This window comes from Engystomops pustulosus, chromosome 5, assembly GCF_040894005.1.
Source record: "Engystomops pustulosus chromosome 5, aEngPut4.maternal, whole genome shotgun sequence".
NCBI lineage: Eukaryota > Metazoa > Chordata > Amphibia > Anura > Leptodactylidae > Engystomops > Engystomops pustulosus.
Window position 1 is genome coordinate 185,095,251 of NC_092415.1, and position 60,948 is coordinate 185,156,198.

Consider the following 60,948-nt stretch of genomic DNA (forward strand, 5'->3'; position numbering starts at 1 on the left):
ACTACAAGAAGCCGCTGCCGCCCTGCAGGAGCGTGTGTGAACGGGCACGGGCGGGCTGTGCACCCCTCATGCGGCAATACGGCTTTGCCTGGCCCGACCGGATGCGATGCGATCGGCTGCCGGTGCAGGGGAACTCGGACATGCTGTGTATGGACGATAACAGGACCGATCTGACCACCGTGGCCCCCAGTCTTCCAGAGCGCTCACCAAAAGCGCCAACACATGGGCACAACAAGGGCAAAGCACGTGTGGACCCCTCCAGGACTAAGCCAAGACCCCCTGCTGGCTGTGAGCCTGGGTGCCAGTGCAGAGCACCCATGGTACTAGTCTCCAATGAAAGGCACCCACTATACAACCGTGTGAGGACTGGACAGATCCCTAACTGTGCCATGCCATGCCACAACCCCTTCTTCACCCCAGAGGAGAGGACCTTCACCAACTTCTGGATAGGACTTTGGTCAGTACTTTGTTTTGCTTCTACTTTTGCCACAGTTTCTACTTTCCTAATAGACATGGAGCGATTTAAGTACCCTGAGCGCCCCATCATCTTCCTCTCCGCCTGCTACCTGTTGGTATCTGCTGGGTACCTGGTGAGACTGATCGCTGGGCATGAGAAGGTGGCATGCAGCCGGGAGCATGACCTGGAGCACATCCACTATGAGACTACAGGACCTGCACTTTGTACCCTGGTCTTCCTGCTCATCTACTTCTTTGGCATGGCCAGCTCCATCTGGTGGGTCATCCTGTCCCTCACCTGGTTTTTAGCAGCTGGCATGAAATGGGGCAATGAAGCCATTGCCGGCTACTCACAATATTTCCACCTGGCGGCCTGGTTGGTACCTAGCATCAAGTCTATAGCAGTGCTAGCTCTCAGTTCTGTAGATGGTGACCCAGTGGCTGGCATCTGTTATGTAGGAAACCAGAATTTGGACAATTTGAGGGGCTTTGTGTTGGCACCCTTAGTCATCTACCTCTTCATTGGCAGCATGTTCCTGCTGGCTGGATTTGTGTCCCTGTTCAGGATCCGCAGTGTCATCAAACAAGGTGGCACCAAGACTGACAAACTGGAGAAGCTTATGATCCGCATAGGTATATTCAGCGTGCTCTACACTGTGCCAGCTACCATTGTGGTGGCATGCTTTTTTTATGAACAACACAACCGCCAAGCTTGGGAAGCGGCACACAACTGCAACTCGTGCCTACCTGAACTGGCACAGCCACGAAGGCCGGACTATGCCGTCTTTATGCTCAAGTACTTTATGTGCCTAGTGGTGGGCATCACATCTGGGGTATGGATTTGGTCTGGGAAAACTGTGGAGTCCTGGAGAGCTTTTTGTACCCGCTGCTGCTGGGGCAGCAAAGCAACTGGTGGGTCCATGTATAGTGATGTCAGCACTGGCTTAACATGGAGGTCTGGCACTGCCAGCTCAGTGTCTTACCCAAAACAGATGCCCTTATCTCAGGTCTAAGACTAACAGGAAAAGGGGTGGGGGTAGGGACCAGAGACACTTGACTGTCTGAGATCTGCCAATCTAACTCACCCACCCCCTTCTTTTATTTTAGTTTCTTGCTATTAGCATGATAATGAACTCTTAATGGTATCCATTAGTAGGGACTTGAATGACTGGTCAGAACAATGTACCTGGAATTGAAGCCTCCCTGATTCCTCTCCATTTATATGCAAGGAGCATTGCTGAAACCATCATTTAACTGGCCAGGGGCAGAGGCTTGTCTCTGGGCTCCAAGTAATGAGGCAATAACTTATTTGTGTTTGGAGAAACCTTAACATTTTAGTTTTGTTTTTTGTTTTTTTTGTATGTCCTTAAACATTTCATTCTTGGCACTGTTAGGGGTGACCCTATCAATGTCCGGCTGCCTACAACACCCTTATCAATCCAATGTGCCTTATGGCACTCCCCAGTCACATGGGGGATGGAAACTGTTAATTAAGCCAAGAAAATGCCTTTAAATCCATGTCTTAAGTCCCAAGTCAAATACGGGTTTCTTCCCTTACAGGATGTATTTATCTAAATATTTGTTGCAAATTGTAATATGTGTAAGATATGTATATAATACAAAGTTATAACGTCTCTGTAAATATTTGTATAAAGTTTAGAGGCTTCTTCATAAGAAACAAAATAATTGATTATTCTATTTTGTCAATAAAATAATTTTTTTTTATAAATTATACTTACAGTTTCCTTTGCTTTTTATTATGCATAAGTTTACTTTATTGAGGTCGGTGGGGGGGAAATTTAGGGCTAACTGGGGGATAATTTTCTTCCTGGTTAGAGATAATGGTCTTCCTATAACACAGGGAAAATCTGATTTAATATATGTTATTATAAAGTAGAATCTCTTGAAGTAGAAAAAGTTGTAAAAATTGATGGTTGATTGCAGTTTCTCATACATTCGTATTACCTAATTTTTATAAAATGTGACTTCAGTTTTTCCCTATGGCAACAAACGTCACCATCACCCCTAGTCTAAGGTCTGTTTGCATCTTTTTTTCCTATATGATATAAAGTTGCATAAACTTTCTTAACTTTTCCAGGTCAATCTGATGCCAAGATTGTCTAAATGATCATCCTGTCTATGACCACACTCCGTAATCTCTTCCCATCTCTTAAAACGTCAAATTGGTCAATTTGCCGGAATAATTTAAGGGGTTAACATCTTAGTAACCTTTTATACTTAACTTGTGTATATTAAACGTGATCCCTTTGTGTGCAGAGAATGCATTGTGCGTCTGTCAAGCCTAAGTCCATTTACTGAGTAAAAGGGGAGCTGAATTAGTTGTAAAAATGCTTTGGAAATTATTGAACTTTTTACCTGTCTGCCTAGTGGCTCGGCACATGGGTCCCCCCTTTAAGAGAGGCCAAATGAATGGGGGGTTAATCTGTAAGGAACTTGGTCTTTTCAGCTTGGGGAAGCTTTGATCTTTTCTGTCCTCCATACATGATCTATAGACTGAAGCCTGTTTCCCAGCTCCCTGTCCCCTCTTTTTGAACGCCAATTGACCACCGCTAGGCCTTAAAGGATCTTCAATTAAAGACATGTGGGATTTTTTTTTCTCTTTTTTTACCACCTTTTATTTCATTTTTTGTAGTATGAGTTGTAACAGTTAGTGCAGAGGGAAGGGATAGCAGGAGAGAAAGCTGCCTTTTTCCATTAGCCTTCCCTACATTGTTAGCCGGACTGCAGGCAGCAAAGCATGAGGTAGAGAATGAGAATGCCCTACAGGTGGTCTGTTCACATAATCCCCCAATTTGCAGAGTTTTCCTTTACAAGACAATTTCATTACGGAGTAGAAAAAAAAATCTCCTCTCTGCTCCTTTTTGCTTAATTGAAGAGATTGCATGGCTATTATGGAGCGGGGGCTTCTTTAGAAACTCCTCTGCTAGGGACTTGGTGGATAGTCCTGAGCTCCTGGGCTTCATCTGTATATAGTTTTTACACTTATTCCCTGATGGTTTGGTCACAGTTTAGGAATAATGGATAGGAGGATATGTGTTTGAGTGCATATATGCCCTGGGGACCCTTATTAGCCTGTCATTCAGGATCAGACATGGCAGCTAGCTTACTAATGACATCCGTCATCAGCGGTGGCTGAATCCTTCACTGCTCAATAAGACGGTTTAACTTCTAAGATCCCAAGATCCCTACACACTACAGCTCTGCTATGTTGTATCGAATCTAGCCTGAGGATAGGTTATTTTCAATATATTAATGTATTATGTATGTACATATATATTTTATTAACGTCACAATCACAGGAAGCCTGTATACAGTCACTTTTACATGGTCAGTATTTGATCCGTATGTTGCATCAGTATTTGAAAGCCAAAACGAGAAGTGGACACATAAAGCAAAGCTTTAATGAAAAATTCTGTATCTCTTTTGTGTTTTGAACCCATTCCTGGTTTTGGTTTATAGATACTGACTGTGGCCTATAAACGAGATTTTCCCAGCGATCCTCAATGATCACCTGTAATTTGTAGGGATCTATGTGCTCAGTTTTCACTACAGCATCACTGCAGGTAAACTTAAAGGTACTCTATTACCCCATAAAACGTCTATACCCCTCTGGTAAGGTATGAAATGTCCTTTCTGAAATTCTCTTTTTGATCTGAAATTTTGAACATTTACCTACAAAATATACCCTCTAAACTCTAAAATGTGCCCAAAATATCCCCTCTTAAATGAGCAGAGAGTTATATTTGTATGACGAGTCAAGTTTAGAGGCTTCAAGGTGAGTTTCCCTTCCGATGGCCCTAGCTTTGGTTCTATAGTACGAATTAACATGACATCAAATTTAATAAGAATCTCATGTCTCAGATCACTTCAGGCTTGTGGTTCTATGAGCTATGGACCCGAAGATACAGGCAGTTAAAGAAAAAGGTGAGCACTGGATCGTTATCTGTAGGATCACATTTTTTTTGCATGTATCTCATAAAACCACGAGCCTGATATCATCTTATCTTAGATACCCAAATGTTTCTAGGTACTATAGAACCGAATCCAGGTTCATCTGAAGTGACATTCCCCCTGCAGCCTCTAAACATGACACATCACAGGTAAAAGGTGACTCTTCTCTGCTCATTTTCACATGACTTTGGAGGACATTTTTTTCTATAGGTAATGGGTGAGATATCACATAAAAGGGGCAATTCTACAAAGAACATTCATATCCTTTCTAAAGGGATTCGTTTAGTGCAGTACAATTTGGTGACATTGGGGGTCATTTACTAAGGGCCCGATTCGCGTTTTCCCGACCTGTTACCCGAATATTTCTGATTTGCGCCGATTTTCCCTGAATTGCCCCGGGATTTTGGCGCACGCGATCGGTTTGTGGCGCATCGGCGCTGGCGTGCATGCGATGGAAATCGGGGGGCGTGGCCGAACGGTAACCCGACGGATTCGGAAAAACCGCCTCATTTAAAAAAAAAAATTGATAATCCATCAACAAACCACAATGACCCTTTGGACCTGAATTGGGTCCTCAAATCGGTCCAAAATAGTACATGCTGCATTTATTTTCCCATGATATATGTGTATGCTTATGGAAATAGGTTTGTGTGCTGTCCTGAATCCAGTCTAGACTTTATGCAGAAATAAAAATGATTCCTAATAGATGGAAAATAGATATTATCACCCAGAATTTCCTGGCAGGAAATTTCTAAATAGGGTTAGTAAACCAGACAACTAGTGGTAATGGTATAACTATAGCAATTAAGGGTTTGCTAAAAACCTAAACACGTACTGTAGAAGGGTTTAGCCACAGTTATGTTTCCTACTCCCCCACAAACATATGCAGTCGTCTCAGCCCATGCACTCAGCCAACACACAGGGGCTTATAAGTGTCGTGCTATTCACTTTCTTTGGACTGTTCAGCGTTTTCGGGATTTGCGCAGCTTTGACAGGTTTTTAACAGGTGTCTGCGCTGGGATTGTGTCGCACGCGATCGGTTTTTGGTGCAGCTGCGCTGCTTCCATGCAACAGAAATCGGGGGGTGGGCCGCCAGTTGATCCGACTGTTTCAGACTGAGCGCGTGATTTAACTTTAAAATTGTGTCGCTAGATCAAGCACTTACATGCACCAGGAAGAAGATGGTGAACTCCGGCAGACTAGAGCGGGGAATCGACACATGCAAGATATAGGGTGCGCAATCTTAGTGAATCGCGGCACAGTGCATTATCGTCGGACAAAGCACTTTCTGCGGAATCTGCGGGACCGGGTAAGTAAATGTGCTCCACAGTCTAACTCATTGGGGGTGGGAGATATTTGGCATCTGTAAAGTAATATTAATCTTTATTCATATATCGCAATCGTATTCCATAGCAAATCAATCTAATTAGGGCAAAGTCTCTGTGCACCTTGAAATGGGGGAATACGTTGCTACAATATGACCTCATATATTTGTATTGGAGCAATATGACAACTCAGAACTTGTATAGAGCGAATATCTGGTAGCGTCTATAAAAAATGTATAGAAATATAAGGCAGATCAGTGATATTTTGTCATGTTGTCATTTACAAGCAGTTAGTATATGCACTCATTATAGTGATATACTACCCCAGCACTAACACAACCCCAAATCCTAGCGTCAGACGGTGAATAATCTCCTGTTTATAAGACAGACTGAGTTTACTTGGAGTAAATGGAGCTTGGAGAGCGCCGCTCTGGTGCGTTACTCTGTGTGGGTGTGGAGCTTCCTATGTGTAGCCCCGAGCTATTCCCTCGGAAGGAGAATAGACTTTACTAAATATTACTTAGAGTGTCTACACAGAGTCAATGTTTAAGCTGGAGATAAGACAGGTTTGTATACTGAATTTCCTAGACTGACTTATCTTGATGGGTAAGGACATAATAGGGGGATGGTTTTCCTGAAAACTGGCTCTCCTGGAATTTTAAGAACATAACACCACATAACAACGTAAAGCAACGCGGCAACGCAAGCTACTGTGCAGCGCTATTACCAGGAGGGCTTATCTGATGGACCCTAATTGGAGATTTACTGTATAAGACAGATGCTAATTAGAAATTGCGCTGATAAGATCGTCTACTTCTTACTCCAGCAATAATATAAGGCTCCGGTCTCCCTCACACACAGGGACATGGGACAACTATTTACTAATTTAGTGACGTTTCACTAGGCCTCAATTATCATTTGTGTCCATAGCAACCAATCACAGCTCAGCTTATATTGCTTCAATTACACTATAAATATGGACGTCGAGTTATGATTGATTGTGGTGGGTAGCAGAGGCATTTTAAAGGGGTATTCTCTTGTTTAACCCCTTCTCTTATTTAACCCCAGAATCATGGTGCGGCAGCGGGTGTATGAAGAGGGCTTTCTTTAAAATGCCGCTGCCAGGGCCACGATTCATGGCTATGACAGCTGAAAGTCTATGTGAGACTCCCAGGCCTGTCAATCAGCACAATCTATAACAGCACACTATCATAGATCAGTAGGAAAATACCAAATATAACAGTATTGCAGTATATGTTGGGAGCAATCAGACCCCCTAAGGTTAAAATACCCTAGGAGGATCTAAAATGACATTAAAAAAATTTAAATAGTTCAATTTTAATAAAAACATAGATATTGGTACATTTTCCACGCCAAATATCCTTTCAAATACTGATTTCATAGTTTATACAGTTGAAAAAAGACACTTGTCCATCAAGTTCAACCAAGGAAGGGAAGGGATTTCATGAGGAAGGGATTTAGGGGAAATAATTCTATATAACATAACCATCAATGTTATTTAGGTGTAAAAAGGCATCTAGACCCTTCTTGAAGCTCTCTGCTATCCCTGCTGTGACCAGCGCCTGAGGCAGGCTATTCCACAGATTTATTATAATGCATCCATTTTCTGCACATGACACCATTTTTTACATATAAGTGGCATGGAAACCAAGTAACAAGTGAATTGGTCCCATTTATCAGAATTTGGCAGTGCAAACTATAAAAACATGCCAGAAATCTAAGGGTCCGCATCCAGTTTCATCCATTCCTTTTTCAATGCATATTGGATTTTCCCGAACACATAATGAGAATTTTATAGAAACTCTTAGGCACTGGTGCAAACCCTATCTGAAGTATACAAATGAACAGTGGTGTAACTTGAATCTGATGGGCCCCAGTGCAATGTCCGTGTGGGGCCGGTGACTATAATGTGTGGGTTAGAGTCTAGTCTTCTGATATGGGAAAGTGACACCTTATGTGCCCCTAAGCCTTTTGGGCCTGGTTGCAATTGCACCCTCTGCACCCCTTCAAGTTACACCCCTTCAAATGAACCTCTGGGCCTGGAGCGCAATCGCAACAAATTCCATCCACATGGTGTGTAAAATTATCTGCAACACTGAGTGACCTGCTGCAATGGTTAAATCTGCAGCTTGTCAATTTGTACAGCGGATATCAGAGCATATTTAATCTTTTGCAATGCAAATCCTTTTGGTGCATAAAATGCCTATTTTTGTTATTTTTTTGAGCTTCTGCCCTGCAATGTCCAGAATAGACTTTCTGCTGTAATCTATTTCCCCCTTGTCTAAGGAGAACCCATAAATCGCATCACAAATAATAGGGCAAAACTGTATATAGGAAAGACTTTAGCGATCAATCATATCTAAATTTGCTTATTTGCAAACTGGTTAAATAAAAGGTCAAAGTTACTTCTGAGACGGAAGATAGCGACTAAGCTATAATCATTGCTGACATTTTTCCGTGACCTCCTGGATTCTGTTTATTTTACTGAGGAAGCCCAGTTAGCCACATTAAGGGGGGGGCTACACACAGGATATACAGAGCTACTTATCGATAACCAGGACTAGACACGTAGGAAACTACTCTGCAGAATACAATGCCGATCTATACATTAAAGGTCCCTTATTCTGTGATGGGATTAATATTAAACTGCCATATTGTGCGGTCTCCTTATCACTTCTCAGATGTGGCTACCTAGTTTGTTGCCCAAGACTGACAATAAAAAGTAAATGAAGTATTGATGCTTTATCTAAGTAAATATTATCACTGTCCAAGATGGTTAGATTTCAGCTAAATTTAGTGGAGATATTAGGGTCACAGATGGAGGATGCTGCTCCTGTGTGCAGGGACAAGACATAGCTGCACCAGTCTGCTGATGTTATACTGCCATCTAGTGCTAACACATGAGATGAGACTATTGTAGTGGTTAGAGTTACAGACAAATACAGGGATATACCGTATGCAATAGTAAGTAGATGGTTTTACAACCTTGCAGCATAAAGTAAAACATTTTAGAATTCACAAGATTGTTAGAAATTTTAGTTGTACGTAAAATCATTTTAAAAATGTACCAAATATTCAAAACCATCTTGATTTTTGTTGAGTATTGTGTGAGAGCACTACACGTAGAGACTACACGTAGAAATGTAAGTTTGCTCAGTGTCGATCACTACCAAGTGGAGCACGGCTCGTTATATCCCCGATCATGTGATGTCACACAGGTGCATGGCTCGTTATATCCCCGATCATGTGATGTCACACAGGTGCACGGCTCATTATATCCCTTATCATGTGATATCACACAGGTGCAGGGCTCATTATATCCCTGGTCATGTGATGTCACACAGGTTCATGATTTGTTATAACCCTGGTCATGTGATGTCGCACAGGTAAATGGCTTATTATGTCCCTGGTCATGTGAGGTCACACAGGTACATGGTTCATTATATCCCTGGTCATGTGATGTCACACAGGTGAACAGCTCCTTATATCACAGAGAGTAATCAGAACTGTGTGTTATAATAAGCCGTGCACCTGTGTGACATCACATGAACAGGGATGTAACGAGGTCTCACCTGTGTAACATCACATGACCAAGGATATAACAAGCCGAGCATCTGTGTGGATGATATGAGGTAATGGATTTCAACTAATCTACATTCACAGAAGATTATTTCTCCAAGATGTTTGGAACAAACTCCCTGCAGAGTCCATTCAAAAACAACTGTATGAGCCTAGGCTGTTTTGACAGCAAACATCATATATTTATTTTGTTTATTTACTTTGAATTCTTTTAATTTATAAAGAATACATTATTGTATAGATACTACAAATTTTTTGTAGCCTTCTTATTTTGCACCATGTTTTCCACACCAGCCTAAAACTTTTGTTTAATATTGAAAATTCCATCAATACTCTGACACAATCAGAGGGTTAATTTACAGCACTTTGGCTGTTTACACCTGGCACTCAGTGTTGCTTATTGCAAGCACATTTTAAAATTTTCATTGAAGCCCGTGGAAGCTTTATAAACACATATGGTAAGGACCCCCTAGTGGTAGCTGCGGACAGACTGTATATCAGCAATAGGGTAACTGTACAATCTATTGGCATTGTGTATGTCTCTGTATGCAGAGTAATACCTGCCATGTAGGCAGACCATGTAGGTGCTAGGGGCTGCTGATTCGTTGTACCCACCACTAGGACCCCTATAAGTCAGCACATTTTTTGCTATCCTGTGAATAGAAATAAACTTGTTTTTTATGTGAGTGCTTGGACAACCCCTTTAAATCTCCATTAAAAATTATTTAGTGCCCTAACTCCAAAGACTAGTGAGCCCACAAATGATAATGCTCATTCTAGTAACCCCATCTTATAAAGCTCCTGCTTTTAGTACCCCCACACAACTAGTGGCCCTTTTATGTAGCCCCCCAATTATAAGGGCCCCCCACTGTTTGCCTCCATTTCTGTAGGCCTCCCAATAGAGTAATTCCTCCACTTTAGAATTTAGAAAAGAAATTATGTTCACAATGAGATACATAGTTATAAGGGTTTTGGGAATGGTTGAGTTTGAGGTCATTATATTTAAAAAATCTTGAACTTGATAAAAACATCACATTTTGCAATGGGGCCCCATGACATCTGTATATACACAGCCTTTTGAATACATTAAAGTCAAATGGATGCTCTGCTTGTATTGTAAATTGTAACATTCCTAAATTAATTTACTATATATGACCTGAGGTTACAACATTTTTAATGTGCTCCCCAGGATCCGGTCCTGGCTGAGTACACGGCCATGTGAATGAGCCCTAGAATGTAGGAGGATAACCTCAGGAATACAGATCAGTTGAGTTTAAATGACCCTTTGCACCAGAAGTAAATACAAAGCAGTAGATATAAAAGGACACATATGATTTAGGCTGAGAGAGGGTCTTGTGTAGAATATGGCCAAGTACCACGAGGGAGGGGGGTAAGCGCTTCTCACCCCTCCTCTCTCCATAGGGAGCTGGTTCTGACAAGGTGCAGTGGGCGATATGGCCATTCAAATGGATGAATGTGTTGCCCATTGAAGTGAATGTGGCCGTGTGTTACCCATATTAAAATGGTATGAGACAGGTAGCACATGGCCATAAAAAATGCTTATGCGCAAGGGGTCCTACTCCAAGAACTAAATGTGTTCTCATCTTGTTTTTAGCTATAGACTACTCTTGAAAGATAATAGTAATTAAAGCTGCTAAGCCCTATTGATAAACCTGTACCAGGCCCCCATCGACAATGTATGGCTTATACTACTAGTCTCTTTCTATAAGTAAAGGATAACACCCTCTGTTTTAGAAGAATGTAATGGAAATGAAAAATGTAAGTGAATGAAAGTTGAACAAAACAGACATTTTATATTTCCCAGAAAAGGGTATAACAAGCACACAATCTGTCCTGGCAACGATCGCAGGTGTTGACCCCTTAAATGCTGTCGCCGGCATCTGAGACAAGAAGGGAGCCATTTTGGCTGGGATTGTCGCTCTCCATCACATCATTGTGCAATGATGACCCATTCCCATGACAGCATGATGAGCTGTACAGAGCGATCTGTAACAGATCCATAGCAAATGCACCATAAACTGTAATACTGTACTATTCCAGAATGAGGAAGGGGTTATCAGACCCCCTAAGGCAGTGATGGCGAACCCTTTAGAGATCCAGTGCCCAAAATGAGACCCAAAACACACTAGCTTTTCCCAAAGTGCCAACACGGCAATTTAGGCAGTAACAAACTTATTACTACCAAAATCTTTGAGCACCAATCCGACCCTGTCCACACCTCCTCACTCTTCAGACACAGAAGCACAGGATGGGTCACTACTTGGACTGCCTGAGACTGCAGGAAGGTGTCATGTCAGGCAAACTCTGTGTTTGGGAGACAGCCAGTGTGCCCAAAGAGAGGTCTCCGAGTGCCAACTCTGGCACCAGTGCCATAGGTTCGCCACCACTGCCCTAAGGTATCGTACCGAGTCTAAAAATACAGTAAAAAGAAACACAAAATTCTCCAAAATTAATTTTTAAAACTTAATAAAATCTATATAAATTATTGTTATTGTAGCAACCCAAAGAATAAGGCCTCTTTCACACTGAAATTCTGGGGATGTATACACATCACCATACACACCTATTGTGTCTGGCCACGGTACAGTGTGCACAGATGTGTGTCACCGTACCATACCGTCGCCAAGGAGAAGATAGAAAATGTTCTATCTTTCCATGTACATAAGGCCGGGCACCAGGCCTCACTATGAAGAGGGGAGGGTTAGCACCACTCATCCCTCCTTCTCTCCAGCTGAATGTATGTTACGCCATGGTACCAGCCCGGGCCTAGCACACGTTCGTATGGAAGTAGCCTAAGGGTGTCATTTGGACTGCACAGCGGAAGCTGTAAACTAGAGTGCACAAGAAAATGGCGCAAATGGTGTAGACTGTTGCCCTTTGCAACCAGACCTCAGCTTAAATTTTGATCTCTTATGGGTTTCCATGGAAAACTAACACTATTTTACCTCAGACTTTTCTGATAAATCTCCCCAAATGTGTTTCTTTATCATTTTTACTGCATTTGGATTTTTCTTCTAGGTACCCAGTACACAGGATGGAATATTGATATACAGGCAGTCCCCGGGTTACGTACAAGATATGTTCTGGAGGTTTGTTCTTAAGTTGAATTTGTATGTAAGTCGGAACTGTATATTTTATCATTGTAACCTCAGCTAGAATTGTTTTGGTCTCAGTTACAATTGGATTTTAAAAATGTTGGGTTGTCATCAGAACCAGGAGTAATAATGAAGCTTAATTGCAGACACTTTTGATAACTGTTATAGCTGTTTATAGTAGCCTAGGACTAAAGTATTGTAAATTGCCAAAATCCAGTGGTCAGTTTGTAACTAGGGGTCGTATGTAAGTCAGGTGTTCTTAAGTAGGGGACTGCCTGTAAAGATCTGTAAAAAAGAGCGAAAAATGTAAATGCAGATCGCAAAAACAGCGGATCAACGGCGGGGAGTTAAGGATATAGATACCAAGCAAGTCGTTTCCAAAATACTTACGTAACCAAGATAACCCCAAGATAGCACCGATCGAACACCCCGATCCTATAAGTAGGTGACCTCATTGTTATTGTAGGGTAGTGGTCTCCGCACAGCTTAACCCTAATACCTCACTTCCATCCCATAAAGCAGCCTCATCTTCCGGCTACCTGTGCTGTCATGTCATTACCTGTTCACCTTTCCACCTCTATGAAGCTGGTTAATCAGGTGGCGGTTGACTAAGGAGAGACGGCGACTTTACCTGACGACATACTGGGTGTCTAGGTTATCCAGTCCTAATTACTCATCTTTCAGAAAAGATTAGGTTCCTTGCAAATGATTTATTAGTAATCCCTAATAGTTTCAAGTTTCTGTGAACTGCTGAAAAGGGTCAGGGTCCTGGGATGGGAGATTAGGGCCTTAGGGGCTTCAGGATGGGATGGGCTGCAGCCCACTAAGCCTGACACCTGGTAAACAGGGTGTGTACTGACTGAATATTTTAAGCTGTAAATCACTGCGAGAATGGACAAAGCCCAGAGGCACCAAATCCCATGAACAATCACTAATTTGTAGCTTTAACTAATTAAAATGTATTTATATAAGAAAAAAAAGTTATTTGTATCATTTTTTTAAGAAATGCAGGTATTTGGTAACTTTGCAACTTCTCTTTGTACCCAATTTTCAGATGATCATGTAGTACGGGATTTTTTTTAACCAATTGGTGCCACATCTAGTTTTACATTTAGAGATTTTAATTCTTTTATCACTGCCTTTTGAGGCCAATAACTTTTTCCTCAATATAGCCACACATGGGCTTGGTTTTTGCAAGACAAGTTGTATTTTTATTGGTTGAGCCCTCGTGGATGTTATACCTGCACCTTGCATGAAGCTCTGTATAAGGTTGTAAAAAAAATTATTTTTGAGTTGAATGAAAACTAAGCATAATTCTACCTTTTTTGTTTATGAAAAATGACATAAGGAAATCTACCATCAAAATCCATCATGATAAACCAGGGACACTTATTCATAGATGCAGGCACCGTGACTGTGGTAATCTTCTTATATGTGTTATCCGTGGCTTCCTTCCCTCTAAAATCAAATTTTACAACCATGCTAAGGAGCCTGAAGGGCTTCATGGGTCGTTACCAGAGCCCCTCCGTGGTTTATTTAAACTGGCTGTTACACTGTCTTACACTCCCCCTGCTCCCTCATCACTTCCCCTCCCTCTGCGTGATGTCATCTTACTGCAACAGAGGAAGTGCTTCTTGCACATTTTAACAACCTGTGAATCTGCAGCACATCTAATTCCCTGGTAACATAACCATAAGCCATTCAGGATCATTAGCATCATTTTAAAAGTTGATTTTAGAAGGAAGAAGGCCATGGATAACAAATATAAGAAGATTACCACAATCACAGTGCCTAGATCTATGAGTAATGTCCCTGGTTTATTAGATTTGATGTTGATAGTAGATTTCCTTTATCTCTATACTGAGGGTTGTTTCAAATACAAAAATATGTAATTTAGATTGATTAGTTTATTTTTGTTTATTTTGAAACTTTTTTTAGAAGCTTTTGTTACAAGATAGTTTAATACATTTGTATTGCATTTGTTCTGAGTTAATCAACTTCGGCATTTTACATTTCTTTAACTAGGCATTTTACATTTCTTTAACTATTTAACTAGTTTGAATATTCCTGGATGCAGAGGGACCAGTAATGCATCATTTGTTATCATTTACATTTTTATGTGATAAATGAGAAAAATGTAATGTAAAATAGTATGCACAAATCCTGAAATCCTAGCAATAGTTTACAATGAACCTGCCATGATGCGAGTTAAGCAACTAGCCTCAGACAGCACTAGCTGCAGGAAAGGGGCGGGGTGGTGGCATCAAGGGTGCTATCAGCTCCTACATCCTGAGAGATCACGCTTAAAAATAGGGCTAAATTCTGGGAGCACAGGGAGGAATCACAGACAAGACTGGCTGGTTGCTATACGGTAGGGTGGAGGGAGCACCTTTCTATAGTTCACCTCAGACAGCAGATGCCAGGTTCACCTCTGAGGGGCATTATAGTAAGAAGATACATCAGTTGTCCTCTGAACAGCAGCTTTTTTATGTGATGCTACATGCCAGAGTATTACCTTAGGAACAGGCACACATTGACTCACCCAAATTTTGTTTAGGACTTTAATTTGTTAAAGTTGTTTAGGACTTTTACACTTTAATGTATTTATGTATGTTGCATGCGTCTTCTGTAGTGTCCATTTATTCCACTGCTATACAGTTACACCATTTAGGGCCAATTTCACAAGAAGCTAAAAAAACTTATAAATTTGTCTATAGTTGGAGTTGAAGAACCTGTATGGCGAGGGCAAAGTAATTAAGTTAATAACACTGGCTAGACACAAGCAAATTACTGCAGACAGAACCTGCATACCCCAGGGTAACGGTTTGGCCTCCAATGTATACTCAGGTTCGGACTGGCCCACAGGTGAACAGGTGGATCCACCTGTGGGCCCCTGAGTTAGGTGGGCCCCCAGGCCCTGCATAAGTAGTTTTGGACAAGGTCCCCTTTTATGTAATATATGTTTATACATATTTAGCATAGAGCATCTCAATTATTCTATGTATTTATTTGATATATTAATAGATTATGTAACATACTTATGGTGGGCCCCTAGATCAGATTTTACTGCTGAGCTTAAGGTATCCCAGTCTGACACTGCGTATACTTCTTAAGAATTTACAGAAAATGGCAATCAAACTGTCACAGTTATGCAAAAATATCCCTTATTTAGGGGTTTTGCAGTTAGCGAGATCTGGTGTGACCTCTATTATTACTTAGGTGCCCCAAAGACTGGACCTGGGAGCATTTTTTTCTGTGTTATGCAGATGATTCTTTTTCCTCCAATCACCTGATACCTCGTGTAGCTATCCTCACATTTAGCACTTACCATATCAGTCCAGCTACACTTTAGCCCACGGTACCTCATGGTCCTCTGACTACAAAACTGGCATCTTCTATTAACCCCTTTTATGTCATCTCATAACTCCACTGCTTATGTGAGGCTGGCAACCATATTCTATCTCATAAACTATATTTCACACTCTAAAAAACAAGCCCTCTTTGATTGATACAGTAGCTGGCTATTTATCATACCAAACTAATTGCTGTGAATTCCCCCTACGAGGGGTATGTGTTTTGGTATGACCTATTGTAAGGCAACAATTCTGTTTTCCTTCAATAAAATTTTGTTGAAACTAAAAAACAATCCCCCATACAGCAGTACAAAAAAAATAACTTTTTTTTACAGAAAGTAGTAAAACATAGGAAAAAACTTATTTGGTAGCAATATTTTCCCGTTGACCCATATACTGCTTTGTAAACTTTACAAACACTGAAAAAAACTTAAGTAGAACTACAATATTTAGTTCCTCCTCCCTAAAAGTTTAATAAACACTGACCATTATATTGTTTTACCCCAAAATGGTGCAATGGGAAAATACAATTCATCCTGCAAAAATGAAACAGCTTCATCGAAGGAAACAAGTAGGAACATAGGGGGAGATTTATCAGAAGTGTCTGAGAGCAGAACTGTACTAGTTGCCCATGGAAACCAATCAGAGCTCAGCTTTCATTTTCCCACAGTGGTTTATAAGATTAACAGAGGGCTCTGATTGGTTGCTATGAGCAACTAGAACAGTTCTGCTCTAAAACACTTCTGATAAATCATCTCCTATGTGTCTATTATGGGGGGGGGGGAAACTTTAATTTGATTGTTTATAAACAGATCTCTTCTGATAAATCTCCCCCATATTACACATATATACACATACACTCACCGGCCACTTTTTGCCTTCAGAACTGCCTCAATTCTTCGTGGCATAGATTCAACAAGGTGCTGGAAGCTCCTCAGAGATTTTGGTCCATATTGACATGATGGCATCACACAGTTGCCGCAGATTTGTCGGCTGCACATCCATGATGCGAATCTCCCGTTCCACCACATCCCAAAGATGCTCTATTGGATTGAGATCTGGTGACTGTGGAGGCCATTTCAGTACAGTGACCTCATTGTCGTGTTCAAGAAACCAGTCTGAGATGATTCCAGCTTTATGACATGGCGCATTATCCTGCTGAAAGTAGCCATCAGATGTTACAGGGTACATTGTGGTCATAAAGGGATGGACATGGTCAGCAACAATACTCAGGTAGGCTGTGGCGTTGCAACGATGCTCAATTGGTACCAAGGGGCCCAAAGAGTGCCAAGAAAATATTCCCCACACCATGACACCACCAGCCTGAACCGTTGATACAAGGCAGGATGGATCCATGCTTTCATGTTGTTGACGCCAAATTCTGACCCTACCATCCGAATGTCGCAGCAGAAATCAAGACTCATCAGACCAGGCAACGTTTTTCCAATCTTCTACTGTCCAATTTCGATGAGCTTGTGCAAATTGTAGCCTCAGTTTCCTGTTCTTAGCTGAAAGGAGTGGCACCCGGTGTGGTCTTCTGCTGCTGTAGCCCATCTGCCTCAAAGTTCGACGTACTGTGCGTTCAGAGATGCTCTTCTGCCTACCTTGGTTGTAACGGGTGGCGATTTGAGTCACTGTTGCCTTTCTATCAGCTCGAACCAGTCTGCCCATTCTCCTCTAACCTCTGGCATCAACAAGGCATTTCCGCCCACAGAACTGCCGCTCACTGGATGTTTTTTTCTTTTTCGGACCATTCTCTGTAAACCCTAGAGATGGTTGTGCGTGAAGATCAGCAGTTTCTGAAATACTCAGACCAGCCCTTCTGGCACCAACAACCATGCCACTTTCAAAGGCACTCAAATCACCTTTCTTCCCCATACTGATGCTCGGTTTGAACTGCAGGAGATTGTCTTGACCATGTCTACATGCCTAAATGCACTGAGTTGCCGCCATGTGATTGGCTGATTAGAAATTAAGTGTTAATGAGCAGTTGGACAGGTGTACCTAATAATGTGGACGGTGAGTGTATGTGCTCCATTCTAGTACAAGCAGTCCCCTATTTAAGAACACCCAACTTACAGACGACCCCTAGTTACAAACGGACCTCTGGTAATTTGCAATTTACTGTACTTTAGTCCTAGGCTACAATAATAGCTGTAACAGTTAGTAAAGATGTCTGTAATGACGCTTTATTATTAAGCCTGGTTCTTATGACAACCCAACACTTTTAAAATCCAATTGTCACTTACACAAAAAAAAATTGTCTGGGGTTACAATTATAAAAAATACAGTTCTGACTTACATACAAATTCAACTTAAGAACAAACCTACATAACCCGGGGACTGTCTGTATAGGGAATTTCAAGGAACTACTCTTCATCAATTCTTTTGATCACTGGGAGTCTAAGAAGTCAGACATCCAAAAATTAAAGACTTATCCTACATCCTCAGAAACCCCTTTTACAAAATTGTTCTCTGTTAATAAAGGAAATCCACCGTCTAATTCACTCCATCTAAAGCAGCGTCACTGACTGAATCTACTTTGCACCCTGATGCAGAATCTGGCCTCCAAAGGATATAAAATGATATTAATGTTCTGCAAGTGCTTTGGGGGTTGTCTTATCGACTGTGCAATAAAACAATAAGGGATATAAGGGTGCAAAGCGGATTCAGTCAGTAAGTCAGTGACTCTGCTTTATAAGGTATGATTAGTAGCAGCAGGACTGTGAAAAATTCAGGATAGCTAGTCTTGGTGCACTCTTGTGCACTGGGGTGTGAGTTCTCATTACTTAACACACTGCTGGGAGCCGAGGCATAGCAGGCTTCTGGTTAGATATTACAGCAGAAAGGAAGGAGTGGGGAGCAATTTGAATACGAAGAACACAGCAGTGGGAGGAGTCGGACACTGCCCCCAGTAGTCCAAGTCCAGCTTCAATCAGGTATGCTTACACATGTACTGAAAACCTGTTGCATTATTGCCCCATGTGGCTGGGGCTCCTTAAAGTGTTATAACTTATAGGATATGCTTTGGCCTCCTGGGACAATACAGCAGCAAGTCATATTATGTGATGTGTAATTAGCATATAGAAGGGATAGTAAGTTTTTTTAATTTTACTTTGCCAGATTTAGAACTAGTTTTTTTATTATCCTACAACTAATTTCTCAAGTACTGTGCATATTACTTATCTGTGTTTCTATACAGCAAATATTCGCCTACACTGACAAGTGCGAAAAAAAATACAAAGAAAACCTCTCCAGCGCACTAGAAATATTCTAAATATGTCGCTACCACAGGCCCCAGACATTTGGGGGTTTAGATTATAAATAGCTTGATCATTGTAATTGTGCACATAGCAGGGAATGAATCTCCACTGAACAAATGGGGAGAACTTTTCTTACATCCATAATTGGCCACAATGTAAAATGTGAAAGGCCCTTTATCTAATTAGGAGGGTGTCAATCAACCCCTCGGCCTTTCATCCCGCAGCACATGTATATTTAGCAGTTTTCTGTATTGCGGCTTTTATGATGTGAATTCTCAATTTATCAGGGGGCAGAGGTACACACAAGACACACACGTGAACGGGGTGTAAATCAGCACATCAAACAGATTCCCGGCCATAGAAGAGAAGGAAAGACGGTTCTCATTAATGGAATTAGCTGAATGGAAGCTGGAAAAAACGTCCAATCTGGATCACGCTGCACTGCGGGTCCTATATCTGCTAATATATGAATATTTATATGATATGCAGAATAATTACTGGGAATAGGAAACCTTTATATTTTCCATGAACATTCCATTAGAATCCCAACATTGGGATAGTTAGTGGGTATCAGTCCAGTAGTGCCCCCTGTGGCAACCAATAATGGCCATCTTTAAAGGCATGAGTAACTGATTTTAATGAAAAATGACAACATATATTTTTCACTGTGTCCAATGATCTGGCAGCAAACAGTATGTACTGAGGCCTATAATACTATGTATAGGTGTGATAGCAGGACCGGCTCCAGGCACAGAGCCTCACTGGGCCAATGTGAACTCACGTGGTGACATTAAACGGGTTTTCCCATGAAACAAGTTAGGCCCTATCCACAGCCTTTGTACCACAACTGCACCAAATCAACGCCAAACATAGACAAAAATCCAATAATGTATTTTATTTAATTTACTCTTGCACTGCTGTGTGAAATGTGTTGCTTCTTCTACTATTACAATAGATACATAAGATACAAAAGACCCAATTCATCCATTTTTTTTTTACGCATGTGAAAAACATATTAACCCCTTACTGTATTTGGACGTTACTGTACGTCAAATAGCAGAGGGGGGAGTATGAACCGGGCTCACGGGCTGAGCCCTCTTTATACTCAGCGGGGGTTGGCTGCACAATGGAGCAAACACCCATCGCTAACACCTGCTGGCAGGTGTTAACCCTTTAATTGCCCTGGCAAAGCTGTGGGCGCCGCCATCTTGGCTCGGATCGTCGTTCCCCGTGACATCATCGGAAAATGGCAATCCATTGCTATGACAGTCTCGGGTCACATAAAGACAAAATAAGTAATGTAAGAAAGTAAAAATCATAAACATACTATGTATCGCCGCTACCCAAAATGTCCCATTTATCAAATATATTAACGTTTTTTCCCGACGTTTAACCTTGTAACAGAAAATAGCGCCGAAATTGGAAAATGGCACATTTTTTACATTTTGCTAAATATAAGAAATTCAATAAAAAATGATCAAAAGGCTGTACAGTCTTAAAAATAGAAGCATTGAAAACAATGAAAAAAGTCATCAAAAGTTGCAAAAAATGACACCAACCACTACCAAAGTATGAAAAAGTTATTAGCGCCAGAAGACGGCAAAATGAAGAATTTTTTTGTACATTATAAAACATTATAAAACCTATACCAATTTGGTATCTCTGTGATCGTACCGACCCAAAGAATAAAGTAGACCTGTCATTTGGGGCGCACAATGAAAGGTGTAAAATCCAAGCCCACAAGAAAATGGCACAAATGCATTTTTTCATCATTTTCACTGCATTCAGAATTTTTTCCTGCTTCCCAGTACACAGCATGGAGTATTAAATACCATCAACATGAATTGCAATTTGTTACGCAGAAAACAAGCCCATACACAGCTCTTTACATGGAAAAATGAAAAATGTTATAGATTTTTGAAGGCAGGAGTGAAAAATGAAAACCCAAAAAGGAAAAAGGGCCTGGGTGTTAAAGGGAACCCGTCACCACTATTTTCACAAATACAGGTAGTGGCAGGTTCCTATAGAGCTCTAGTAACTATCTGACACCCTGCTTTTAGCTAAAAATTGTTCCCCTCAGATCCCCATAAAATCAGAGTTATAATCTTGCCTGGTATCTATGCAGCTTTGGAGCGAGTCCACGGGGGCGTGGCCTAATGTCATGTGACCAGGGTGACATCATCAAAGGTCCTTGAGCTACTTAATATGAAAACTATACCCCATGTACATATCCGACCACATAAAACAATCACAGCAGTCTCCATGGACTTCTACTCCTCTCCATGCAGGCTGCTGTGATTTCATGTGATAAAATATGCTGTGATTTCATAGTGTACAGTTCCTAATGCTACAAAAGCTATAGGACCTGCGATGATGTCACCCTGGTCACATGACATTATAGCATCATACAGAGATAGGGATGGGGAGGAGCTGCTGGATTCAGCCCGAGGAGGCCACGCCCACCTGGACTACATGTAGCCATGCTTAGTTACCAGATAAAACTATAAAGTTGAATATATGGGAATCTCAGGGGCATAATTTTTAGCTACAAGCAGGGTGTCAAATAGTTATTAGAGCTCTATAGGAACCTGTCACTAGCTGTATTTGTGAAAATAGTGGTGACGGGTTCCCTTTAAGGGGTTAAAGGCCATCTACCATCAGATTTACTTACAGCAGACTGCCCACACTTACATGCTCCTTGTCTTGTCTAAGGGATAGAGCCGTTTTTTTAGTTCAGGAAGGGCCGTAATTACTAAAAATCAACTTTAGAAAAATATCTAGAATAGTCTTAGGCACTATGGTGTGGTGCACTCAGTGGGTGGGACTAGAAGGAATATTTAGAGCGGGGGGCTTGCATAATTTATGAGCTGGCAGAGTCAAAAGGCGGTCCTGAGTACCTCAGGCTCATTTACATATTTTTATCAAGTTGATTCCGGAACTAAACAAAAACAGTGCTCTTCCATAGACAAGATAATAATCAAATAAGTGTAGGAAGTCTACCAGAAGTCAATCTGATATTAGATGTCCTTTAAAGGGTACCTAACCTACCTTTTAGGGTACCTAAACCTAACTTTTCACAAATACAGCTAGTTCCTATAGAGCCCTAGTAACTATGTGACACCCTTCTTTTAGCTTAAAATTATTTCCATCTGATTCTCATAAAATTAGAGTTATAAACTTGCCTGGTATCTATGCATCTTTAGAGCGAGTCAAAGGGTGTGGCCTAATGTCATGTGACTAGGGTGACATCATCACAGGTCCTTTAGCCTCTTAACATTAGCAAACTGTACATACAGCTGCCAGTATGGACTTCTACTCCTCCCCATGCAGGCTGCTGTGATTTCATGTGATATGATTTGCTCTGATTTCATGAGATATATGCTTGGTGGACAGTGTGCTAATGTTATAAGGCTAAAGGATCTGCAATGATGTCACCCTGGTCACATGACATTACTGCTGCATGCAGAAATAGAAAGGGGAGGAGCTGCTGGATTCAGGCTGAGGAGGCCACACCCATTTTGACTTGCTGTAGACATGCTTGGATAAATCATACAGTTGATTATATGGGAATCTAAGGGGGCCAATTTTTAGCTAAAAGAAGGGTGTAATTTAGTTACTAGGGCTCTATGGGATCCTGCCACTAGCTGTAATTGTGAAAAATGTGGTGACAGGTTCCTTTTAAAGGAAACCTACCATGAGGAGTCTAATATGAGAAGTAGATCTGATGGTAGATTCCTCCTGCTGCCTCTGCCCTAATCTGTAATGTAATAATCCTGGAACCTAACTTGTTAACAGCTTTATTTTAGTAATATGTAAATTAAGTGCAGAGGCTACTGGGGTGGGCACTGGGAGCTAAGGCTATGCCAAGCCCCAGTAGCCTCTGCAGTTAATTTACATATTACTAAAATAAAGTTTTGAACAAGGTTCCAGGATTATTACATTCCAGATTAGGGCAGAGGCCGGAACGAGGAATCTACCATCAGATCTACTTCTGATGGTAGATTCCTCATGGTAGGTTTCCTTTAATACCTAATAAACGGAACCAAATTTCACCAAATCTGATAATAAACCCTCAATGCTTCACTGATGATTTCTGCAAACCTCATGTTAAAGTGGTCTTAACATGCAAACATTACCTGTTCACTGGTCAAGACAGAGACATGTAAACTATTAATGCCCTGAGCTGCATCTCTTGCCCTGCCCACCTCTACTATTCCCCCACTCATAATATCTAATTTTCCATTGGATCTTCACATATAATGACTCCTCTACTTTGGCCTCACATTTAAAGTGAACAATTTTATTCCCCCCTCCCCCTCCATTTATAATACCCTACATTTATAAAATCCATCCACCTTATAGTTTCCCCTCTCTGCTCCTCCTTCCATTGTTGCTAAATAATTTTAAAAAATAGGATACTTACCTTTCCTCTCTATCCTGCATCATCACATTGAACCTGCCAGCCTCAGGTATTCTGGTTTGGTGGCCCCTGTAAGTAATCTGCTGCCTGGCACTTGTCTCTGGCAATTTCTGTTATGTTTGTCTGTCAATAGCCTCCTGCTGAGCCCCTGCTTCTCACTGTTCTGGGCCTTCTCAGTGTCCCGGTCCCTAAACCTTGTCATTGATTGTATATGTTGTTCGTACCCCTTCAGTAGCCTACTATGCCTTATCTATCAAGGTTATGGGGAGGGAGTCCACTCTAGCTCAGGAGTCCACCATGGAATTCTCCTCCTATATCAGTGGGCCAGTCCTGGACTGGGCCAACACTAGACTTATGTGTGACAAGTATTTGGGTGTGTGCTGTATGAAGATGTAGAAAGTCCCTGCATCTCTGTTATATCAAAAGTATATGTAAAGAATTCTCCACTACCAGTCACTATTCTCCGGGAATTCAATTGCACAATGGGGCACATTTACTTACCCGATCACCAGAGTTCACAGAAAGTGCGTTGTCCGTGTATAATGCACTGTGCCGCGATTCACTAAGATCGTGCGCCCGATATCCTGCATGTGTGGCTTCCCCGCTCATATCCGACAAAGTTCACCATCTTTTTAGTGGTGCATCTAAGTGTTTGGGCTTGCAAAACAATTTGAAGGTTAAATCCCACACTCAGTCCAAATTAGTCGGACCATCCGAAGGCACGGCCCCTGAATTGTGTCGCATGGAAATTGTGCACCCGCGACAGAAAAATGGGTTTCGTACGACACAATCGCAAAGCACCCGCTACTTGAATACCTGTGTAAGCCATTTTAACAATGAAGAACGTGCACAGTCCAACTAATGTGCGTCACAAAGCGGCACAAGGCCCTTAGTAAATGTGCCCCAATAAAATTTGTAATTACGCCATAATCAGTGGAGTCGGAGTTAATGGAGTTGGGAAAAAATCTCCTTTAAAAAATTGACAAGCTCTATAAATAATAATTACTTCTTTACTACTTTTGCACTATTGATATTAATTGCCGACAAAAATTTATTCCAAACTGTGGTCACTGTGTAGTTTGCTTTTGTACCAGGAGATGGCAGCATATGACAGCTTTCTAGTAAGTATTTCTTTCACAGATCTACTCAGACTGTATCCACTATGACTTCTTATAGATACATATCATGAGCATAGATAGACAGATCCTTCAAACCTCAACATAAAACATTGTAAAAAAAAGTCGAAAAGAAAAAATCTAAGAAAAAAAAAACATATCACAACATACATACGGCTTGAGAACGAATTACAGTCGGACAGTGAATTGTTCTAGTTTTTTTGTTCTATATTGTTTTAATTCTTTTTAATGTCTTAATTATTTTCTTTGAACCCTATGGGGGTCTGATCACTTATACACTATACTGCAATTTTTAGGTATTGTAGTATATTGAGTATAGACTCCACTTCAATTACAGCACTGGGTAGTAATGGCCACCTGCTGGAAGGCTTTGATAGGTTCCCAGCTGTAGATTACCACCCCTGGTGGCTTAGATGCTGTTATCTAGGTGATAATCTGGAAGGACTATCAGGTTTTTGAAATTTTTCAGAAATTGTGGCATTTTGGGGGATTTTTTCGGTTTGAAGTAGATAGTATGAATTATATAAAGTGGAACTTAAAAACCTATTACAGAACATCAGGAGATCTGGACATTAGGCAGGGAGTCCTCATAAAGGAAATTTGTCATTAAAATCCATCATGATAGTCACTTACCAGAAAGGCCTGAATATAGAGTGGCTACCAAGGCGTGCACCCCAGGGCCCCCACCATGTGCAGACGATTCGGCTGCCCAAATCACCCACTATGTGTTTGGGTCAGACTGCCCACCCAAACTGGACGGTAGCCAGGAGACTTGTGTCTATGACAGCGCAGGGAACAATTAATTCCCGGTTGTGCCATAGTCCACAGAGCACATAGGATGTCGGCGCCCTGGCAATGGCCGACAACCTGAAAGAAGAGGTCACCACAGATTTAGGGAATGGGAGATGGTGAGTACAGTTTTATTATTTTACTGGGAGCTGGATATGCATTATGGGGCTGTATATTTATAAGTTACTGGGAGAGCTAATATATTTTACAATGGGGGCTTTATATCAGGGGGTTATCAGGGTTACTAGGGGCTGTATATAAGTTCCTGGGTGGCTGTTACTTTGTACACTGGGGGCTGTATATTAGTTACTAGGGGCTGGATATATTCATCATTGGGGCTGTTTATTTATTCATTATAGGGGGAGCTGTATATTTATTAATTACTGGGGGGGTTGAATATATATACTTCATTGGGGGCTGTATATTTATTAGTTACTGGGGGGATGTGTATTTATTAATTACTGGGGGGTTGGATACTTATTAGTTACCGGGGGACGCTGAATATATTCATCACTGGGGTCTGTATATTTATTAGTCACTGGAGGGGCTGTATATTTATTAGTTACTGGGGGGGGTGGGCTATATATTTATTTACTGTCTGAATCTATGAGACAGTTCTCCTGGTTTATCCATGCTTGATTTTGATGGTAGATTTAAGAGGTGGAGATTAAATTGTATCTAAAGATATACAGTTTTAGATATATGTCAAAATAATGTAACTTTTATTTCCTGGATTTTGGATATTTTAGTTATACCTAGAACAGATACATCTTATTTAAAATCCATGTAAAAAAAAAAAACATCTCATTTAATTGTCTTCAGGAAAAAAACTGGAAATAGATTTGATGATGACATCACCGCTGTAAATCTGAAGACACAACTCAAATAACTAAAATTTGCCAAATTCCAGGAGAGCGTCAGAGAATGGCAGGAATGTGTGGACAGGTGCACACGTCTGCTGGAAGAGAACTGTCAAGGGGAGAGATCGTAAAAAGCTGTTTGTGAACTGATCTTTTAAGTAGCCGTAAGGTCCTTGAACCTTTTGATCTGTAATAAACTCTGTACAAGGTCAGTATGGTCTATTGAAGGATCTACTACATATGTCCATGATTGGTGCTTTCAAGATTTTTGGTGCAGAATTTTGCAATTCTCCATCTCAATTTTTGAGGTTTTTGAATTTTTGACAGCTTTCTGCTACTAATAAAACTGCAACGCAGGTCAATGAAATCTGCGCCATGTATAGGAAATGGACTTCCTGCAAGCCAAATCCATTAATAATATACATCTTGTACATCTACACTTAGTTCTCCATTTCAAAAAATGTTTTTCTTTGTGATTTGAAATGCGCTGAATTAAGACCTCATTCATACGTGAAAATAACTTATGGTCATTACATTGGTAAGAAACTGACCATTAATCCTACATGCATACAGCCTGAGGAGGGCATTGGATTCAAGTGTCTTGGACTTGGATTATACGCAGAATTATTCTTCACATTTTTTTGGTTGTGCCAAACCCACTGGCAACCCAGTGTAGACACACACAGTCTGAATAAGACCTAAATGTTGTGCATTACAATAATTTTTTTGCCCATATTTGGACATTTTTTAAATAGGTTGTAAAGCCTGTCTACAGGGTGAGTCAAAAGTCCCTGTTATCTCAGAAACATAAGGAAATTTGACATTTCTGAATTCCCCAGCAAGTAATGGATTAGAGGTCTGTCTTTTAGGTACATCCATACCTAGCATCCATATTGGACCAAAGGCAGGTTTTTCTTATGGGAAGCTGGTCATGGTGTCATATCAATTAAGGCCAGAATTGTCTCAGAAATTGATTGCCACGATCAGATTTGCAATATCTTGTGTGGTTCAAAAGTTATCAATACAGAAATGTCCAACAACAACCAGGAACGTTCCCTGTGACGCACAGCTATGTGACATGCCTGTGGAGCTGAACACAGAGCGGATGGGGTTATATCTAATTGTTAAGAACCTGAACCTGTATGAGAATCTATGGAGAATCTCAGTGCTGTGAACGGCCAGAAATAGTACAAATCTGATTATGACATTTCTAAGAAGACAATTCTGGTCTTGTATGATCTGCTACACGACCTCCCTCCCATGGACTCAATGTACACCCTGTACATTGCATTTCTATAGGCGTCATATGTTACATACCATTAGGCATAAGCCTTTCCCTTCAAAACTACAAGCACAACTTGAAAACTGGGTGCAAAGTCATTTCAATGTTTCAACAAGTGAGACATTTCAGAAATCAATTGCTAATAATTTACAGAGAACACATTAGTCCCATAATGACTGGTTCATAATCACTCCGACATTTCCATGGAACCTGTAAATTCTGATTAAGGAGGTCACAGATTAAGGAGCTTCAAGTAATTTATCAATAGTTTTGACTAGACGTCAGCAAACTCCTCTGCAGACAACAATAGCAATCAATAGCTTAAAGGTCTCTCTGTCACATGGAAAAATCCAAGAGATTAAACGGTCACTTATAAAAAAAAAAAATTGACACTCCCCTCCTAATACAAGAATATAAAGCTATAATATATAGTGGACTGTAATATAATAAATGAGAAAACATCACAGAATGTTTGTATCCAAAACAAAAAAACTAGACTCAGGTTTGAAGCTTTCATTTGGAATGTGAATATTTTAAATTAGTTTGATCAGTGAGAAAATTTCTGTGTAATTTGAGACAGAACAAGATTCCTCTTAAAGGACATCTACCACCAGGATGAAAGATTGTATGCAAATGAGCCTGAGGGGCTCCGGGCTCCATAAACGCCTACGAAGGCTGGAGCCCCTCAGGCTCATTTGCTTACAGTCCTTCATCCTAGTGGTAGATACCTTTTTAACAAACTTTTTAAAGATAGGATTCCAAGGTGAGTAAATGCTATATGTCTAAAATAGGGTTAACTAAAATGATATTGTTGGGGAGTCCATGAATGCAGAGACCATTATTATGGGCAGGGGTGTAGCTAGCAGGGTGGCAAAGGCTGCACCAGCTGCGCGGCCCAGGAACCTTCTGGAGACCATACCAAATCCACCACCAGCCATTGCTTTTAGCTGTATTGAGGTCTACAGGCACTGATAATGCTGAAATCCATGGTAGATCAAGGATAATTCCTGGCACACCGCATTAAATAATAATAATAATTCCTTTATTTATATAATGCACATTGGAGCCAACTCATATGAGATCCTGCAGTCACAGGAAGGAAGGGGGTAGGATTAGATAAGGGGTTAGATTAACCTCTCATGCACGTCTCTAGGACTTCTCCCGAGTTGCACCAATTCTCTGGAATGCCCTTCCCCGGAATACCCACCCTCCAAAGTACCAAACTTGTTCTTAAAATCCATCCCTTTAGGCAAGACTATCACACTTGCTAACTGCATGAAATGTCAACTCTCTCTTTACTAATCCATCCTATGTCCTCTTCACCTCCAACTGATTGCATCCTTCAACAAGTGCCATTCCGCTAAAACTGTAGCAGATGGATATTTCTGTGGTTTCTATTGTCCTTGGACAATAAGTGCAGTCTTGGCTACGTTCAAATCCATCCTGTGTTGTATATATTTTTTGTTGATTCTTTGGTCTCCTTTATGTTCCAGAAGTGCAGTATCAGACTATTGCAAGAGAACTATTGAAAAACACATATGTATAGGATTACAGGCGGTCCCCTACTTAAGGACACCCGACTTACAGACAACCCATAGTTACAGACAGACCCCTCTGACCTCTGGTGAAGCTCTCTGGATGCTTTACTATAGTCCCAGGCTGCAATAATCAGCTGTAAGGTGTCTGTTATGAAGCTTTAATGATAATCCTTGGTCCCATTACAGCAAACTCCAATTGTCACTGGGGCAAAAATTTTTTTGTCTGGATCTACAATTATAAAATATACAGTTTCGACTTACATACAAATTCAACTTAAGAACAAACCTCCGGACCCTATCTTGTACATAACCTGGGGACTGCCTTTATATACATATATATACTGTATGAATATATTTGATCATTTTAATTATGTGAATTGCTATAGGAGTAACATAAAAAAATAGGGAGGTGTTTCCCTAGATGCATAATTGGCCACAATGTAAAATGTGAAAGGCCCTTTATCTAATTAGGAGGGTGTCAATCAACCCCTCGGCCTTTCATCCCGCAGCACATTTTCTGTATTGCAGCTTTTATTATGTCAATTTCCAATTTATTATGGAGCAGGGATACACACAAGACACACACGTGAACGGGGTGTAAATCAGCACATCAAACAGATTCCCGGCCATAGAAGAGGGAAAAACGGTTCTCATTAATGGAATTAAATGAATGGAAGTTAGAAGAACGAGCAATCCGGAATTACACTGCACAATAAGGCAGGGTACAAGACTTGGGGCGCTACTGGAGGCTCCTGGGTCCTAAAGCAAATATATGAGATGTAAATGGATATGATAGATATGTATGATAGATGATAGATATATATGTATGTATGGTAGATAGATAGATAATAGAGAGAGAGAGAGATAGATAGATAGATAGATAGATAGATAGATAGATAGATAGATAGATAGATAGATAGATAGATAGATAGATGGATAGATAGATAGATAGATAGATAGATAGATAGATAGATAGATAGATAGATATGAGATAGATAGATAGATAGATAGATAGATAGATAGATATGAGATAGATAGATAGATAGATAGATAGATAGATAGATAGATAGATAGATAAGATATCCAACAAAAATGAGAAAGGTGCACACATCGCTTGTCTTGGAATAAATCCAAAACACCCTCCTTTTACACCAACTATCCAGAGTGCTGCTTCATTTTTGTTGGGTATGTACAGTATGTAAGTCGTGTACCTGGACTTTGAAGCCTTGTTTTGCAACCCCCCACATTGGTGCCTATTCACACTGTGCTGCAAAAATAATTGTTTCTAGATACATAGATAGATAGATAGATAGATAGATAGATAGATAGATAGATAGATAGATAAAACAGAAACTGGCAGCACTCCGTTAGTGTGAAAAAAAGGGTGTTTATTCCATCCTATGCAACGTTTCAGCTGTATCCCAGCCTTTCTCAAGCATCATGTGCAGTGTTACAACCAAACATATAAAGGCACAATGTAGTGACATCATCAGTGAGTCATTAGCATATTAGTGCAACAATGTAGAGAAACAGTCAAAGAAGTGTATATATACAAATATACAAAAGCATAGAAATCACATCATCACAATTGTATGTACAGCAAATCACATAAACAGTGGCAGAACAGTGCATAACCATGTATACATAAAAACTAATGTATGCAATCACCTGTGTGGTGAGAAGTGATGAGGACCCTCCTGACCAATTCGGAGCTAGAATCGCATATCGCGTCAGAAAGGCGCAACTAAGCATGTCTATGTTATCGTAGAGAGCACAAATGTAAACAAACGGGCGCGTGCGACAAATAATAAAGGGTGCGCCATATTGTATCCAAGCTGCGACACATATGTGGCGCATGCGCATAACCTCAAAAGTGAGCACAGTGGCCATCTTGGATGTGGTAAATACTGCAAAGGATAGACTCTATACAATGTAGTCTACTATTGGCAAAGGAAAGTGAAGACTAATTGCCAAACAAGTAGTGCAGTGATCAATATAAAGAACGGAGGTACGAATTAACACTAGCATCAAAGGCTACAAGGCGATCTCAGTTATGTCACCTAAGGAAAAAGAAAACTAAGTAGTCACAAAATATGGGCTAATAAATGGGAGTGAAATAGGTAACCGCAAAAAATATGAGTCACAATGAGTCAGAACCCCATAAAAATGGGGGAGACCCAAGTGTGGGGTAAGTCACCATATAGATCGATGGAAATACCATCTGATCGCAGGGGATAAACCTCTCCTCACTAGCGGGACCATGTCAAAGAAGCCCTAGTGGCTACCTAGAATCTAAGCGAAAAAAGCCTACTAGTGACAAATAACCTTAAGTTGCTGAATGAAAGTGGCCTAATATGCTCAAACGATAACACATAGACATGAAATACAAAAAATATCAAATTTAATGAAAGGTCACATTTTCAAAGAAAAAGACTTCTTGTCAGGAGGGATCCATGTCGTAGGCAACTATATTCAGGTGCAAGTGGTTCATAGTGCAGATAAGTGTAGATGTGTTTCAAAGTCATAAATAATCTGAAAAAAAGGAAAAAAAGATTAACATCTTATGGTATTGTCATAACACCAATACCCTACCAAAAGGGGAAGTCACAGGTTGGGAGTGGGGACCTGGAGGCAAGCAAGTATCACAAAGTAACCTAAAATAAACCACTTGTTTTGAAATCCACATTTAGACCATTGGGTTTCAAGGTATGAAGTCTGTGGATCCACTCCAGTTCTCTCCTTTTGAGTAACTTCATGCGGTCACCACCTCTCCTAAGTGGTGGGACCCTATCTATCAACCAAAATCGTAGTTGATTTCTCCTGTGTCCGCATTCATTAAAGTGTTTGGGCATAGGTAGGTCCTTTCTACCTGCTCTGATGGTGTAGCGGTGTTGATTTAAACGAGTCTTAAAATCAAGTGTCGTTTCACCTACGTACCAAAGGTTGCATGGGCACTGTAACAAGTAAATGACATGGTCTGAGTCGCACGTCAGAAAATGTTTGATCTCGAATTTTGCATTGGTGGTCGGGTGTGTGAAAATATTACCTTTGAGCATCATGGTGCAGTTAATGCATTTGAGGCAAGGAAAACAGCCCATTTTAGGTGGTGCAAAAAAAGTTTGTCTTAGTTTTTTGCCAGAGCCTATGTCAGCCCTCACTAGTTTGTCTTTGAGACTAGGTGTGCGTCTATAGGAGAATAAAGGTGGGGCATCGAATTCCAAAATATTTGGAAAAGCGTCAGTAAGGATATGCCAGTTGTGAGAGATGATTCTATTGATATCTCCACTCGATTCTGTGTATGTTGATACAAACGGGATACGTTGGGACCTCACTTGTTTAATTTTGGGTTGTAGGAGTGTATTCCTATCTAATGAGTTGGCTCTCTTTTTGTGTTCCTCAATTATCCTCATAGGGTACCCACGGGTTTTAAATTTAGAGGTGAGAGTGGCAAAATTCTTGTCAAGTAAGGTGTCATCCGACACTATGCGTTTGGTTCTAAGGAACTGGCTATACGGTAACGATCTTACCATTTTTCTGGGATGGTTGCTCTTAAAGTGAAGAAGATTATTTTTATCTGTGGATTTAACAAACAGATCCGTCACACTTTCATTCAGCAACTTAAGGTTATTTGTCACTAGTAGGCTTTTTTCGCTTAGATTCTAGGTAGCCACTAGGGCTTCTTTGACATGGTCCCGCTAGTGAGGAGAGGTTTATCCCCTGCGATCAGATGGTATTTCCATCGATCTATATGGTGACTTACCCCACACTTGGGTCTCCCCCATTTTTATGGGGTTCTGACTCATTGTGACTCATATTTTTTGCGGTTACCTATTTCGCTCCCATTTATTAGCCCATATTTTGTGACTACTTCGTTTTCTTTTTCCTTAGGTGACATAACTGAGATCGCCTTGTAGCCTTTGATGCTAGTGTTAATTCGTACCTCCGTTCTTTATATTGATCACTGCACTACTTGTTTGGCAATTAGTCTTCACTTTCCTTTGCCAATAGTAGACTACATTGTATAGAGTCTATCCTTTGCAGTATTTACCACATCCAAGATGGCCACTGTGCTCACTTTTGAGGTTATGCGCATGCGCCACATATGTGTCGCAGCTTGGATACAATATGGCGCACCCTTTATTATTTGTCGAACGCGCCCGTTTGTTTACGTTTGTGCTCTCTACAATAACATAGACATGCTTAGTCGCGCCTTTCTGATGCGATATGCGATTCTAGCTCCGAATTGGTCAGGAGGGTCCTCATCACTTCTCACCACACAGGTGATTGCATACATTAGTTTTTATGTATACATGGTTATGCACTGTTCTGCCACTGTTTATGTGATTTGCTGTACATACAATTGTGATGATGTGATTTCTATGCTTTTGTATATTTGTATATATACACTTCTTTGACTGTTTCTCTACATTGTTGCACTAATATGCTAATGACTCACTGATGATGTCACTACATTGTGCCTTTATATGTTTGGTTGTAACACTGCACATGATGCTTGAGAAAGGCTGGGATACAGCTGAAACGTTGCATAGGATGGAATAAACACCTTTTTTTCACACTAACGGAGTGCTGCCAGTTTCTGTTTTCTACATTTGGACTCGATTGGTAAGAGTACTAGGATAGCACCCACAACTCTAATTTTTTGACCTTGGATAGACTGTGCTGCTCTTTTTTTCGTTTTTTTTAGATAGATAGATAGATAGATAGATAGATAGATAGATAAACATGACATAAAATTTCCCCTTTTAGGTCAATTAGGATTTCCAAAATTATTTATATTTGCCGAATGCCAAAATAATGAAAGAGAGTGAATCTTTAAAGTGATTTTTATTGCTTTTTGCAGCGCTTACAAACATTTAATTAGTATTTGGTACCATTGCCCTATACCAGTGATGGTGAACCTTTTAGCGGCCGAGTGCCCAAACTGCAACTGAAACCCCCCTTATTTATTGCGAGGTGCCAACCAAAAGTTAAAGCAGTAACTTATTGCTCCTGTTTCTTCAACAACTTTCAATCATATTGGCCTCCTGAGGACAGCAACACAGTAGAAAGATGGAAAATTTTCATCATTTTAGCTTCTTTCCAGTGTCCCTCTGTACAGAGAAAAGCGTGGGGCCAGCAAGAGGTCCTCCAAAGATAATTCGTCCCTGTCTACTCATTCTCCCTCTTCCTACAGTCCCAAGTAGCGAAGTAAGTATTAAAATATGACTGAAAGCAGCATCTTTTAAGTTGCTTGGAACTGCAGAAATATTCTTGTGTGCTGGGGCGATGGCCCAAGTGCCCACAGAAAGGGCTCTGAGTGCCGCCTCTGGCACCCGTGCCATAGGTTCGCCACACTGCCCTATACCATCAAATAACCTGATGGTAGATGCCAATACTCACCTCCCCGTCCCGATCGCCAATAACATTCTTTTTTCATCTGTTAGAATGGCTGGATTTCATAGAAAAAAGCTTTATAACCTATGCAAATGTACCTGAGGTTACGTAGATAAGTAATTTATGCACGCCTTTAACTCCCCGGCCGATTGACACACCCACACTATGCTAAGAGAGAGGGTGACATCACCGGGTCTCCCTTAGCTTTTATCGCTTTATATCTCACTACATTCTGCTATGATTGCTCATTGGTAACGTCACCCGCTCTCTTATTATAGTGTTGTTGTGCCAATCGGCTGGGGGGGGGGGCGTGCATAAATGACTAATCGGTGGAGTCATGAGGCACTCAGTAGAGCGCCTCAGGCTCATTTGCATAGTGTATAAAGCTTTTTTCTGTGAAATCCGTCCCTTCTAAAAAGATGAAAACGGTTATTGGCAATCGGGGGAGGTGAGAATAAACATCTACCATCCGGTTATCTCATTATAGATGTCCTTTAAATTGAATAACTTGGCTCACACGTTTTGGATATCTTTCCACAAGCTTCTCACAATAGTTAGTAGAATTTTGGGCCCCTTCCTCTTGACAGAACTGGTGTATGAGCCATGTATGTAGCCACTTGCTCACACTTGTCTTTTCAGGTTTGCCCATAAATGTTCAGTAGGATTGAGATCAGGGATTGTGATGGCTGCTACAAAACACTGACTTTGTGCGGCCATTTTATGGTCAGGAATGTCTGGCTGATGAGGTAAAAGACAGGAACCTTCACTTTACATATCAAGAAAGCGGAGCTTTTAATAGATCTATATTGGTAAATAGAAGCGGAACTATTAATAGATCTATATTGGTAAATTATATAATATCCTTCCCCCCACACATTATAAAAACATGAGGTAAGGTGGCCAACCCCTTTAAAGAGAGCCGGTTATGATGCCTGTGGACTCAGGAAGGTCATAGCAGAAGGGGCCTTTCTGAAGAGGGGAGAGCTTGACTTCAGTGCTTAACTCTCAATCCACATGACTTTATACAACCGTTTCCTCACATCAAAGCTGAGTTCCGGGACGATACCACCACATTGGGCCATGAAAGAAACATAATCTGGAAGATGTTCGGCTGCTTGAGAGCAAACTGATAGATGTTCATTAGGTTGATTTCTACTGGCAGGTTCCATTAAAGCAGTTGTGAATATGGATAACATGGTGATTCTGATCTGTGGGGTCTGACTGATCATAAAAAACCTTGGTCCCCATGCGGAGAACCACTTCCCAGTCTCGATATTGGTCGGAGTGACAGGTTGAGCATGTGTCCTACAGCTCCATCCATTACTACAAAAGCAGTTGGAAAATGCAGCACTCACCTATCTCTGGCACTCACTTAGACAGTGAATGGGAGTGTGGAAGATACCTGAGACAATCTCCGACCACTACCATTAGAGGACGAGCATGCGTAGTAAGTATGAGACCTCTGTTCTCTGGATAACTGAGGGCCCTGTTCTCATCAACAACAGTCAGACCCCCAGCAATCACGTGTTATCCCTTATCCTGGAGATAACATCCTAAGGCTACATTCACACTACAGTATGGGGGACGTATATACGGCCGACGTATATGTGGCCGATATACGTCCCCCATACACTTCTATGGGCTCACGGCCCTGTACGGGAGCGGTACGGTGCAGCACACGTGCGGCACCATACCGCTCCGTAGCCCGGGGAAAGATAGGACATGTCCTATCTTTCCCCGTATTACGGCGCCGTGCGCCATTACTTCCTATGGAGAGGGGCGGGGGTGAGCTGCGCTCACCTCCTCTCCCCGCGCTGCCGTGTGCCCGCCGTGCGACGGCGCGGCGAGCTCACGGCAGTGTGAATTTAGCCTAAGTTTGTACAAGTCCTTTAATTCCTGAACAAAGTAATTCCCCTCCTCTGATCACATGCTCCACTGAAAGTGTCTATCATGAACCCTGCTGTTTCCAAAATTGCCTGATGAAGGGTGTGTGCTCACAAAACGCTGCTCTTCATTCTACAATTATTTTGAAGTTCTCATTTGCATCAGCATTAAAATTTTTCGGTCCTATACAGTATGACCGCTATGAGACTCAACAGAGAGTGATACAAACATTTTCTTGATGTTATATAAAGTAGGTAATAATTAAGATCTTATTATACAGCTTCGGCTTTATCAGTATGTGGTTAATGGATGCAGCGATTTTGCATTTCATGCATCATTAATGACTGGATTTGTTCAGACATCACTTTCATTGTCCTTTCTCATGTCTGTCAGAGGCAGAGACAGCAGCGCCCTTTGTAGCAGCCTATGTCTGATCATGTTACCAGTAAGGAGCAGGGAGCCCCAGGATCCATATGCTGTGTTTTGACACTCTGGAAGTGACTGTCCTTTTTCATTTGTTACACTGTACGCTTCTATTGTCCCCTGCCTCAGTCAGATACCGATCCCGTACATCTATTCTCATTCATATAAAAGGAAGACGAGATTGTAGGGCCAGAAAGCCTAAACACTGCTCAAACTTAACTCAAAAGGGATTGGAGGAGGTATTGTGTCTATTATTTAGTAAATTATCAAAATACCAAATTCACAGTCAGTGTTGTCATTGTGCCTCTTATCAATTCCCCCATCTGGAGGAGTAGCCAAAAAAAAAATAAAGAAAGGATTTGAAAATAAATGACAAAAATCCAAAGTATATGTCACGGGTGCCCCTGAGATCCATGTCTCGAATCGCAGGCACACACGTGCCGTTACCGACTCACCTCTCCTCGTTCCTGCTCCTATTCCGCGCCGGCACTGGCAGATTTAAAGGGCCAGTACGCTGCTGATTGGTGCTGGCCACTTTCAGGTTTCCTTAAAAGCTGACCTTGCATCCTTGCTGCCTGCCTTGACCATCTGCCTGTTCCTTACCACGAGACTGCCTACTGATTCTGTGCCTTGACTTTGGCTGCCACCGCAGGTAAGTCGCACCTGTGGAAGGACCCGGTGGTACCATGCCCCAGCAAGTCCAACCTGCTTTGCGGCGGGCTCTGGTGAAGACCAGGAGCCACTTAGATTCCGATCCCAGGTGTCGGCTTGTGTCATCGTCCACAGTGGTCCAGGGGGCCCACTGACCCTGAGCCTGACAGTATATAAGTAAACTGCCTGTGCAGCTTGCCTCCTGCCCATGTTACATAGAACTGCCATCTCTTCCCTACATAAGCATCAAACACACAATTTTCCATTATATAAATATAAGGTATAATTGTATATATATGATATAAGTAAAGATATCATTCTTCTGAGCTGGCCTGTTATTTCAATAATAGAGGATTTTCTGAGGATAGAGTTTTGAGTTTGTATTGAACATTGTGGGTTGGGGTCCGCAGAACAAGAACCTGGACTACAGTCAGAAATCCGTGTTCGGATAACCACTCCACTGGTGTTATCCTTTACATGCCATCAACAAAGACCGGGGAGCAACAAGGTACTTACAAAGCCGTCCGCTGCAAGTGAAGGATTGTGGGTGTTAGCGAGCGTATCCAGTTAAAGAGTTAAAGGAAACCTACCAGTTCACATGGTAGGGGTAAGCTGTAAATACCGAGCACCAGCTCAGGGTGAGCTGGTGCCGGTGCTTAATTTCGTTAGTGTTATTAACAGCTGTATCGCGGTTTTAACACTTTTTAAAGTTTATAGCAGAAACTGCTTCGGCGCTGCGTGTGCACGACCGTGCACGCGCCTACATAGGAAATGCCGGAGACGTTGCGCGCGCACGGTCGCGCGCAGCACCGAAGCAGCTTCAGCTATAAACTTTAAAAAGTGTTAAAACCGCGATACAGCAGTTAATAACACTAACTAAAGTAAGCTCCGGCGCCAGCTCACCCTAAACATTCAACACTTGTTCACATGTTGCAGCACTGCATGGCGCCCGCCATTTCTTTGGTACGGTGTGGGTGGGGACCAGGAGCCATGGCGGCTTAGTCCACCAGTATGGGTACTGGGAGGCTGCTTGGTCTTGATCCCTGCTGGTGTGGTATTGCAGCGATGGTGAACGTGATGTGATACTGCATCCACTAGTTTAGGGACCCACTAAAACGAGGTCACTGTGACCACACCGACAAAATGGTGGTAGATGTCCTTTAAAAAAAAATAAAAACCTTACACATATGTTAGTTGTTTTGCTAGTGATCTCTAAGCGTCTGGCTGAATGATTGGCAACTGATCGCCATCCCCAGTATATTTCACCGCACTATATGGATTGTATTGCAGTTATACTTACCATGTACTTACTCATGAAACCAGTTAATGGCCAATGTTGGTACCACATGTCAAAAACAAGCATTTCAGTGCAAACAAACAGAGTGACAGGTACCTTTAACATGTCACTCTGTTTGTTTGCACTGAAATACCATGTACTTACTGTCATGGGATTTACTTTGCACTCATTATTGATTTATATGTATATATTTGCAGTTCGACAAAGGCCAACTAGGCCGAAACATCACTAAAATATTGGAGCCTGAATAATATTCCCTATTTGCATTTAATCATTGTTTTCTCTAATTTTGATTTATAATATTGAATGAAGTTGAGATCTAGTAAAAATTGGGAGTGGGAGTGGTACACAAAAGTTGTGAAAAATAAAGAAACAGACACTAAATATATATTATATTTTATTATGGGTTTAACACAGATTAAAGGGACTTTCCAGCTGGAGAAAAATTGGAGTTCAATTGAGGAAAAATAGAACCAATAAAACAGGGGTTGGTAACTCTTATATAAGTTGTGAATGTGGCTTTACTGCCTTGTGGATAACCCCTGAATGTTAATTAGGTGATTCAGCAGTCCTGCTACTTACTTTGTACCATGTGCAGACCCTCCCTGCTTCTTTCTTTACATCGCTCAGCTCTGTTGAATAGGAGGAGCTGTAGCAGGAGCCGGTGACTCATCCTGCTCCCCCCTCCCCTCTTCCTGTCTCTGTCAGTGTGGTCAGACTGAGAGAAGGCACAGTGGCTGATGCTATAAGGATAGCTTAGAGCAGTGAGAGAGAGGAAGCAGTGTGGATATGCAGAGGGCAGCATGGTAAGCACAGGGAAAGGTTGCAGCTTTCAAAAGAGGAAAAGGCACAAGTACATATACATGCTGAGATGTGTCTTATGGAAGAGATAAATTGAAAAGGGGCCAACCCCTTTGACCCCCACCTATATCCTTCTTCTGATAGCAAAATGATAGCAAAAGATTGGGAGAGCACTATCTTCACTTTGATTGAGGTCATCACTGCTTCCAATAATGATAGAAATGGAAACCACTAGCGGCCCAGACAACCTCATAATGGCAATAACATAGAGACTGGTAAGGTAATTGGGGGTTCATTTATTTTGTATGTCCAGGAAACCCCTTTAAACTAATAAAAGGTACGTACAGTATGTAATGCAATAAACTGCACAAACAACAAATAATAACAAATAATCTGTTTTATGCATCTCATTTTCTTACAGTCACTCAATAAAATTACAAACTAAAGATAACAAGATAAAGTTTCTTCTGTCCCACAAAATCTTTTTACTAAAATATGAAAACATTTAGAGACAAACTATGAATAAATTGTAAATTATATTATTATACCAAATATTCATAAGACATGGTCGTCTGTAAATCATACTTAATATGCCATACTTAAGCGGAAACTTTCTGGGGGGAGGTCCAAATATGTTTTATATGAATTTTTTTATTCTCAAACTGTAAAAGTCTTAACTATCATAATTGGGGGTCTTAGAAAAAAAACTATTATTTTAGCATCATGTGACCCACATTTTTTAATGCCATTTATGAATCATCATAAATAGCCTATCCTACAGGTTGTTACAGTATTAGTTGAATATATCTTTACTCTTTGTAAAATAAATTTTTTTACGCTTATTGTATATAGTTTTTGTAATTGTATTGTTTTAAAATCTTCAACCTAATATTATTTCATCAGTAGTGGATTATAATGGGGAGGTTTGGGTGGAAGCCTGAGGCCCAATGCTTCTGAGGTCTACTGAGAAGAACCTCCACCCATGAAATCCTCCCATGAAATACTTTCAATATACATGTGCACAAGAGCCATTTCAGAACCTTTGAAGGTCCTCAAAGTTCCTGAAACTGTAGATTGACAGCAGCAGAAGGGACACTTCCGCCATTCCCCAAGAAGCTGATTCTAGTCCATATGTAGGAAGTGATTCCAGACTTGTAGGGGCGATAATATTCATACAGCCCAGGGCCCATGGTAGTCAAAATCCACTCATCTTAATTTTTTTTATTTTTCACACTTTTCCTCAGCACACTAATATGTAATTTGCATATTATTACATTAAACCTGCAACAATTAATACTAATAAAGCATTTAGAAAATACACCGACTACAAATAATTAAAGGGATTGTGCAAAATCCTTGTTCCTTTGTTCAGAGCTTATCTTGCTCTTCACTTATCTTGCACTGTTGTATCGCAAAATATCCATATGTGACTAGTTGCAATCCTAGTCACAAAACCATGACAATTTTTTTTTTCTAATTGTTTACAGGCCTCATAAAAATAATGTATTTGGTTTGCCAGAATGACTTCAAAACCATACAGGACGTGAAAACCATATTAACAATGGGTCAGACATCAGTAAAATTCCCTTTCTCCTCGTACTGCACTAGACCCTTGAATTTGACCAACCTTGCTATGTGCTGATGGTTCTCGACATTGCAATATCATCATAAATTCTAAAGATCGATTTTGGCAAAAAAATTAAGTATAGGGTTACAGGTTCAACTGTGAACTCGTGCAACTGCTCCCCATAGGTTCAACTTGTATCATTTGGTTATTATGCGAGATACAATGAAGTATCAGATGCAACATCTTGAGATATTTCATGTATAGATACATTAGACCCACTCCAATTTTTTGTTTGTTGATCCAGTGTTCTTATCAAGCTGCGATACATCCGCCAGACTGGGATTACTGCATTTTTCCTTCTTCGCCTTTGCTTGCCTGTGGGTAAGCAGATGATGTTCTTTTCCAAATGTATTATTTCCAGTTGATATCGCGTTCACTTGCCAGGGGCAGGTTTTATTGCTGTTAGTATTGATGTTAGACTTGCCCATGTCTTGGCGAGAGCTTTCAGTCTGAAAAGAAGCAGTTTCCCCTTCAAATGAAGGCAAAGAATGGGAGTCACCTTTGATTTGCTCTTCTGCCTTCTCGAGGTTGTGGGAAGAGCAGTTGGGATAGATGACCATCTGGTCTGGAGTCACGGCTAGCTTTGTGTGTGGAGGCGTTTCTGAACAACATCCACCTTTTAGAGAATCATTTTCAAGAAGCAAAAGTTGCTTCTTAATCTTCTCGGAATTACTTCTTCTATGACAAACACAAAGTAGATCCACCAAGTTCAAAATCAGAGAAATGACTCCGGTCCCCCAAATGAAAATCATCATAAGGGACTTCTCTGTAGGTCTTGAGATATAACAGTCAACATTACTGGTGCACGGTGTCTGAGAACAGCTGAATCTACTTGGAACTAAGATCCCAAAAAGAAAGTATTGCCCAACGCCAAACCCAAGTTCTAGTAAAATTTTAAGCACGAGATGAACAAGATAGGGTCCAGAGAAATCAAGTATCTCCATTTGTAGACCCACGCCATGATAGGTGGAGGAGTTACTTTTTCGACAGTTGTCATTTGAAGTTGCCATGTAAGTCATTACCTTGTGGAAGACATGGACGCTGAATAAGGCATAGGGTAAAAATAACATGAGAGTCTGAACAAGCCAGTATCTCATGTGGGACATGGGAGAGAAGATATCATAGCACACATTGGAACAACCTGGCTGTAATGTGTTACAGATGAATCGCTCTTGTTCATCTTGGTAGAGTGGATATCCCGCAAGAACAACCATCGCCATTCTTAAAAGGATCATCAGGGTCAGCCAGATTTTACCTAGAAAACAAAAATAAAATTGGTCAATTCATAGTAAATCTAAATTTTTATGCAAAAGTTCTAACAATAGGGTCACAAGAAAAAAATACCTACACAGCATAGGCAATAGGTGATGTCACAACAAAATTGAACAACCCCTTTATTTCAGGTTGTCTCATCTGTCTCCTCCCAGGCTCTTGCCATTATTGACAATTGTCACTGATGTGGCACCCAAAGTGTAATGTTTTCAATCTATAGCTCTTGATAAAAAGTAAAGGAACCCCAGCATAATAGATAAATGTTGACAAAGCCTGCCAATTTTCGCAAGTCAGACTAGCCCTTTAATGGGTGAAAAGTTCTTCCAACTTTTTATAATGGTAGTTGTTGAATGAAAGAAGGACAAGGTGGTTGACCGCTTCACGATGTAATGGGAGATAATGATAGGTGAAATATCCTCAACGGATATTTGTCTGTGCCCCGTTTTGAATGTTTTTACACCTCTCCGGGTCATTTCATTCACTACAGTAACTGTAAATTAGACAGGAATTTACTTTTCAAATCATTTGATTTGGTGAATAATTTGGTGCCTATGGAGATCTCTGTATTTCCATACTTGCAAATAAAACGGTAACTCTTATACCCGGATACTTGCTATACATTAACCCATTTTCATCTGTATCCTACCTATTTACTTCTAGTTCTATTTAAAACTAGTCTTAGCAAAATAGGATGTAAGAGAATAACACATTTGTGCAGTATCAGACAACACATTGGGGCAGATTTACTTACCCGGTTCTGTTGCGATCCCGCGGTGCATTGTCCGACGAGGATTCAGGTCTGCCGCAATTCACTGAGGTCGTGCGCCCAATTTCCTACATGTGTTGCTTCCGCACTGAGGTCCGCCGGAGTTCACCTTCTTCTTCCTGGTGCATGTGAGTGCTTGATTCCGCAGTTTGTCTGAATCCGTCGGGTTGTCCAACGGCATGCCCCCGATTTCTCTTGCATGCAAGCCGGCGCCGAAGCACCACAACCTGAGCGCGTGCGCCAAAAACCCGGGGCAATTCGGCCGCAAAAAGGAAATATTCGGGAAACCCGACGGAATCGCGGGCCGCAGACCCTTAGTAAACGAGCCCCAATGTTTGTATGCAGTCTGTTCTCATGGCAACACATTGAACTGTAAAGGAGATGTATTTTTTAATCTTAGAGTAATGTATATCATTAGCTATATATCGAAAACAAACTAGATGGGTTAAGAATCACATTCCTGACCATGTGGACTGATCTTGGAAAATATTGCAGAAAAACAATCCTTATGTTTACGATTTTCCTAAATGTAGTCCGTCCATACATATAAGGCTCTTAAAGTATTCCAAGAAAATCAGTCAATTTGAAACAATTCTAATATACAGTATATGGCCCACATAATAATTCAGTGATTAATGGATTATTGTGAAACTTATAAATGTGCTTTTTACCTATGGACCTTTTTATATATTTCCCATTTTCGCACATTTTACATATTCATATATTTGTCTTTTGACATGTTTTATTTTCCAGTCTCTATTTTTACTTGAGAAGGGGACCCTAGAGACCCGAAACGCATTGTATCCAGAGAGAACATAATAAAATTAATTCCTTTTAAGACAACTACTAGAGATGTGCGCCCTCATTTCCTCCCACATTTTTATCACATAATAATTCATGATTTCCAAGGCCATACATATTAGATGTAATTCAAATTCCAAACATGCTATATGCATGTCGATAATTTAATGTAGATTAGATATTTTTATATATATATATTTTATTACATTACTCTATTGTCTATCAAGTCTAATATCTACATTATTAGACTATTTTAACTACCGGTAGTTTTAAAGAAGAAAATGTTATATAATGTTTACCATTCTATCAGAATTTCCAACTTATTTCCTGATATAATTTTAATTATCACCAATACAATGTGAATATATGATTATAAATAAATATAAAGAGAGACAACATAATTGTTGCTGTTTTATGATTAATAATTATATTTCATAAAAATATAAAAAGTAAAAACAATGGTCATCAAAATGTAAACAAATTAATTAATTTATAGACAATAGGTAAACAGCTAGACAGCCATTATACTGCAATTATATAGAGGCAGTCCCCGGGTTACATACAAGATAGGTTCCATAGGTTTGTTCTTAAGTTGAATTTGTATTTAAGTCAAAACTGTATATTTTAGAATTGTAGATCCAGACAAAAAATTTTTTTGCCCCAGTGACAATTGGAGTTTCAAAATTTTTTCCTGTAGTTGGACCAAGGATTATCCATAAAGTATCATTACAGACACCTTACAGCTGATCATTGCAGCCTGGGACTATAGTAACATCCAGAGAGCTTCACCAGAAGTCACAGTGGGCAGAGGGGTCCGACTTTAATTAGGGGTCGTCTTTAAGTTGGGTGTCCTTAAGTATGGGACCCCCTGTATTACACATTTCCAGTTATAGATATCAATATCTGACTAAGTGGCTCCTGAAAAGATGTCAGGTGTGATGTTGGTCTAAAATATGTGAAAATAAATTTTGTTATTAAAACCTTTCTTTAAAAAATCACTCCAGACGAGAATTTTTTTTTTAATGTAAATTTTCACACTATATTATATATACCTTCATCTTCTTTAAAAAAAATAACATAAAAATGATTTTCAATTATTTCACTGATTATTAAATTTAATATTGTTTTTTTAAAATATGACTTGAACCTTCTGAAATGTCATTTGGAAACTGTTTAACTGAAAAACTGCACAAAATAATGTAACTAGAGGCATTGAATTAAAACGTATTAGTCATCACAGGTTTGTATTTGATAACATAAAAGACATTGGTCCCATTTTTAGATTTTTTTAGTAAAGCATTTGTTTTAGAAAAAGGCTGACACATAGAAGTACTCACCGATGACAGTTACATTGTAGTTGAAGGTTATAATCAAATATCCCATCGAGTCGAAATACTCCATCGCCAGTCAGGCTCCCACTTTTTAGCAATAAATCTCAATTTTGAGTTTTTCAAATTATTTTTGATAGATTTTCAAAAAGTTCTTAAGAGTAAAAAAAATTGCTAGTAGACTCCAAGACGGGCAGACGTCACTTGAGCAGCTCGTCCTTGCTCCTCTTACCTCTGTGGTCAGTCTATTCTGACAAATGCTGCGGGACAAAAGAGATCTCGAGTCATCCCAGTCATTGTGGCTATTCTTACCACCCAGGAGCATTCCAGTATGTGAAAATTGCTGAAATATTTGTCGGGGAAAAAAGAGATCACAACATGGAATGACACACGTCTATAAATTCCCATGAGATCCATATCAGACACTTTGCTGAAAGAGCCTTGCTCTTTATGACAGTCACACTTCCCTTTACTGGCGCTGTTTTTTATTTGGGCCATTTTTAATTTAACCACTTAATGACCGTACACGATAGAATTTTTAAGTGCTGTTTGGTAATTTTTTAATTTTGAATTTGTAGGGCTGTTTTATAGATAATTTTTTTTAAGAATTTTTTTAGAATTATTTTAGAATTAGCATCCTTATATACTGGAAAACATTGGAAGCAAATGTTGAAAATAAACCTTTGTGGAATCCCACCGGTGCATGGAAATTGCGTAATTTTCAGAATTCTTCTTTACCAGATTCTATTGGCTAAACTACCCCAAAGACAATTCATTTTGTTGAAGGGATTGGTCCAACAATTTAACTTATAACTATCCACAGGATGAGGGATAAAAAAATGATCAGTGAGGGTCCAACTGGTAGCTCCCATCAAGAACGGGATCACCAGCAATCCGAAGAATGATACCACAGTGCAGTGCATTTGAGCTGAACCTTGCATCATTTTTAGATTCTAGAGATCTGACCCTAAACTAAAGTAAGGATGCGAGGAGGAGGAGATTTATGTGCAGAAAACTTTCAGAGAAGGCATAATGAATTTCCCCCATAGTATTTATTCTAAAAATAATAATAATAATCATAATAATTATTTATTTATATATCGCACACATATTCTGTAGCACTGCACAGAGCTTGCCAAAATCAGTCCCCAATTGGGCTCACAATCTATTCAACCTACCAGTATGTTTTGGAGTGTGGGAGGAAACCGGAGAAACCAGAGGAAACCCACACAAACATACAAACTCTTTGCAGATGTTGACCCTGGGACTTGAACCCAGGTCCCCAGCGCTGCAAGGCTGTAGTGCTAACCACTAACGATTCTTCAGAAACAACCATATGTTGTCCGTAACAGAATCTTCACTTCATGCTGATGAGATCATAAGCTGTAAGAAGACAAAGCTGTTGCATTGTGCTAGTGTGTCACTCATTCCATAAGACATTATTGCAACTACATCTCTCATCCGACTCTTGTATGATAAATTAGAATTTCATGTCCGGACATTTAAGGGGGTTTCATTTTTTTCCAAAAGCCTTTGAGAAGTGTCATTTTCATTTTGGATTACACTGACCAACAAAGCTAACTCTTTCTAGATCCCCATACACATGCATCCTCTGCTCATTTTGTAATAAGATTCCTCTGGTGGTGACTAATCTCCCTGAACAGTAGGATTGGATTTGTTCACGTACATCTGGAATTACTGCTCTGTATAAGTCAAAAGTTGTATGCAGCTTTCTCAAGATCATTTTATATGCCATAATATAGATTCTGTAACAGATGGAACTAAAAGAGCTGTATTAGAATGGCCATATTGGGGATTATTTATCATACGCTGGCACTCAATAGCCCCACTGAGCAGCCGGATATATTCCTACCTGGCGTAGAACTAAAGGAGGCTGGTGAATTTTCAGGTATGAAAATTCGCCAGCTGCAGCAAGTGCGCAGGCACAGGGACGGGAACACTATCCACCAGCGGTGCCCACAGCCAGCAGGCCATGCCCCCTGGCATGCAAGTGGGAAATAATCGCAAGTGTTAGCAATAAGCTAGCATTTGCTATTATTTCTGGGCTCCTATGCCACTCTTATCTTGCAACTTACTAGGGTTATGGTTGGTGCAAGAAACTTCAGCTCAGTATTTGTTCTAGTGTATAAAAAATTCCCACTCCCGCTCCTACATAGAGAATGGGGCTGGATAACTTGGAGTGGTCCGACGTACTCATGACGGACCGCTGATTCTCCTCTGCTTCTCCGGGCTTCATGCAGCAGACACAGCCTTCTTAGACTGACCCGTCATGAATACACCGGACTGCTGTAAGCTTGATGGCGAACCTTTTGGAGATCGAGTGCCCAAAATGAGACCCAAGTGCCAACACGGCAGTTTAGGCAGTAATAAACTTATTGCTACCAGAATTTTTTAGCTCAAATACGACCCTGTCTTCACCTTTTCACTCTTCGGAGAGGACCAAGCAGCACAGGATGGGTCATTTTACAATAACAGGGCACTACTTGGACTGCCCAAGACTGCAGGAAGATGCCATGTCTGGCAAACTCTATGCCTGGGAGACAGCCTGTGTGCCAACAGAAAGGCCTCCGAGTGCCGACTGGGCTATGTAGTGCAGTGTTTACTAGCTAAATTGGTATGTTTATTGGTAATTTAACACTGCTATTACTGGGGTAGGGCTAAGGAGCTGCTTACTTAAGTAATATTTAAATGCCGTGGGCAGCTTTGTCTGGGGTCACGCCTGCAATCAGTGTTAGTGGTCAGTTTGGGTCCGGGTACCCAAACCAAACATTTTTCTGTTCATCCCTACTGATGACATTTCCCATTGATTGCTATCATGGAAAATCCAATTAAAGGCGGTTTCCGACTACTTACATTTTCCCTCTATCCACAAGATAGGTGTCTGATTCATGACAATGTGGGTGCCCAAGTGCCTATGTGAACAAAACACTGGTATGTATGTTTGACCAATGCCCCTTCCCCTTCTACAGGATTTTTTTCAGCACTTCATTCATATGGGACAATTTGGGACCCTTGCTCTGGGGATTGCTGCAGGTTTGACTACATGAGACTATTATTGGTATTAGTGGGTTATTAGCAGAACTTCTTAGGGTGGAAAAACCATCTATAATACGAACATCTGATATCACCAAAATATAAACCAAAATAGTGCATCTCTTCTAAACCCAGGGTGTCTTATTGCTGGGGCTATTGACACCATTGGGTATTATCACGATTAAGAATATATATAGACATCTGTGTGTCTAGGAGAGTTTTATATCCGCTATAATAAAGCAGGAGGACAGACATGTTTTCATCTCTAATCCTATGACATTTTTAGCTGTGGTTACATTCCACTAATAGACAAGAATGCACCTCCATCCTTCCTCGCTGTTTAACACCGTGCACCTGTTTGGGACATTTTAGACATAATCTGCAAAGAATGTGTCACATTTACTCAGTATCGTCACATCACATTCCAGAGGTCTCAGGATCCTCCACAAATTATATATAAGAACCAACAAAAATAACATACAAATGAGTGTAACAAAGTAGACACAACGTACAGCTGTCTGTGCTGGCTCTATGATGTGGACTCGACGTTGGAGAAGATGTGACAATGTATTGGCAGTGTGGTGCTGGTGCCCATGGCCTCATTTATTCTTAAACTTGCAAATTTAAGTGCAAAAATAGTGTGGACTAAAAGTATTGCAATTTTATTCCAACCATAAAATGGACAGCAGTACATGCTTTGATCCATTGTTACACAAGGTATTTACACAAAGTATTATACTGTTATATCATTGTGTGACAGGGTCAGTAACACTGTGATAATAATAATAATTACATTATTTATATGGCGCACACAGATTATGCATCTGCACAGAGCTTTCCAAATCAGTCCCTGTCCCCAATGGGGCTCACAATCTAATCAGTATGTTTTTATGCTGACTTCTATGCTATTATTTCTGTGCTGTAACATTACTGTGTTTACTATCCCTGTACTGTGACATCACTGTGAGTGTTATATCTGTACTATGACATTACTGTGAGTATTATTCCTGTACTGTGACATCACTGTGTGCATTATCCCTGTGCTGTGACATCACTGTGTGTATTATCTCTGTACTGTGACATCACTGTGTGTATTATCCCTGTACTGTGACATCTCTGTGTGTAATTATCCCTGTACTGTGACATAATGTGTGTATTATCCCTGTACTGTGGCATCACTGTGTTTATTATCCCTGTACTGTGACATCACTGTGTGTATTATCCCTGTACTGTGGCATCACTGTGTTTATTATCCCTGTACTGTGACATCACTGTGTGTAATTATCCCCGTACTGTGACATAATGTGTGTATTATCCCTGTACTGTGACATAATGTGTGTATTATCCCTGTACTGTGACATCACTGTGTTTATTATCCCTGTACTGTGACATCACTGTGTGTATTATCCTGTACTGTGACATCACTGTGTATTATCCCTGTACTGTGACATCACTGTGTTTATTATCCCTGTACTGTGACATCACTGTGTGTATTATCCCTGTACTGTGACATCACTGTGTGTATTATCTCTGTACTGTGATATCACTGTGTGTATTGTCTCTGTACTGTGACATCACTGTGTGTATTATCTCTGTACTGTGACATCAAAGTGTGTATTATCCCTGTACTGTGACATCACTATGTGTATTATCCCTGTACTGTGACATCACTGTGTGTATTGTCTCTGTACTGTGATATCACTGTGTGTATTGTCTCTGTACTGTGACATCACTGTGTGTATTATCCCTGTACTGTGACATCACTGTGTGTATTATCTCTGTACTGTGACATCACTGTGTGTATTATCCCTGTACTGTGACATCACTGTGTGTATTATCCCTGTACTGTGACATCAATGTGTGTATTGTCTCTGTACTGTGACATCACTGTGTGTATTATCCCTGTACTGTGACATCACTGTGTGTATTATCCCTGTACTGTGACATCAATGTGTGTATTGTCTCTGTACTGTGATATCACTGTGTGTATTGTCTCTGTACTGTGACATCACCTTGTGTATTATCTCTGTACTGTGACATCACTGTGTGTATTATCTCTGCACTGTGACATCACTATGTGTATTATCCCTGTACTGTGACATCACTGTGTGTATTATCCCTGTACTGTGACATCACTGTGTGTATTATCCCTGTTCTGTGACATCACTGTGTGTATTATCCCTGTACTGTGACATCACTGTGTGTATTATCCCTGTACTGTGACATCAATGTGTGTATTGTCTCTGTACTGTGATATCACTGTGTGTATTGTCTCTGTACTGTGACATCAAAGTGTGTATTATCCCTGTACTGTGACATCACTGTGTGTATTATCCCTGTACTGTGACATCACTCTGTGTATTATCCCTGTTCTGTGACATCACTCTGTGCATTATCCCTGTACTGTGACATCACTGTGTTTATTATCCCTGTACTGTGACATCACTCTGTGTATTATCCCTGTTCTGTGACATCACTGTGTGCATTATCCATGTACTGTGACATCACTGTGTGTATTTTCCCTGTACTGTGACATCACTGTGTGTATTATCCCTGTACTGTGACATCGATGTGTGTATTTTCCCTGTACTGTGACATCACTGTGTGTATTTTCCCTGTACTGTGACATCACTGTGTGTATTATCCCTGTACTGTGACATCACTGTGTCTATTATCCCTGTACTGTGACATCACTGTGTGTATTATCTCTGTACTGTGACATCAAAGTGTGTATTATCCCTGTACTGTGACATCACTGTGTGTATTATCGCTGTACTGTGACATCACTGTGTTTATTATCCCTGTACTGTGACATCACTGTGTGTATTATCCCTGTACTGTGACATCAATGTGTGTATTGTCTCTGTACTGTGACATCACTGTGTGTATTATCTCTGTACTGTGACATCACTGTGTGTAATTATCCCTGTACTGTGACATAATGTGTGTATTATCCCTGTACTGTGACATCACTGTGTTTATTATCCCTGTACTGTGACATCACTGTGTGTATTATCCCTGTACTGTGACATCACTGTGTGTATTATCCTGTACTGTGACATCACTGTGTATTATCCCTGTACTGTGACATCACTGTGTTTATTATCCCTGTACTGTGACATCACTGTGTGTATTATCCCTGTACTGTGACATCACTGTGTGTATTATCCCTGTACTGTGACATCACTGTGTGTATTATCTCTGTACTGTGATATCACTGTGTGTATTGTCTCTGTACTGTGACATCACTGTGTGTATTATCTCTGTACTGTGACATCACTGTGTATTATCTCTGTACTGTGACATCACTGTGTATTATCTCTGTACTGTGATATCACTGTGTGTATTATCCCTGCACTGTGACATCACTGTAGTATTACCCCTGTCTCGTTGCATCCCTGTGTGTTTTATGCCAGCACTGTGACATCACTAATATCTCTGTACTGTAACATCACTGGTGTAGTATCCCTGTGGGGGAGTTTGATTGTATCATCCCCCAGATCCTGTGACTTCGGTTCTGACAAATATTTGGACAAGGCAAATATGGGAGGCCCAGAGTCTTATCTATATAACTTGAGTAACAAGGAAACCACAGTCTCCTGATATGGGAGAGGTGGTCACAGTGCGTTACCAGCCAGTTTTGGGCATAAGATGCTCTGCAGGTTGTCCGGTGAGTCACGTCTTGTTGGTCACTCTGAGGTATATAGTGTATGTGACCTTTTCTTCTTTATAACATCCTATACATGTTCCTTCATTGGAAAAAAATGCACCTCAGTCCTGCACATAATATACAGTTTTTATTGTTTATATGTTTTTAAACTTATTATTAGTCACAGATTACCGCAAAACTTCTATTTCTCAATTTTTTTATAAACTTAAACACAATAGTATTTATAGTTATTGGGGCACATTTACTTACCCGGTCCATTCGCGTTCCAGCGGCGGCTTCTCTGACAAGCGTTCAGGTCTTCTGGCGATTCATGAAGGTCCTGCACTCGATGTCCACCAGGTGGCGCTGCTGCGCCGCAGTCCGCCGAGGTGCCCCGGAGTTCATCGTCTTCATCGTGGGGCATGTGAGTATGGCCGGTGCGACCAATTTTTTTTTAAAAATGCGGCGATTTTTCCAAATCCGACAGCCACGCCCCTCCAATTTCCGTCGCGTGCATGCCAGCGCCGATGCGCCACAAACCGATCGCGTGCGCCAAAATCCCGGGGCAATTCAGGGAAAATCAGCACAAAACGGAAATATTTGGGTAACACGTTGGGAAAACGCGAATCGGGCCCTTAGAAAATGACCCCCAATGTGTGGGTGATGCAGACTTTGGTAAAAATAAATAAAATCTATAATAGTTGATAAAGTTTGTTTATGGAGTTAGGAATTTACGTCTTCTGTTTCTGACGGATCAGCAACAAGACAACAGATGCTAAAAGATATAAGCAGCGGGATGCGATCTTACTGCCCACCAAAAATCTAAACCAGAAGGAGTGGAGGCTACTCACTGCCACTTGTCATATCAGGAGATAATAAACTTGTTTCTCTTTGTTTTTGCATAAAAGGTTTGAAACATTCATGCATGTAGTTATTCCTTTGTACCTTAACCCTTTCAGGACCTGAGCTGTGGGTGGTGTCGTTTTTTGCAGATTTTGATGACGTTTACAATGTTATCACTTTTTATAGAATTTTTAAATTTTTCGACTTTGGGCGCTGTTTTCCGTTACGGGATTAAACGCAGTGAAAAACCGTTATCATATTTTGATAGATCAGGCATTTTCGGACGCGGCGATACCTAATGTGTTTATGATTTTTACTGTTTATTTATATCAGTTCTAGGGGGGTGATTTGAGTTTTTAGGGTTTTTTATTATAATTTTTTTTTTTTTTACTTTTTTTTATTTTTATTTTTAGTACTTTTCAGACTCCTTAGGGTAGTTTAACCCTAGGGCAGTGATGGCGAACCTTTTAGAGACCGAGTGCCCAAACTACAACCAAGACCCACTTATTTATCGCAAAGTGCCAACATTTAATTTGTGATTTACACTCCCTGCTTGGACACAGTTTTCATTGATACCAGCACCTGAGGATAACAATAAAGCAGAAAATAGAATAAATTTGGATGATCATTGTAGCTTCCCTCCAGGTTCCCATAAACAGGAAGAATTGTCAGTGCCGGAGCAGGAGCTACAATGATAATCCAGATCTGAACACCTTCCCTCTCCTCCAGTAGTCCCAGGTAGCATTGTCACGTTAAATAGCTCTGTGCACAGCAAGTCCTGGGCTGTCTGGGACTGCAGGAAGATATCTGGAGTCCTCTCTGGTGATGGTCTGAGTGCCCACAGAAAGGGCTCCGGGTGCCACCTCTGGCACCCGTGCCATAGGTTCGCCACCACTGCCCTAGGGTGTCTGCACGATCCTATCATATACTGCCATACTACAGTATGGCAGCATATGGGGATTTTACTACTCATACATTACAATGTGCTGATAGCACATTGTAATGCATGGGTTAACCCGAAGTAGCCTCGGGTCTTCATGAGACCCGAGGTTACCATGGCGACGGATCGCCGCTCCCCGATGACGTCACGGGGAGCGGCGATCCTCGAAAAGATGGCGGCGCCCACGCGATCGAGGTGAAAACACCCTAGCACCGATCGTGGGTGTTACTGGTAAGCCTTTGCAGCAAAGACTTACCGGCTATGGAGAGGGCTCAGCGCGTGAGCCCTCTCCATGCACCCGCGGCCGACCCGTGACGTGCTATTACGTCACGGGTCGTGAACGGGTTAAAGGGAACCTGTCACCACATTTTGAAAGAGCCCTAATAACTATCTGACCCCCTTCTTTTAGCTAAAAGTTATAAACTTGGCTGGTACCTAGGGAGATTAAGAGCCAGTCGAGGGCATGGCCTAATGTCATGTGACCAGGGTGACATCATCATAGCTCTTTTAGCCTCTTAACATTAGAAAACTGTACCCCATGCACATATCTGGCCACATAAAAAAATCAAAGCTTGACTTCTACTCCTCTCCAATTAGATTGCTGTTATTTCATGTGCTATGATATGCTGTGATTTCATCAAACATTTGAGTGTAGAGTGGCAGCAACCATGCCTGACCTGCCCAAAATAGGATCCCCATTCTAAAGCTGGAGGTCCTGTTCTCATTATTAGTCGGAGTCCCAGAAGTCGGACCCTCAATGATCATTTTGTTATCCCCTTTTCTGTGGGAGATGCATAGATATAAAAGGCCTAATTTTAAGGCTGCAAGTCTTCCCTCTGAAAATCATGACCAGAATTTCATTGGGTTTTCCAAGTTTTTGAGATGAACCATGTCATAAGACTGTATGGGAGCCTCACTGATGCCTGTGCACCTATACCTTACATGCAACATTCTCCCAATGGGGTCTGACCTGTTGGTGTGGGAGGAAGTTAGATTTCAGTGGTACCTGAGTGGCTGGCTTGAAGCGCAGCCTAGCGATAGTCCAGGTGAACAGGCCTCAACCACGCCAGGCAGGGCAAGGAAGGGGTTGCAGAAAGAGGGGGAGGTTCCCTGGGGAACTTCTGGTGTAACATGTGGTAAGGGATCCACGGGCACATGGTGAAGGGGTAGCCCTTGATGTTAGCCACAGCCAAGGACCACACGTGCTGAAAAAAAGAAAAACCAAAGGGCGTATTTTATCATATGCCGTTGCTTGCAGATTGGTGTATGATAAAGGCCACATCCCACCTGTCATGGTGGATATGTCATATAGGCCTCTTGATGGATCCATCAGACGGCCAAGCCGCCAGGAAAAACTCTGCCAGGTCCAACTTGGTGTAGTTTTGTGTAAAAACCTGGGAACATTCTTTTTCATAAAGTACGCAGACACGGAAAGGACCACCCTCTAGCGGCCCACTCTGCTGCCTGCCGCCCTCCTCCCTGCTCACATGCCGTGGAGGTGACATGAATCTCAAAAATAATCCAATTTTTTTCAGTGTGCAAGAAATTGCTATTATTTCAACAACGATACTCAAGAAAATGGCATAAAATCACTGATAAATGCTCCCGAAAGTGCCTAATAACAAAGCCATTCTGTCTTACGGAATCACCTATATGACTCTAGTGACCGGTATTGTGACCTTTATAGGGTTTGTATCCTGGAAATTAGAGTCCATTTACATTTTAGCCAACTATTCTATACTTGGTTGAGCTGAGTGTGCTTATTCACCTTAATGGGACTAGAGCAACACGCATCCATCCAGGGGCCTATCACAAAAAAAATCAGCCATGATGAAATCCAAAGACTCCCATACATTAGTAGCAGCAGTGAGAAGTCTGGATAGTGACACACGATCTATTTATGTCACTGTCACGCCGCTGTTTCTCGTCTCTCCTACCTGTTTATCTGGGATTGTCATGCACATTTTTCTTTTTGTGTTTGCTATCAGTTGCTTCTATTTTTCGGCCACGTCGTACCACATTCACACCATCCCTGGCCCGGCTCACCCCTCATTCCTCTGTTCTCTTTTCAGACTCTCCTGAGGCATATAAACATGACATCAAGTCAGATCTAAAAGCAGAGACTGAATCCGTGTGATCGGAATAATTGTACAGCTTCCCGTGCTAATTCAGACAGTATGATCAGCATTTGGTATGTTTGGTTGGACTCGTCCTTCTGGTATGGGCAGCATTAGTGAAGGATTTATTTGGTGTATAAAAAAAGCACTAAAATGTTTTGGTTACTTAAGGATTACTGTGGATTTCTTAGGAAGTTTTTTCTAAAGTTGTCGGCCACCAATGACACATGGAAAGCAAACAATGCAGCATAAAAACATTGTTTGTAACCAGATGTTGCACAATATTGTTCATCTGCCTAAGCCCTGACTAGTAACTACCTATCAGATCATAACAGTAATGGAAAAGTGGTCCTTTTATTCCATAACCGGAAACGTTTCGTATCTGTGAACCATTCTCCTCACAGAGCCAAAACATCACATGTTATGGAATAAAAGGACCATTTTTTTCCACTAATACCGTTGGTCTTGGAGTTCTTCTTTTCATTACTATAATTTTTGGAGGCCCCTTCTCTTATTGAGCGTGCACCCACCTGTACACAATTTAATGCCGTTTTGCTGGGACTTTGTATTATACTTGTCAGATCAGGTACACATCACGGTTTTTCATCGTCTGGTCTGTTAAATGTATCAAAAGGGGTTTCCAACTTCTTGATATTAATGACCTACCCACAACATGGGTCGTCAATATCAGACCAGTCGGAATATAATGCCCAAGAACAACAATGGCCGCGTAAATGGATCGGAAGGACAATTCCATTTTCTAAGTAGTGATTGGGAACTGAGCTGCAGTAACACAGACAGCCACTAAGAACTCAATGGAGCTGTTCATTTAATGAAGATCACTTTGCCGATTTCGGCACTAGAGATGGTCACAATCAACTCATCAATAAGGGGTCCTCACAATTATAACCCTATTGATCTGACATTCATGACATATCCTTTAGCTAGATCATCAATGTCAAAAAGCTTCAAACCCTTTTATTAAACCCAACAGACCTGACAACCAAGAAATGCCGATTGTGTAGTTGACCTCACAAATAGTCACTACTCAGGTCTTACAGGGACAAGGATATCTTACATCTGTGTCCCCGTTGACGGATAGTGGACAGCACAAGACCCATGATGGCCAATGGGGCTATTCCATGTCCTTTTTTCCATGCAAAAAGAAGTTTTGAGATGTTTGAACTAATAGGAAAAAAAGACCTGTGTCCACAGACTTCCGATATTCACATTCTATTTGGCAAAACCGTCAAAGTCTTATAACCTGACCTTGTTCCAAATACATGTGCTATCATATCCCTACATGGTGTATTTCTGACCAACAGCATTTCTTTGGATGGAATCAGATTGACATCACGCCCCTCCTCACATATACACTTGGGCTGTTACTTATTTTCGCCTCGCTTCTATCTGGAGAAGGGTTTTACGGCTTTAAGCTGTGAAATTCCTCGGTGCTCAGGATTGTGATATTACAAAGTTGTGGGGAACGCACTTGTTCAGGGGCTCAGCAGGAGCCAGACGTTGGTCTCTCTAGGATTTATAGTCTACATCTGATGGTTTACAGCGCTTACTATTTTATGGGTTGTATAGATGTCTGTACCACCCACAGCCACAACCGTACAGGAAAAAATTCCTCCTAATTCCTTGATTTATAGATGTCACTTAGTCACATAGATTCTCTATGAAACCATAGGTAGTCCACGTGCCACCACATGCTGCCTTTGTACTGTACCTAATCTTTCTGTAAAATAGCCATGTGCATAAGATCTTATTATGACCATAAACATGATGACTAACAAGGGAAAGACTCTACCCTTTACTAAGTCTGGGTATGGACACATATGGCAACAACAATACACATCTGATGCCCCGTCTAACCATGGTGGCCATGACCACATATTTTTAAAGGTAATACCATAGTTTGGGGAACTATAGGTTGGTATGGTTTAAACTAAGGGTAGTTCCCACGATGTGTACCAATATCCTAAAAGTATAAAATCCCATAAATCAAAACTTCCACTGTGATATCACATGCTTAGGGTCTCCAAAAGTGCTCACTATGACCCTTAGTGCTTATTTCAGGACAAAGTCAGTACCAAAAGTAATTTAGGGAAGGTCAAGTCTCATGGGCAAATAAGCAAGTGAGGTGTGCAACATTACTGCATACTAGAGGTACATACTAGGACTTATAAACTGTACAGGTGGTTTTATCTCAGAAAGAATGGTTCTTACTCTCTCCACATCTCTCTCACATAATAACAGGTATCAATGGGGGTCAGGGCAGGGCTGAGAAATCAGACTTATTGCACTCTAGCTCCCGGGCAGGGGTGGATTAAGCCTGCCATGGGCCTGGGGCTGTATGAATATTATAGCCCCTACAAGTCTGGAATCACTTCCTACTGTAAGCCAGTGGCTGCAAAAGTCATCAATGGCATCAATGTTCCAGCTAGGTTTTTCACCTATGTTTGGTAAAGGGATGGCCATTGATGATTAATCCAGGTTCTGGGGCAGTCTTAATGCAGTTTGTTAGCCCATTGGGCCTGTAACAACAACTGCTAATAAAGACCGGAAGACGAACCAGTTTGGAAATACAAGTCTGATTCTGCGTCTCTTGGCTCTCACCAGTGAGCTGAACCCCTACACTACATATGGTGCTAGAATCAGCTTCTTGGAAAATGAAGGATGTCTGCTTTCAATCTTCCCTTTAAGGAACTTTGGATGACCTTCAAATGTCCTGAAATGGCTCTTGTGTAAATGTGTATTGCAAGAATGAACAGATATACAAGGATTTCATGGGTGAAGGTCCCTCTGAAAATAAAATTTGATGGGTGGTTTGGGTGGCCATGGGCACCGGGCTACCACCCCAAATGCCTGTGTTATAATCCACTTCTGCTCACAGGTCCCTCAGGCACTTATGGTTGTTGAGTCTGTGTCTGGCCAGAAATTCCAGGGGCTCACAGGACCCGCTTCATCCAATGAGTGACCTCCTCGGGAACAGTAAAGGAAGTGAAGTCCCCTCAAAAACAGAAAAACGTCCTGTGGTGTGAGGAGGCCACTCATCAAATAAAGCCGGTTCTGTGACCCCTTCCCCTAGAACTTCCACTAAACAGTAATTGTATTGATCTATTCTGGACGGTTCAAAATGCCCCTTAACCCTGGGACTCTCAAGTAGCTCTCTTTTTATATTTGTGTTTTAGATCAAATCCATAAAGCATGGAAATTTCACTTTGCATCTGAAGGGATAGCCAAAACATGGATACACAGGAGGGGGAATTCATTCATTTATAAAGACCAATTGCTCCGAAGGGTGCCAAAAAAAAAAATTGCCAAGAAACGCAAAAAAAAAAAAAAAAAAAAACATATTGGGGCACATATACATACCCGTCCCATTGGGATCCCCCGCTGTGAGTTGTCCGACGAGGATTCGGGTTTGCAGCGATTCACTAAGATCGTGCTTCCAATTTCCTGCATGTGTTGCTTCCCCGCCGAGGTCCGCCGGAGTTCACCTTCTTCTTCCTGGTGCATGTGAGTGCTGATCTTGCAACACAATTTGGTTTTTAAATTCTGCAGTTTGTCCGAATCAGTCGGGTTGTCTGATGGCCACCCCCCCCGATTTGTGTCGCATGCAAGCCGGCGCATATGCGACACAATCCCATTGCGTGCGCCAAAAACCCGGGGCAATTCAGGGCAAAACGGAAAAAAATTGCGAAACCCTGCAGCGTTTGGACCCTAAGTAAATGTGCCCCATTATGAGACAAAGCAGAAAAAAAAGGAAACCGAATACAACAACGTACATAGACTCACTTGATGAATTTAGATTAAACAAAAATGGAATTGAACATAGACAGGCAAGTCAAAGACAAATTGTAATGATGAATCCCCCCCAATTAAAAAAAAAGTGGCAAAAAGAATCACAAGGGCTAGTGCAACAAAAAATAGCACTGTCACCCCACTCCCCTTTTGGTGTATGTGCTGCTGCGATTTTATTTTTTTACTTATCTTATAATTATTTTAAAAAAAATATTCCAGACACTGCTTAGAGATTCATTAAAGGGCCAAAGCCACTTTAATAAATGGGAGGGGCAGCGGGACTCCATAGGCCATAGAATTATCACAAGGAGGAGACCTAATGATAAATAAACCGCCAGGGGTCCTCAGCAACTTACCAGTTACTGCCACAACTTCAGCACAAACTGACATGTACATACCGTAGTCATTCCCTAAAAAAGTGGTCACTGCATCCCCCTACAGGAGACCAAGGCTTATCACGTTGAGTATGCAGAAAGGTTAATCCAACAGAAAAGCTACAAAAGAACAAACTTCAGCACCTGGTGTACGGCTCCAATTCTGCACCCATCAAGACCCCTCTTCACTGCAAAAAAACAGACCTCTATTCCTAATCTCATACCATCCCTTTAAGCCATAGTAAATTGCTTGCAAAAACAGTGATAAACCTTGGACGTTTTAGCATATGGCAAGTGTTACAGAGTCAAGATGAGTGAACCGGCAAGACATTAAGATAAGCCCCATCTCTGGTGCCATATAACAAGACTGAATGTGTTCATACCCACGCGTTCCAAAATCTTATCTGGAGACTTTAGGCTGTTTGTATCTATCCCTGAAGCAGAGCTAAAGGGACATCACTTAAATAGCGCTATTATGTAATCTAACACCTCAAGAGCCAAACATGAGCGCTACTCAGAACTTACACACAGTGGGATCCCGCTGCCGCTGCAGAACTCCTTTCCATTACTGGAGGTGAAATAAAAAGAATAAAACTACCTAATTCTCTATTGGGTAATAATTACATAACTCATTTAGAATATATTCTTTTATTATGCAATTATATTTTGCTAAAAATATAAATCTAAGTGTAAACGTGTGGGCTAGAGCACGAACAAGAATAATAAATTAATTTAAAAATAACATTTTTCTTCACACTTTGTGTGTTTTTTTTTTTTTTTAATCAGAACTTTTTATTGAACATTTTT

General features: G+C 41.0%; 2 protein-coding genes across 2 annotated transcripts in view; one reads left to right on the forward strand and one right to left on the reverse strand.

The window, feature by feature from the left end:
- The window catches only part of FZD8 (frizzled class receptor 8), a 2,690-nt gene extending 502 nt beyond the window's left edge, over positions 1-2,188 (forward strand). The window contains exon 1 of the mRNA XM_072154010.1: positions 1-2,188. This exon is cut by the window's left edge and continues 502 nt beyond it. Coding sequence (XP_072010111.1) covers positions 1-1,469 — 1,469 coding nt within the window. The 3' untranslated portion in view covers positions 1,470-2,188.
- Positions 2,189-40,080: 37,892 nt separating this feature from the next.
- On the reverse strand, positions 40,081-45,608 carry GJD4 (gap junction protein delta 4). Its single transcript, XM_072154846.1, has 2 exons — positions 45,364-45,608; positions 40,081-42,442 (listed from the first exon to the last, which is right to left on the reverse strand). Exons 1-2 carry the CDS (start codon positions 45,425-45,427, stop codon positions 41,397-41,399), a joined length of 1,110 nt encoding a protein of 369 aa, XP_072010947.1. The 5' UTR covers positions 45,428-45,608; the 3' UTR covers positions 40,081-41,396.
- Between the last annotated feature and the right edge of the window lie 15,340 nt (positions 45,609-60,948).

Coding starts and splice junctions, on each gene's coding strand:
- GJD4 (XM_072154846.1), bottom strand. CDS start 45,427: ATGGAGTATTTCGACTCGATGGGATATTTGATTATAACCTTCAACTAC. Junction 42,443..45,363: donor CTACAATGTAACTGTCATCG/GTGAGTACTTCT, acceptor TTTGTTTTCTAG/GTAAAATCTGGCTGACCCTG.